Source organism: Denticeps clupeoides, chromosome 13, assembly GCF_900700375.1.
Source record: "Denticeps clupeoides chromosome 13, fDenClu1.1, whole genome shotgun sequence".
Taxonomy (NCBI): domain Eukaryota; kingdom Metazoa; phylum Chordata; class Actinopteri; order Clupeiformes; family Denticipitidae; genus Denticeps; species Denticeps clupeoides.
Window position 1 is genome coordinate 7,398,775 of NC_041719.1, and position 67,226 is coordinate 7,466,000.

General features: G+C 42.7%; 4 protein-coding genes and 1 long non-coding RNA gene across 8 annotated transcripts; 3 read left to right on the forward strand and 2 right to left on the reverse strand.

Annotated features, from left to right (window-relative positions):
• Positions 1-2,640: 2,640 nt before the first annotated feature.
• LOC114802700 (uncharacterized) lies at positions 2,641-3,343 on the reverse strand. Its single transcript, XR_003751761.1, has 3 exons — positions 3,282-3,343; positions 3,122-3,192; positions 2,641-3,017 (listed from the first exon to the last, which is right to left on the reverse strand). It is a non-coding gene; the product is annotated as an uncharacterized LOC114802700 (long non-coding RNA).
• A 719-nt stretch (positions 3,344-4,062) lies between these two features.
• On the reverse strand, positions 4,063-4,900 carry LOC114802645 (T cell receptor alpha variable 19). Of its 2 annotated transcripts, none has more exons than XM_074933663.1 (2): positions 4,798-4,900; positions 4,063-4,613 (listed from the first exon to the last, which is right to left on the reverse strand). In XM_074933663.1, exons 1-2 carry the CDS (start codon positions 4,844-4,846, stop codon positions 4,270-4,272), a joined length of 393 nt encoding a protein of 130 aa, XP_074789764.1. In that variant the 5' UTR covers positions 4,847-4,900; the 3' UTR covers positions 4,063-4,269. The 2 variants fall into 2 exon arrangements, with proteins under 2 accessions (XP_074789764.1, XP_074789765.1); XM_074933664.1 differs by having other exon boundaries at positions 4,733-4,828.
• Positions 4,901-7,160: 2,260 nt separating this feature from the next.
• Positions 7,161-10,471, forward strand: LOC114802493 (uncharacterized). Its single transcript, XM_029001449.1, has 5 exons — positions 7,161-7,712; positions 8,421-8,517; positions 9,416-9,569; positions 9,676-9,794; positions 9,935-10,471. Coding segments are annotated over exons 1-5 (696 nt in total). The 5' UTR covers positions 7,161-7,388; the 3' UTR covers positions 9,937-10,471.
• Positions 10,472-10,813: 342 nt separating this feature from the next.
• LOC114802405 (PWWP domain-containing DNA repair factor 3A-like) lies at positions 10,814-15,002 on the forward strand. Of its 3 annotated transcripts, none has more exons than XM_029001287.1 (16): positions 10,814-10,919; positions 11,004-11,070; positions 11,158-11,219; positions 11,337-11,407; positions 11,852-12,018; positions 12,312-12,345; positions 12,511-12,621; positions 12,850-12,920; positions 13,032-13,117; positions 13,247-13,325; positions 13,412-13,487; positions 13,615-13,665; positions 13,777-14,018; positions 14,175-14,384; positions 14,455-14,543; positions 14,624-15,002. In XM_029001287.1, exons 2-16 carry the CDS (start codon positions 11,017-11,019, stop codon positions 14,694-14,696), a joined length of 1,476 nt encoding a protein of 491 aa, XP_028857120.1. In that variant the 5' UTR covers positions 10,814-10,919; positions 11,004-11,016; the 3' UTR covers positions 14,697-15,002. The 3 variants fall into 3 exon arrangements, with proteins under 3 accessions (XP_028857120.1, XP_028857122.1, XP_028857121.1); XM_029001289.1 differs by having other exon boundaries at positions 13,265-13,325; XM_029001288.1 differs by having other exon boundaries at positions 12,315-12,345.
• A 149-nt stretch (positions 15,003-15,151) lies between these two features.
• wdr18 (WD repeat domain 18) lies at positions 15,152-59,087 on the forward strand. The gene is made up of 10 exons (XM_029001129.1): positions 15,152-15,378; positions 16,756-16,866; positions 18,481-18,614; positions 25,211-25,352; positions 32,992-33,135; positions 40,097-40,161; positions 40,755-40,879; positions 53,000-53,166; positions 55,646-55,714; positions 58,236-59,087. The coding sequence occupies exons 1-10, from the start codon at positions 15,169-15,171 to the stop codon at positions 58,362-58,364; spliced, it is 1,296 nt and encodes a 431-aa protein (XP_028856962.1). The 5' UTR covers positions 15,152-15,168; the 3' UTR covers positions 58,365-59,087.
• The last annotated feature ends 8,139 nt before the right edge of the window (positions 59,088-67,226 follow it).

Here is a 67,226-nt window from a genome sequence, read left to right on the forward strand (position 1 = left end):
AGCATGGCCGGTATCTGTTTGTGACATACTTCAGCGGGCTGCCTGACTGGAGGCTGACCTGCCAAGGCACTCTGTTCGGTTCACTCAGATCGAGCCGCCAGCTGGAGGGAGGGTACAGCCAGCGGAGTGTCAGGTTTTGATATTATTAAACTGCTGTGAGACTACACGTTGCTCCGTCAAATTAGACGCTACGCAATCAGTGGGACTCGATGTGAATTAACAGATCATTTATCTGTGAAAGAATGCCTGGTCACTGTGTCAAAGTAAAAAGCTGAGGTTACAAAGGACATGACACAGGCTGCGACAGAGTGCCAGAGCAAGGTTTCTATTTTTCTCACGGCCGCCCTGGACTCACCACCCTGGACTTTCCAATGCTTCAGCACTTTGCTTTTAATGAGGCCGCGAGACCGAGCAAAAATGCCAGCGCTGCCACTGACACCAGGGGAGACCTGTCCACCGTGCAGGACAGGGGGAGGCTGTGGCTGTGGGGCAGAGTCTGGTCATGACTGCAGCGGCATCACAACTCTGCCCTCAGCCAATGTAGTTGCAGCTATGAGGCCTTTGCTTCTCTAGCTGACACAGGAGCTTTAGAATAAAGGGATGGTCAGATTAGTTGCTCACAGAGAAATTGCTATTAATATTTGTCAGGCTTTGCTGCTATGATCCACTCAGATACAGAAGTTTAAGGTCGTCTGGTTTACAGCTCTTTAATTATATTTATAATTAAAGTATATATGTGTGTGTGTAAATATATATATATGGGAGTGGGAACACTTCATATTTGATCCTTTTTTGATTGTTGAACACTTGTTTAGATGGTTGTTTTGACCAATAACAATTAATAAACTACTTTAATTACAATGTGATCAGTAGTTTATTGAGAATACAAAGGTCATGTTATAATTCACACAGAACAGCAGGAACAATGATGAGCGTGGTATTTTTTTAATTGAAGAAGAAATAATCAATCAGAATTTAATCAAAAATCCCTCCATATCTTAAGAATTTTTTTGGCGGAAAATGCACTGGTTGAGTTTTTTAAGCTGTGCGGCATATATTAACTTCAGGTCCTCTCTCTGATTTCATAGACAGGTTTAACTGTTTGAAATAATGCATATGCGTTTGATCCATCCATCTAAATTTTGTTAAATGCTCATAGGTTCGCAGTGTCATAAACTGCTCTGCTCTTATCCATCAAAATGCACTGTTTTTTGTGTCATTTTCTTAATACTGTCTCATTTATTGCTTTGTACTGTGAGTAACAGGCTGTGCTGTACAGACAGCACCAAAAACAGCCACAGGCTATGGGTTTACCAAGCAAACAAATCAGCATGAAGTGCAAAATGTGCTATTTTTGTTCCCCGCAATGGGACACATGTCATGACACAAAATACAATTTGATATGCAACCAATTGCACAGAAAGCAAACAGTGGGAGCGGGACAGCAAACCACACAAGATCCCGGCTGAAATTCACGAAGAAAATGCGGCGGGCCTGGTGTGACGGTGCTGGCGTGCTGTTCTTCTCCTGCTCGCCTTAATCCGCCGGAACTGGCGAGGCTGCTTAAGCAGGCACTGCCCCTGTGACATGTTGTTTATGAGATACTCAAGGAGACACATTGTTCCAGTTTCAATCCTCCCTCCAGTCACCAGGGGTTGCCCTTTAAATGAACTCCAGAAAAAGCGCCACGGGCATGTCTCAATGCAACGAGCGCCCCTCTGTGTTCACATTTGGTAGTGCAAGTGCAAATGTCAAAGTTGTTTTTTTGGTTTCACATTCTATCAGACGCCCTTATCCAGAGCGACGTACAGTCAGTACTTACAGGGACAGTCACCCCCTGGAGACACTCAGGGTTCAGTGTCTTGCTCAGGGACACAATGGTAGTAAGTGGGATTTGAACCTGGGACTTCTGGTTCATAGACGTGTGTGTTACCCGCTACCTACTAGTTTATATTATCTTGAGAGATAATTGTCAATGACTTGTCTTTCTGATTAAAGCAAAAGTTCCCATTGAAACTTTATTTAACTGGTATCATGCCATGTTTCAGCAATATGTACATTATACAATGTTTTTTTTCCTTTTTTTGTGTGTGTAATGTTAAGGCGCTTTGGACAAGGGCATCTGACAAATTCCATAAGTGTAAATGTAATCTACATATTAAAATACTGCATAAATTATAGTTTAAACACATCAACCTAAATGTGTATCCTGCTCAACTGGGCTTAATTAAGCAACCATTTTGTAATTTGTGCCTGTTTAATTTGGAATCGGCGTTGGAGAGGTACTGACAGAGGTTCTGATTCTTATATGATGGACAGCAGCTTGGGCACCATAGTGGCCGGTAAAGGATAAAGATTCCAATGGATGTTGGGATATTTACTCACAGTCACATTTAACACATATCTTGAGCATAATCTCTCCTGGGCGTCCATTTAAAATGACAAGGCCTGTACATTAATTGAAGGATATATATTTCAATAAATAATCCTCAATATCCCGGGTATGTCACTATCTGCTTTGCGAACATATTAAAATAAATTGAGAGTACTTTGTAGATAATAAATATTATACATTTAATTGTACTGAGCACATTCATAGCCACAGAAATTCCTTAAAAATGTATGATTACTGTTGAGCTCACTGAATACTTGTCAATTTAAAGCATTGAATTGTACCAACAAAAATATCTAAATAAGGTGCTGACAGAGAGACGGCTGCATCTCTGATGTGTATGTCTGTCCATCCTGTTTCACTTTACACTTGTATGTTTCCGTGGGTCTCACAGAACCGTGCAGAAGTCCTGCTGCAGTGTATGTTCCGTCAGGGTCACGAAGAACTGACACGCTTACACGTCCCCTGGGTTCCGTGGCATCGCGGCTGTTCCGTGTGATGTCCATGTCTGCCTGGCGAGCATACAGGCCCGACACCACACACATTACGGCTGCAGAGTCTGAGGAGACACTCGGGACACCGGCAGGCAGAAGCCATGTGAATTTAGGAGTCAATGTCTTGGGCCCTTCAGCAAGAACAAGATGAAAACCCTCATTACAGAGATCAGACCTTCAAACAGCATACATTGTCTGCTAAATTTTTTACACTTCAACTGTCCCGCTCTCTTACCTTTAACAAATAGTTCAAGGGCTTTGCTGAATACAATCATGCCTTTCTTGGATTGATTTCCCTGAGCAGGTCTGTCAAAATATAGCACATGTAGTATTAACAATGCAGGTTCAGGGTGTCCAATATATACCCAAGCAGGTTCACGGTGTCCAATATGTACCCAAGCAGAAGCAGAGTGACTATCAGTCCTTCTGTCCTCCACATCCTGCAGGCGAGGCGTCGGTTGATGCTCTGAGACCAGCACAGCCTGCTGTGTGTCCACATCTCTTGGCAGCCTGGGGTGTCATGTACTGCAGCGGTGCCCCAAATCCCCACAGGAATTCTTCCACCGGTCTCCTCAAGCATGAAGGACAACGGTTGGACTGAAACCGCATGAATTTAGCTCATTTTAATTCTGTGCTTTTTATCTGATCTTCCCATGCACTGACCTGTGAATTAGTATCGAGTTAGTCCGTATTTAATTTAGCTTAAGTGAAACTAATTTAACACTTGTATACGGTGTGAGCTCACAATGTAGACTACATGTTGTGAAAATTCATCAGAGTGGAACGCAGCAGTTTTCCCAAAGCTCATGTGGCCCTTCTGCTTGGACAAAAACAAGCAGTTATGGCAGTTATTCAGTTATGGACGACGGAATAACAGGAAAAGGACGATTGTCACCACAGCCGTCCTCGGAAGTGCACTTCAGTTAGGGCTCATTGTTTTTTTGTATAAAAAAAAAGACATATAAAAGGCAGTTTTGAACTAAATATTACAATTCTACACATGCACTCATTATCGCAGCTAACAAAGCACACGATAATAATTAAGGCTAGAATGCATTCTGGCTAGAGGAAAGCATTGGTGGAAAGTTCTGAGTTTGTATGATCAGACAACATAATTAACACATTTTTTAATAAACAAATCAATGACACAAGACACAAGAAGGCACAGGTCAGGGAAGTTTATTTATGCGCATGAGGAAATCTGAAGTGCTTTACAAATATGAGCAAAAGTTGGAAAGGACAATAAATGTAAAAGTAAAAAAAGTAATTAAAAGTAAAAAAAAAATATATAAAAGATTGCTAGACAAGTATAAAACTGTAAAAAACATGTTCCCCCCATGTGATGACCATCATACAATGCATGACAGCGCAGCAACCGAGACCCTATGGTTGAAATTTCACGGACTCTTTATGATGGTCGGAGTAGCTGCAGTAGTAGGTGGCCGAGTCATTCTCCTCGGCCGTGCGGATCAGTAGCTGCGGTGGAGCCGTTGAGTCATTCTCCCGGTTAACCACTGCCTGCCATTTCCTGGCCTGGAAGCTGCCGCCATACTGTACTACAGAGGTGCTGTTCACCGGGTAACTCAGGATCATGAGCAGCTCCTTGCCTGCGTTCTGCTTGTACCAGGACACGATGCCCACTGTATGGTTCGTCTGCAGCGGGCAGTCCAGAGTCACATTTTGCCCTCTGGTCACTGTCAGGCCTGTGCTGAATTCTGTCCAAAGACCTGTAGAAAAGAAAATGAAAAGTACAGTTTTGTACAAATTTCATTCACAATCAAGCCCAGTATGACTCCAGTATTTTACAATAAAAAATACATTTTCCTATAAATATGAATATACTCACTTGATCTGACATTCATTTTTAAAAAATGAATTTCTATCTGAAAAAGGAACAGAATTCAGACTTACTGTACAGTGAAAGAAATAAGAGTAAAGTAAGTTGCTCTTTGCAATTCATGATCGTGGAGAGTTGCTTAAGTCCTTAGTTTCAGGAGCAGTGAACTCTTGAGAGTCTACATGAGTTCATCACAGCTGTTATATTTTAACAGTGTCCTCAGGGACTATAAAATAGGAAGTAAATCTAAAGTTATTGTTAGTATGTTTTTTCTCTGCTTCTGCTGCTTAGGTTGTTAAATAAATCAAATCTACAAAGATTTACCCTAATATTCTTCCTACATTGATAACCCAGCTGCAGAATCGTCAGATATTGGCTACAGCCACTAAAGCGCAAGACAATTTGCACGATTTTAAGGGATAAAATAGCGCAGTAAAGGCTCTGACCTCTGTGGTCAGAGAAATACAACGTTTCATCAGTAACCAGTCACAATCAGGGTGATGGGCAGGGCTGACCTGTAGCATAGGCAATATGGACAGATGTTATATGGTGGCCTCATAGTTACATAGGACAACTAAAACAGAGAAGCAATGGAAGTAGCACTGTCATGTGGCCCTGACAGGTACCGTCGGGATGTGTGATACCACTGATTTTCCTTTTCAATCCAATGTAAGGTTAAAAATTCCGTAAATCAAAAAAAAAAAAAAACTTTGTACGTCCCGCCCTTGCTGTGGGATTTTCCAGGTGACCCCGGGCACCAGGCAGGTACAAGGGGCTTCAGGGAAAAAAGGTTGGGAACCATTGATTTATACTACCAAATTAAGGTTACATACCTAGACAAGGATGAGTTGTTTTTCTGAGGTTCACCAGTAGTGGGAGCTCATAAACTGCTGCTCTGCCCTTCAAACCGATAAAAACCAACACAGAGCTGCGAAAGGAGCTGCCTGTCAAACACCATGCCATGGAATTCCACAAACCTGACAAAGCAGTTGAGGGTGGGATTCTGATGGTGCAACCACTGCATTTTCTCATTTTTTTAGAACAAAAGCAATAAAATTGCTGCAGGCATTATGCAGAACTATTTAATGTCTGGATATACAAACTGCATTTTTTTGTAAACTGATTTCAGTCATATACTGTTTGTTTAACTCTGCTGTGGTGGCTGCGATCAAGAAGTTGAGTTTGTTTGTGTCCTGAGGGACGGGGCTGTGCATGAAAGTGAAAGTGAAGTGATTGTCACATGTGATACACAGCAGCACAGCACATGGTGCACACAGTGAAATTTGTCCTCTGCGTGAGTGAGCAGTGGGCAGCCATGACAGGCTCCGTGGCACCTTGGCGGATCCTTGACAGAACGGGATTCGAACCGGCAACCTTCTGATTACGGGGCCGCTTCCTTAACCTCTAGGCCACCACTGCCCCAAAACAAGGTCTGTTTCTGCTCAGTATCAAACTGGGGACCTTTTGCATGTTAGGCGAACGTGATAACCACAGCACCACAGAAACTTATGTGTGTGTGCATGTGAGTGAGTTTGTGTCCCGAGGGACGGGGCTGTGCGTGTATGTGTGTGTGTGAGTTGTGTCCCGAGGGACGGGGCTGTGCGTGTGTATGTGTGTGTGTGAGTTTGTGTCCCGAGGGATGGGGGCTGTGCATGTGTGTGTGTGTGTGTGTGTGTGAGTGTGTGTCCCAAGGGACGTGGCTGTGCATGTGTGTGTGTGTGTGTGAGTTGTGTCCCGAGGGACGGGGCTGTGCATGTGTGTGTGTGTGTTTGTGTGAGTTTGTGTCCCAAGTGACGGGGCTGTGCGTGTGTATGTGTGTGTGAGTTGTGTCCCGAGGGACGGGGCTGTGCGTGTGTATGTGTGTGTGTGAGTTTGTGTCCCGAGGGACGGGGCTGTGCATGTGTGCCCGGTGTCATTTTATTTGTTCAGCAGGGTACTCGACACACAGGCCACTGTTTTTATCAGCCATCCACACCAACGTTTCACAACATCTCTCCAACCCCCCCCTTGAAAAATAGTGCGAAATGTGGCCAGGAGCGAAAAGGGTTACAAAAGTCACGGCACAAGTGAAACACAATTGGCTGGGAAAATCGACAGGAGCCCGTCAACGGAAAAAAGTGGCACTGGTCGTTTTAGGGTGTGGACCTGATGCGAAGGCCTGGCAGAGGTTCAGGAAACACTGAGCTGCTACTGCGCTCGGGCCTCTAGTGAAAGTGTTTAAAATAAGAAATAGCTGAGGAGCCAAACAAAGCCAGCAAAGTCTTCCTGCTACACAGCCACTCAAGGCCAGACCCTGAGAGTTGCTGGGACTTCTGCCAGGATGCTCCCTGGAAATGGAAACAGAAAGTCACTCCCTTTAAGGGAAAGGTCCCTTTTTTTAAGTTTCAGCTTGCTTGTTTTTTAGAGAAATTCTGGTTCGAGAGAAATGAAACCTTCTGGCATCTGCTTTCCTCTCTCATTCAGTTGTTGGGTAGTGGTGAAGTGTGAGAAAAGACGAGCAGGGCTGCTCTCCTGTCTTCATCACCGGTGGGGGGAGGGCCACACCCCTTTCCTGTTCGCACAGAGTAGAGGTTTAGGGGAAGTCCACTGCTTAACAGGATCAGTCCACAAGCTCTCACTCCGCAAAGCAGAGCAGGACGTATTTTTTTAAACCTTTTAACTCAAAATGGCCAGCTCCAAGTCATCACAGACCACCCGCAACATTATCATCGGCATCCTGGCTGTGTGGTCAATCATCTCGCTCATCATCATTGTGGTGTGGGCGACCTCGCCGGACTTGAAGGGGGCGAGCCAGTGCCGGGGCGAACTCCAGACCCTGAACCAGAAGATGGAAGACGCGAAGGTGACGTGGATGAAGGACAAAAAGGCTTTAGAGGACCTTGTGCTCAAGGGCTGGGAGAACCAGACCCTGTTGCAGAAGCAGATCGACCTGTACAAGGAGCAATTGAGGGGCATCAACACGACCCTGTCTGACTGCCAGGAGGAAAATGTGAGTGTCACCCTTGTTTCCTCGCCTGGGCTTCCCTAAAGCTCTCCTGTATTCACTAACTCGATTAAATCGGACAAATTTCCTCTCTCGCCCCTTTTCAGCTTTTAGCTGTTTTGATTTATTGCCTAGAACACACCTTAAGCGGCTGATCCATAAAACATCAAGTCAACGCGTATAGAATATTTGCGAAGGATGACAGCTGGTGAGAAGATGAGAGCCATGTGAGGACCAAGCAAAGTGTGAAACTGTCTGCTTCAAACAATCGGCGAACAATGGAGAGTTCTAATCTGTCCGAGGCAGCTATGCAAATCCACAGCCGGAGATCAGGGCAGCGCAATATTAAAAGCAGACCTTTCGCGCAGTGTGGGTGGGAGGGAGGCCAAGAAACGTTCTTCCTGGAAAAGGAGCACTGATACGGCAAACAATGCCGTCGTGCTCGAAACGAGCTGCCTGAGACCTCCCGTGCCCACCCGCTGTGGGATATGCACCCCATGCACCGACGAATATGGGTTCTCAAGAGTTGTGCTCATAACCAAATCTGGAGTGCCTGCCTCCACTCAAAGTTTCAAATATGCGATAGGAGGTACCCCTTGGCATGCTTTAGTTCATGCCACAAGTGCGCACAACTTGTCTCTGGCACACTGAGCTCGGCGTTCCTTCTGTTTTTAGAAGTTATACAGCGATAACGCGATTTTCCATCTGTTCCAGGTCGATTTGAACAGGAATATTACATCCCTGGAGAACGAGATCGAGATGCAAAAGGCCATAGAGGCTAATCTCACAGCCGAGCTTTCACTGCAGAAAGGTAGGAAAATCCAAGTCAGGGCTGGTGCTTCGTGCCATGAGAGGAGGGCTTTCTCTGCCCTGGTATTCTTAGACTCATTTTTCCTCAGTCACCATAGAAACTGTGGCCAAAAACAAATAAATATGCTGCATTTGCCAGCAGAATCACTTACGACGGGTTTACCCCAAAGACCAACAACTATGAACATGAAATAAAACAGGTAATTACAGTATGTAGTTTATGCACATTGAACTTCTGAAAATAAAGAAAAACATATTTTTTTGCTTCTATAACAGTGGTGATTAGACCATTATAAGCCATAAACCTCAAACCATGTAACTCTGGATTACTGTCCAATACATTATGGTTATGTTGTCCTTAGTCAAATTAATGATTCGTTGTTGTTGAAATTCCACACGTCAACAGCGGCTGCGATATGTTCGAGCCAATTGCGAATACTGACTGTGATGAAACGCCTTTTTCCGATGGGAGGCTTCCCGACTGAACAGTTAAAGGAAATGATTCGTTCCCGACAGCCATTTATGAAAACAGCATTGTTACACTAGAGTGAAATTACCCCTGCAGCAGAGCCATGGAAAATGTTAGCTGGGAAAATGCTTTAAATCAGTAAGGTCCTTATTTCTTAAAAGCATCCCATTATGCTAAAAACAACACTGATGTGGTCCAAAGCCTGAGTTGGGCAAGTCCCAAAATATCCCCAATAACGTCATGAAGGTTCATGGTGCAGCTCAAACTGATAAGAAACATCAGGGTTTACCTTATAAGTTCAGGGTATCGCTTTAATCATGACACACTGAGTGCAAATGTACATTTAAATTCAGAATGTGAGTATATGATAACACTGCAGTTGTGGGTTTTTGCGGGGTGTGTAACTTGCTTCCGTTCTACTGTGTTGCAGAGGAAATCGACAACCTGCAGCACAACCTGACGGTGAAAAGCCACGATCTGATTTCGTGTCAGAGCTCCCGTGCTGCCGCGGCGGCCCTTCAGACCGCGGCTGAAAGTGACACGGCTGCCTGTCAGGCAAACCAGCAGCACATACAGAAGCAGCTGTAAGCAGTGCATGGCGAAACACACAATGTTCCGCTGGCAATGCAAAGTAACACGGGGGACTTGAACTGATTGATTCTTTTCTCTCTCTCTCTCTCTCTTTTGCAGTCAACGCTGTCAGCTCAGACCACATACTTCTGAAAGCTCCAACGCAGGATCTCGTGTGCCAGCAGCAGGCGCCCTGGTCTTGTCTGTGCTCCTCTGCAAGGCCTTGGTTTTGATGTCATGTGAGTAGAGTGTCTAAGCAGTGCGGAGGCCAGTGCCATCTTCCTGATCAGTATTATGTCTGTCAGCATTGTGTTGATTATTGCGACCTTTGCAAAGGCACGAGCTGATCGCCAATCTCTCTTTTAACGGCATGTTGCAGGAACATAATGTGGAACTAGTACGGTCATTGGGTACATTCAGAAGATCAACACTGTTCTCCGGGACTTGAAGATGGCGTACTCTGGACATGGGATGGGAGGAATTTGTCGCCACGTCAGAAGCACTGCTGTAAAATTGTTTTTTGGATGATAATATTGGGAACAACAATGCCCTTGAAATGATGCAGCTTTCTCCAGTTAGCACTGTTTAGAAGACTATTTAAAGAATTCAGTTTGAAATGGAACAAATGGGTGTGGATATTTTTTCCTGTTTGCTCTTGGCTGCATGCTAAGTGGAATTTGGTAGTCTTGTCTTTGAATATATGGGTGTGTTAACCCAGATATTGAATTGGATAAAATAATACTGTGCTGGGTTAAAACAAAAAAAAAAAAACAGATGTTGGATTAATTTTACTTTTCCAGTATTTATTTTTGTGTTTGTGTGACCACTTTGCGCATTGTGACTTTGCCACCATGTCAGCGTGTCTGTAAAGCAACATTCGAAACAGAGCTTTAAATAAAAATCATTATGGAGTACATTTCACTGCGTGTGTGATGGTTGCCTGTCACTGTCCGTCTGTGTTGCCAAATATCTGCCTAAATGTGTTGAAGAGGATGAGTATTTCATGCCAAACATTAGAAATCTAGCTCGCCCCCAAATTAAACTGATCACAACAAGAGATCACAACACCATTTTCAGTTACTTGGGAGGTATGTGCATTCGAAAGATTGGTTCATAACGTCAATATTTAAGAAATTGGTAAAGTGGAAAAACGACGAGGCTCAATTGTTTAAAGTAAGCAGACATGGCAACTTAGTTGCCGTGTTCTCATTGGCCCTGCTTTTGGCGCCAGTGACGTTTAAGGACGTTTGCGCATGCGCTTTTATCTGGAACTTTGACGCCAACAGATGCATCCGTTGGTCCTTCTGACAGTTTGTAGCATGTAATACAAACACATTTTGAGAGTTAGCTGTCGACTACGCTTGGTACGTACATTATAAATTGCAACAGTTCTCCGCTGGCTCCGCTCTGCATTCTAATGCAGCGTTCTTCTCGTTTACCTGCACCAGTGAGCTCTGAATAATGGATTCGCCCTACTGTTTGGTTCAATGGCAGGGCCAATCCTGGCCAGCTGAGGTACCTGTTGAATTCCATCTCAGTGCAAAATGCACGCTGAGGGCTGCATCCAGTTCTGACGGTGCTCTTGCTTTCGTTTCATGGCAGAGAGTCAAGTCATCAAAGAAGCAGAAGCTGGTTGAGGTAGAGATTCTGGGTGAACAGACCAGGTAAACAGGACATTTTTTCCTCTTGCAGATTAGTAGGATAGAACAGCATGTGCAATTTAAACTGGTCTGGTGTGTAGAAGAAAGGGAAAAAATGCAGGTGGATTCTTCTGTTTGCAGGGTGTGGATAAAGCCTGCAGAAACATCTCCTCTAACCTGGCAGCAGATTGAAGATATTTGTGCTCAGCTGAGTGAGTGTCACTGTGGCCGCATCACTCTGTAATAGGGTTTAAGTTATTAAGATGTCCAGACCGTGTTTATTTTAAACGCGGTCCCCTCGATACGTGGATACGAGTACAAATACACACAACGAAGGCGGAGAACAGATTGGAGCACATCATGCGTCTCATTGCGCAGGCCAACTTTGATGTGGTGATAACGGCAGAATAATTAGTTTTCCTTTTAGTATTTGCATAGTTGGATCATTTGGTTGTGTGCCTATCCAGTGATAAGCAAATCATATGGATAATTCCTTATTGCCTTTTTTTTTGTCTCTCTTGATCTGTTTTGTGTGTGACACTGAGAGAGCATCTGTACCTCCTTTTCTTTTGGTCTCGGCCGGATGATCTGACATGTTTAGTGAACCACGTGGCCATGTCTAAAACGTTCTTCCAGCAACATTTTATTTGTTTTAGGTAGGAACTCAGCGGGCGAGGTGGATGCTGTACATGACCTGAAGTATCGCAAGGCGCTGCGTATAGCACTGAATCTTTTGGGTAGAGGAGATGACCGTACTCACCCCAGGCCAGGAGGTTCCAACAGCGCTGCAAGGAATAGTGAACAGCAGTCCATGTTGGACAAAGTTCAGTAAAAGATCACTACTAGGCCCAAACGATTCTCCAGGAAACTTCAAAATTGTGCTTTTCTGTTGTGCTTTTCTGTTGCATAACAATTTTAATAAAGGTTTAATGAAGTTTCTTGGTAACTGTGAACAATGGGAGAGCCGAGCAAACTTTAAAAGCATTCAGTAGTTTTGCAGCCTTTCTGTACTCCTGAACAATGCGAACATTGATGAATTATGTAAAATACTTTGGTTTGCATGCAAATGGTTTTTGATGTTCGGTTAAATGCAATTAATGTTGTTCTTCGTTTCAGCAGAATAATGTAGTGTTGGGAGCAGGCTCTGCAGGTGAGTGTTGAGGTCTGAGGGCATGTAGGACTAAATGCAGTGGAAATATCATATGACACTGTACGACTTTTAAAAACAGTATGATGTTGGATTTTTTTTTTTTCTTTAGTTTAAGTTGCAGTGAAAGAGCCCTAATCTGTATTGACATATAAACTTTTGTATCAGACCATTCCTTTAAAAAGGATCAACATGAAAACATTGCCTCTCCTGGGCCTCACCTGGTCCCAGACTTGCAGACAAAGGAGGAAGACAGCTTTGCATGTCTCATGCAGAGAAGTAAGCATCCTGTTCTGAGGTGAAGTAAATCTTTTAATGCAAACTAAAGGGCTATGCATTTCTTCTGCAAACTCTGCAAACTTCTGCTATTGGTTTCTTAGTTTATATTGATTCAGAGTTAGATCACACACACACAATTTGCCAAAATGATTACTGTAAGCAAATTATGAAATAATAATTGTTTGATGTTAAACTATGGTTCTAAGTACCAATTTTTTTTCTCCATAGAGCCATTTTCCATTAGAAAGGAAATCTGTGTGTGGTGTAAATACAGAAGCCCCATGTTCTTGCCAGCCTTTGTAAGTTTTAAGGGCAGTGGTTTGTCTTCTCGCACTTGTCCCTGTATGACCGCGGGAGCAGTACAGTGGTGGGCTGCCCTCGATGATTCTGTGTTTCCCACTTCCTTAAAGGTGAAGAGAGTGATGCATAAACAAGAGAAAGCCAATGTGGTGTTTGTTGAGGACCTCTTCTCATCCAATATTGCTTCTCTCAAAAGGTAAATGCACTCATACAATTTTTTTTAAGTGTCTGAAAATGAAAAATGCAATCAACTTTATGTAAGTATGTGTGTGGTTGAATATTTTTTTCATATTCTGAATGGTAATTGAATTATTCATGGCAACAGTTTGTCTAATTTCCCTAGTGTTAGGGTCCCATTTTCTTCCATTAAGCCTTTTGATTGTGAGGACTCGAATCAGTTGATGGTGAGTAGGTTTCCACTAGGTCCCTTTGTAATTGCTGTTTCCCAATTTGGTAACGTTTTGTAATATCTTTCTGTTCTTTTTTTTAGTGTCAAGCTAACAAAAAACAAGGTGCCAACATTGGTTGTTGCATTGAGCTTGTAAAAGACTATTCCATATGCATAGGTAGATGTTTTTATACTATAGAAGTTTTTCAGCAAGCACTACCTTGATGCATCACAGCAGTTGTATATTATGTTAATAAATAATTAAGAATAATTATATGCATGTTTCATATGAATGCATTTTGTAGGTAGTGGTTCATTCTGTGGTTCCTTTCTGGAATATTTCTCAAATGACATCAGTAAGTATTTAAATAAATAAATAAATAATTGTCTACTTCCAACAGGAAGTCTGGGTTCGCTCGCTTTATATTTGCTAAGCAGCAACTGCTTCTCTGACCCTTCTACTCCAGGTCTTCCAGTGAAGATGATGCACATGTGTGGCTCTTCACACCCGCCCTCCACCTCCGATGAGGTCACAGAGGTCATCAGCCCACAGCAGGCTTCTGAAGATACTTTTATCTTGTTGGAGGACAGTATGGATAATTTATCCAAGCATCTTCTCTCTGACCATGCTTTAGCTGCCCGTCACCATGTTAATGAGCAGCTTGTTCAATTCATTGTGCTAAAACGTGGCGCAGAAAAGCATTTACAGGTGAAGGATTGTAGTTTCACATATTCCCCAATCCAGTCTTCCCATATTCTGTGTACCTTGTGGAATTTGCCATCCCAAAGCGGGCAATGGGGTGTGGTGTCAAGGACCCACATGATAAATTTAAATTCACAGTGCAATTTTTTCCCCTCCTTTTAGGCTATTATTAGTGGCAGAAAGTCATCAAAATGGTTAAAGGCCTTTTTCAAACCAACCCACACAGTAGGAAGCACCTACTTTGATGATGAACAACAAGTGGACAGGATCTTCATGTACCTCTGGGATATTTATGCTAGGGCCACTGAAATACCTCCATGTCTCTTAGAACAGGACACAGTCCGATTTGTTCTAGACGTTTTGTTGCCAGAGGTAACTATCTGTTGATTTAAAGCTGAGAGGTATTTTTTGACCGTAGCCTTAAACCTGGTTTCATCCTCAGGCTGTCATCTATGGACTAGTAAAATTTGATGGCATGTCACGTAGAGAAGCGGAAGCTAAATATCTGCAGTTACCTGCTGTCAGTTGGAGGTAAGGTGTTACTGTAGTGTAAACTACAGTAGGGAGTGATATTTAATGCTACAGTTTGTCTTCTGTTGATTTTATTGCAGGGAAAAGAAGGAATTTGACATGATGATTGCAACGAGTTTGCAAAACACCAAAGAGAAAAATTCTTCAGATTGAGGAGTTAATATTGTGGTCTAATTGAAGACTATTTGAGTTTGTTTTTTTTTTTTTTGTCTATCTGGTGGCTTTCTAGTATTCTTACTTTTCCTGTACAAGTTCCTGTCTGATTTAAGTTATAAATGTTTTTCCCAGTTCCATGCTATAATAAAGTTGTATTATTTTATTATTGTACCTGTTATTCTTTTGGATGAATTTGCTAGGTTGGCAACTGGTTTATACCAAATGAGTATCTCATAGTAATACGAAGTTTGAACTGGAACAGAATGAACGATTTATGATCTCAATAAATAATTTTTTTTCTTTTATCAGTGTCGTGTTGTCATTATTATTAGTGAGTTTTTGACAACGAACTGCTGTATTTGTTGCAAATTGCGTTAAACGACGCGAATCTGTCAACCAGCCACGCTGTCCTGCCTTACGTTTTCTGACGTCATCGACACGCGACACACGCTCTTTGTGCAACTCCAACATGTCGGCGCCTGTGGAGGTGGTGGTGTCGGCAGATTCGGCCGGGCAGCTGTGGAACTGTGCGGTCTTCGAGCTCCATTCCGGCACGAACCTCTTGTCGTACCGTGGCGGCAACACGTCCGCGCGGTCCCTGACCCTCCTGAGCGGCGAGTACATCCTCGGCGGCCAAGTTGGCAAGAACTTCATCAACGTGTGGGAGATCCAGAGGAAGGTAACGTTACTGTGGCAACAGCGTGTTTTCCCGCTTGTACGCTCGCCCGTGGACCAGCTGGGTAGGTGCCGCCCTAGTGACCCCGCGACGACTCACTGTGAGTAGTGGGTGGAAGCGTGCTTTAAACGTGATTAAACAGGGAGCACGTACCAAATGTCACGCGTTCATAATTCCATTGCAGATTGGAGCAATAAAAAAAAGCTTCTAGTTCATATAGCCTAGCTAGTGTTTACCGGGTCTAAAGTTAAAAGTGAAGTGATTGTCACATGTGATACACAGCAGCACAGCACACAGTGCACACAGTGAAATTTGTCCTCTGCATTTAACCCATCACCCTGAGTGAGCAGTGGGCAGCCATGACCGGCGCCCAGGGAGCAGTGTGTGGGGACGGTGCTTTGCTCAGTGGCACCTTGGCGGATCGGGATTCGAACCGGCAACCTTCTGATTACGGGGCCGCTTCCTTAACCGCTAGGCCACCACTGCCTGTGTGTCATTAAGTGAAGTGATTGTTACTTTTGATACACAGCAGCATAGCACACAGTGCATACAGTGAAATTTGTCCTCTGCATTTAACCCATCATCCTGAGTGAGCAGTAGGCATCCATGACAGGCGCCCAGGGAGCTGTGTGTAGGCCACCACTGCCCACGCGGTGCTAAAAAGTTGTACACACATTCTCCTTCAATGTGTTTTCTTTACTTTCATGACCATTTACATTGGTAGATTCTCACTGAAGGAATCAAAACTATGAATGAACTCATGTGGAGTTATGTACTTAACAAAAAGTGGAGACCTGGTCTCCACAGTCACCGGACCTGAACCCAATCGAGATGGTTTGGTGTGAGCTGGACCGCAGAGTGAAGGCAAAGGTGGCCAACAAGTGCTAAACACCTCTGGGAACTCCTTCAAGACTGTTGGAAAACCATTTCAGGTGACGACCTCTTGAAGCTCATCGAGAGAATGCCAAGAGTTTGCAAAGCAGGAATCAGAGCAAAGAAACTAGATTATAAACACTAGAATGTTTTCAGTTATTTCACCTATTTTTTGTTATGTACATAATTCCACATGTGTTCATTCATAGTTTTGGTGCCTTCAGTGAGAATCTACCAATGTAAATGGTCATGAAAGTAAAGAAAATACATTGAATGAGAAGGTGTGTCCAAACCTTTGGCCTCTACTGTACCTTTTTTGTGGTATGATGGTCGGGCCAGTGCCAGACACAATAGGGGTGGTCGTAGCTTAGCGGTGCTGTCCCCCCACACTGCGGCCCACTGCTCACTAAGGGACAAGTGCAGAGGTTGCGTGCCCTGTGTGCTGTGCTGTATGTCACAATGACAAAAACTGTATTGACCTTCCACAATATAACCTGTTTCTGTCAGGACCAGCTGCAGCAGAAGATTGTGTGTCCTGGCAACGTGACCTGCCTGACCGCGTCCCCTGATGGCCTTTACTTGTTGGCGGGGATTGCCGAGGCCATACACCTGTGGGAGGTGAGGAGCAAGCTAGAATAATGATGGAATCATCATAATGTCACTTCACGTGTCACAAATACACGGGTACAGTGGATGAGTGAAATTCTTCTGTACGTAGCTTCTCACGCAATAGTACGAATTGAGATTAACAGAGCCAGTCGAATGGATCTTGCTCCTATACATGTATGATTTAGATAAAACGTGAGGTTTTGTCATGTAAAATCACAAATCACTTTCTCCTGAATTACAGTGCGTCCAGAAAATATTCACAACCCATCACTTTCCCCACATTTTGTTATGTTACAGCCTTATTCCAAAATGGATCAAATTCTACACCCCATAATGACAAAGTGAACAATTTTTACTTGGCCAGAGGTTTTTATCCAGGATGTCTCTGTAAGTTGCTGCAGTCATCTTTCCCTCTATCCTAACGTGCCCCCCAGTTCCTGCAGCTGAAAGACTGTGGCAGCATGATGCTGCCACCACCATGCTTCACTGTAGGGATGGCATTGGCCTGGTGATGAGCCGGGTCCTGGTGACGCCTGTCAGTCACACTGAAGAGTTCTGTCTCATCAGACCAAACAACTTTGTTTCTCATGTTCTGAGAGTCCTTCATGTGCCTTTTTACTAAGGAGTGGCTTCCGTCTGGCCACTCTATCATACAGGTCTGATTGGTGGATCGCTGCAGAGATGGTTGTTTTTCTAGAAGGTTTTCCTCTGTCCACAGAGGACCTCTGGAGCTCTGACAAAGTGGCTATTTGGTTCTTGGTCACCTCCCTGACTAAGGCCCTTCTCCCAATGATTGCTCAGTTTAGGAAGAATCCTGGTGGTTTTGATGGAGGCCACGGGACCTTCTAAATCAGCAGAATTTTTTCAGTTTTTCCCCAGATTTGTGCCTCGAGACAATCCTGTCCCCAAGGTCTACTTTCAACTGTGGGACCTTGCAGAGACAGGAGTGTGTCTTTCCAAATCATGTCCAATCAACTGTTTTTTTTTTCCCCCACATGTGGACTCCAACAAAGCTGCAGAAACATCTGAAGGATGATCAAGGGAAACAGGAGGCACCTGAGCTCAATTTTGAGCTTCATGGCAAAGGCTGTGAATACTGTACATTTTGCTTTCTTTTCTTTTTTTTTTCTTAGTACATTTGCCAAAACCTCACTTTTTTCAATCAATTTTGGAATAAGGCCATAGCACAACAACAATGTGGAAAAAAAAGTGGTGCACTGTGAGTACTTTTCTGGATGCACTGTATGTACACCCGGTATTATGCAAGGGTGAAATTGTACAAATTTGTTCAATTTTGTCAAAGTATTCACAGATAAAAACAGAAATGCCCCACCCCCTGGGATTTTTGAGCATTCTGTACTTTCAACATGCTGCGTACAGGTTGTTAGTGATCACTTCCTAATTAAACAATGGATGGATTGAAAACGTTCCATTAGGGGGGCACCAGGAACTCGGCCACTGGGATTGCCTGTGATTGTGTATTTCTTGGTGCTGGTAACAAGCCCGGGTAAAATGCTATTTTATTAGAAATTTTATTTTGTGAAAACTTGCAATGCTAAAAAGATTAGAGTGTGATTGCAGCATTGTTTACTTTTATGGCTGAATATCCGCTCTGTGCAACAGGTCTCGACAGGAAATTTGCTTGCCATTTTGAGCCGACATTACCAGGAGCTGACATGTATCCGTTTCACAGATGATAGCAGCCACTTTGTCTCAGGAGGAAAGGACAATCTAGTGTTCATCTGGAATCTGGCCAGGTATGATGCTCTTTTCTCAAGTTTGTAGCAGTTATGTGTTTTGTTCTTTGCACAAGCTAAATACATCTAACGTAGCTTTTTCCCTGCTTGTACTGCCTGTATATGGTGAAAATCCTGCTTGTGTTTTGTGCAGACATCTTAATATGGAATGTGCATAAGTAAGTAAAGTCAATTACGAGAGAACTGTAACTGAAGGACCCATAAATATGACTTTATGATTGTCATAAATTCAAATCTCAGAATTGTTGCTGTTACAGTTTCAAGATGAATGGACTGAATGTGAATCTATGCCAGCAGATTTGATACATCATTTAGATTTATTGTGCAGCTGTCACTGGTGATTCTCTGCGTTTATGGTGAAGGGATGTTTAGCGATCTGCCAAATCATTAAAACCACTGAGAGGTGAAGAGATGAAAATTGATTATTTTATTTTATTTGTCTGCATGTGAGGGCAAGTAGGACTATTGGATGGTAGAATGATCTGTGTGACTGACAAATGCCAAATTGGGCTGTTCGATGACTACAGATATCAGAAATAACTTTAAAAAATCCACATGCTCTAAAGGTCCCAGAAAACGGCAAAAGTTCCTAAAATGGATGTGTGACCATCAGAACTGAATGAAAATGGAAGCTTTCTGAACTCTGGATGCCCTACTGCACAACTTACAGGACTTAAAATGTCTGCTTCTTACGTCTTTGTACCTGGTTTTAAAGGTCCCCTGTTATGAAAATTTCACTTTATGAGATTATTTAACATTTATACGAGTTCTTCTAGCCTGTCTATGGTCCTGCAGTTGCTAGAAATGGTGATAAGTGTAAAGAGTACTTTGTTGTTCAGAGAATTTCTCACCCCTCCCCTAAAAACTCCACTTACTTTTGAAGATATTCAAGGCATTGCAATTGCTCAGTGATTATGAATGGCTCTGAAGAACCAGTGAGTTTATACATGTTTTTTCTGGACATTGTGGTTGGTGAATGATGTTGGATGTCATTTCCACAAATCCTCCCTCAACTTCTGTAAGACTCTCTCCTCCTCGTCCCGCATCTCTCCTCCTCATCTGGTAGCAGGGGGTGGGAGTAGCCTAGTGGGTAACACACTCGCCTATGAGCCAGAAGACCCAGGTTCAAATCCCACTTACTACCATTGTGTCCCTGAGCAAGACACTTAACCCTAAATTGCTCCAGGGGGGGGACTGTCCCCGTAACTACTGACTGTAAGTTGCTTTGGATAAGGGCGTCTGATAAATTCTGTAAATGTATCTGCATTTTGAATTTTGGAAAGAGACTTCAGATACAGTATTAGGGGACCACTAAGATGTATATAAAATCATAACAGGGGACCTTTAACGTTGTTGCAGATCAGTGTATCTTGTCTTAAGCCTTCGGTCTGTAGGTTTTACCATCTCTGGGCTGCAGAGGGCAGTGTGAGTCCTTGTCACAGACCTGGCAGGTCATCTCTGACAGTGAAGACACGACAGGAGAAATGGAAATTTACTGCTGGTGGTAAACATGCAGGATTTGTGCTATCGCAGAACCCCCAGAATCATTTCATCCCAGCTGTGGAAGAAATGGGTTATGCTTCGTGCTCTGCTGCAAACTCACAAGTCAGTTTATCTGCCAGAGCAATTTTTCTATTCATAGCCTTAATATCAAAATATTAGATGGGTGATTTTATGTATTCCTTCAATGTGTGAATGTCACTGAATTATGAGTTGTTATATTATATATGAGTAAATATAATATGATTTTGCCAGATGAGGGTTTAAACAACTTTTTTTTTTTTTTCACCTGTATGCCTAAGGGATTGTAATTTAATGATGGTGGTATATTCGGCATCGTTTAACTAGTTTATTTTCTTGTTACATGGGCACATTGTAGTCCTTACAGCTTGCTTCACTGTTATCTGAGGACACCAGTGCGTTCTGAAGTACAGTACACCACTGCACACTGGCACAGGAGTAGAAGAGTCAGTCTTATGTTGTTTGCAAACACTGAGAATGGGAATTATGGAGGCAGCTGGGGAAAAAGTGACAGGCTTTTAGATAAATCTTCGTCTTTGTCAGTGTATTATAGTGCAGAAGCTGACAAGTCTATGAACTCCAGTGCAGCGGTGAAATAAGCTATTTATTTTTTCCTCCCATGTGACTACAGTGCTTTCTTATGCTTATGCCAGTTTTATTTTAGTTGCATGCAGGCTTCACATTGCACATTTCACATTTGCACAGTTCTGCACAGTGTAATATTTAATTACCAACTCCTGACTAATGTGTTTAGGGAATATGGCAGCCACTTGCAAATTTCTTGTGAACTGGATGACTATGAAGGGTCATATTCATAACTATTTGTTAATGAGGTGTTGTCTATGGATGATCTAATGGAGGATTCTGTAACTTGGCCTAAATTCCACAGCATGGACTTGGTATGTGATGGTGGTCTTTAGAAATAGGGTGAGTAACACACTCGCCTATGAACCAGAAGAGCAAGAGAGCAAGACACTTAACCCTAAGTTGCTCCAGGGAGACTGTCCCGGTAACTACTGATTGTAAGAGCTCTGGATAAGGGCGTCTGATAAATGCTGTAAATGTAAATGAAGTGAAGTGATTGTCACATGTGATACACAGCACACAGTGAAATTTGTCCTCTGCATTTAACCCATCACCCTGAGTGAACAGTGGGGAGCCATGACAGGCGCCCGGGGAGCAGTGTGTGGGGACGGTGGCACCTCAGTGGCACCTTGGTGGATCAGGATTCGAACCGGCAACCTTCTGATTACGGGGCCGCTTCCTTAACCGCTAGGCCACCACTGCCCCAGTAAACATCAAAATCCTGGTAAACAACAGTGTCACAGGGGATAAAGCAGGGACATTACTGGAGAATTATCAGACAAGTAGGGCTGCACGATTTGGGGAAAAAGACATATTGTGATTATTGAGATCAATATTGCGATATGATAAACATACAAACTACTTATAACCTGAAATGCCCAGTGCTTTCAAAATACAATATTCTACAAAATTAAATAAATCACAAAAAACTATTTTACATTATTGTCGAACGACAAACCCTGGTAAGGCTAAACAACTGTTTTGATTATATTTGGCCATTATAAAATCCCGTATTATAGTTCTTACATTTAACCAAAACGTTGTTTGGAGGCTGACTTGAACACAGGGATGCATAGCTTTGCTAGCTTAGCTAAGGTTAAGATTTGTAAACAGAGGTGAATTTCTTTAGGAAACCTTCAAAGTTTGAGAAAAGTTAACTAAACAGCTAAGAACAGTCTAAATAGTTAATGCCTACGTTTAGCCAAAACGTTGTTTGGAGGCTGACTTGAACACAGGAATGCATAGCTTCGCTAGCCTATGCTAGCCTATTAGCCTATCTTAGCTAAGGTTAAGACTTATAAAACGGGGATTTTATAATGGCCAAATATATTAAAAACAATTGTCCAGCCTTACCTATGAAATGTAATCCCTGGTTTGGAGCGTACAGCGGTTTGTACAGCCCCAAGCAGCACAAGAGTGAGGCATTTTTATGCACTTCTCTCCATAGACATGTATATGCTTCACTCCACAGCAGAGCCTGTCGCAATATGGCGGCGACGTTGACGTACGATGCAGCGCGTCATGCGGCGTCTAACCATATGTCTCCGAATCGAAAGTCATGTCACCAAATACGTCACATCCGACTGAAGTGAGACTCGCAAACTTTGAGAGAATGAGAGAATGGATCGGATATGTTGCCGATCCAATCCATGTACTAATCATTTAAATCGCAGCTTTTTGCGTTCATGTAATCGCACAGACTGACATCGTGATTACGATTGCGATTAGATTAATCGTGCAGCACTACAGACAAGTATAATATATTTTGGCTTGCATTTGTTAAAGGTCCCCTGACATGCCTTTTTTGCTTTTATATATCGGTCTTAGCGGTCCCCTTATACTGTATCCGATGTCTGTTTCTGAAAATGCTATTGAGGAGGAGATAGGCGGGACGAGGAGGAGAGCGGCCTATAGAAGTTGAGTGGGCATTCACAGAAATTACGTGAAGAAATTGTGCTCATTTTTTACATCCAAATACCGAGCAACTGCAATGCTCTGGTCGATGGAGATAATGCTTTAGGAGAAGGGTTGGAAATTCTCTGGGCAGAAAAAGCATGAGAAACGGGAAGTAACAGTTTAGCAGAAAGGGACAAATTCCAGATCCAACTGTCTGAGCTGCCGCTGTCTGAACGGCAAAGCAGAATGGCCAAAGCACTCTTTACACCTTTTGCCATTTTTAGCCACTGCAGGACCATAGACCGGCTAGGGGAAATCATATTAATATTAAATAATCTTAAATAGGTGGAATTTTCATTGACTTCAACAAGACTACCTTGTTCTTCACTCTTCTAAATGCTAGGGAAAAAAAGTCCACTGATATTCAAAGCACACAAAAGGACTAGAATACTTGCTTGCTCATAGTTTTTTCCAATTTCTTCAATATGAATGTGCCTGCAGTCTTTAAGGAATGGTCCTTGAGCCTCAATAAATGGTCATGTGGAGATGGAAAGTACATGATCTGCCCTGGACGTGGGGGATAAATAATGCAGGATCTCTGATCCAGTGGCCTTTAGAAATAAAAACAAGATATTATCAGTCTCCGTTACCTTCTGCAACTCGGATGCTCAGTCCAATTTTTCCCTTTGAGCTTTACTCCCGGAGGAGTAGAATGAAGTAACCTGGTCTTGGCCAAACAAATCGCAAAAGAAGGCAATTAAAGCAGTCCTCATCAGATCTTTGATGCACGTGCAAAGTGGTCCATATGGAACATGGTCTAGGGCATCTTGAGTGATTGGTCCATTAGAAACACATAAAACAAGTGAGGCCTTTTACACTTCTTATTAAAAAGGCTAATTCCATGAATGGACTGTCAGGGCTTTGAGGTGATTTAAGGGTTGGTTATTGTATCCTAATGGGCTTCTGTCTGTACGTTGGTGCTCTTCAGGCGTTGGCTGTTGTATTTCAGAAAAATCATCTCTGTCACGCTCTTCATTTCGGGTGAAAGTTTCAGAAATGCAGTGGTCCTTCCCCCCTCCAGCTCACTCACTGTGACCTTCCCTGCCAAAGGGACAATGTGAAATGCAATGTAGCATGAAGAATTAAGCAGTGATGCTGTGAGGGGAATGCTAAGATGGCCGAGGCCAGCGCTTGATAATGCACCTCTCACCTGTGAAGGATGGTGGAGGTCGGTCCCAGGCACTTTCATTAAATTGACTGCACTGACCACTTCCTTTTTAATGCTAATCGGGGGGGTTTAGAGAGTCCACAGGAATTAGAGAATAGCCAAACTTATTGCCAAAGCTCTTTTGATTTTCATTGTGGTGTCTGTCTTGATATCTTGGTCCTAATGCACCCAAGTTTTATGTTTGAAGTGTGTGTTTATGTAGTAGCCAAGCAGAAATATTGCAGTGTGTGCACATTTCTGACTTTCGCGATATGCCATGCTTCTTGAAATGATAGCTCAATGTTTGACTCTAATTAACATAATCAATAATCATTCCCTCTAGCAATTTTTCTAAGTATTACGAAATGTAAGTAAAGTTGGATGATATAGTGGTTGCAACACATTTGTACTACAAACATTAAAGGCATTTATTAATTATTTACAAAAACCTAGGCTGTGTAACGACTAATCGTGGCATTCAAATTACTGCCACTGTCATTTTTGTACATCCATGTCTTATTCATTGCAGTCACCACCACTTTATGTACTTTCTGTGGTAGACGCATACGATGCAAAACGCCTACTTGTTCTGTCTGTGTCAGACAGTTGAGGCAGGTTGGCCTTGAGCTGCTGCTAGTGGTTCGTCTCGTGGTGAACTGACAGAATGGGGTGTACTGGGGTCTGTTTCTCTGCTCCGTGCATTACAAACAGCCACAGTGGAGATTTCATTAAAACAAAGACTTTTAATGTTTACCCCCATCCGGTTGATGGGCTGCATATAAACCACCATAATTACTGTCAGTTCTACCCATGGTTCCAGCCTGATCTTAAGTAATGATGGGGGTTGGAACGACTACAATAGTTTATTTATTTATTTGTGTGGTAATGTTTTTTACACCCTTTCTGCATTTTTTGCATGTATATTAATTGCAGATGTTGCTGGAATGGCAGTTTCACTGCTGAAAAGGTCAAGCAAAACTGACTGATTTTACATAATTGCAAATTGTGGCTTTAGTGGTGTAAGCTTCAAACCATTGCTGATCATGGCAGGCCCTGTCATTATGTTATAATGCATAACCTGATCACACATGCAGTAACTGTAACCACATGTGAATTTGTTGATGACTCCACGGGTGACTCATAAAATTGTCATGGGTACATTTAATATAGCAGTTCTTTCTGAATAATGGTAGTGTCTTAAAAAGTTCAACAGAGAGGAACATTTTCCTTATTAATTCCTTTCCCTTCAATAGATATGCAGCAAGAGGCTGAAAAGATGTTCGAGACAGATGTTTGGTTTCTTGATAAGCATGAAGTAGCAATAACAACCCTTGGAAGTTTGATGAGTTTGACTAATTAAAAAGTATGTGGTCGTTTTGTCTTGTAGTCTCATACAGCTGGACTCGTCTCGCTCCTCGGATCCCCGGCACATCTTATCCGGCCATACCCTCCCAATCACTGACATCCACTGCGGCTTTATGGGCGCTCAGGGTCGAGTGGCTACTGCTTCCCTGGATCATACGGTCAAGGTGAGACCACCTCTGAGACGAGCCTGGACAGACTGAAGGCTTTGCAGATTATGCTGCCTAATTCATGAGGTTTAGAGGGGGATCCCCTCCATCACTGAACATGGCTGTAAGCTTCAGTGAATACCCAGACTTCATATTGAAATTCTGGTTTATAATGGGAATATAAATATTAATCATTCTAATTATATTTAGATTGTCTTCATGGATATTATAGGTAAGAGTTTTTCTGCTCATTGAAGAAGGCATTAGCATCTTAGATGCATACAGAGAGTGTGTTGTAATTTGCTGGTAGCTTTTTTTGTTTAGGTGGCCTTTTACCAATTAATATGTTTGTCATACCATGAGGATTATTCTTTTAATAAGAGTGTGCAGGATGTGATAACAAATATTTACAAATATGCTAAGCCAAATTACGTTTAATTTTAATGAGCAATGCTTTTTTAATGACTCCTAGATATTTCCACTGGCTATTAAATTAAAAGTCACTGTGATGCATGTGGCACATTGCCTCTCCTGGTGTGAGGCTTTGGACACTAATTCTGCATTTTATCTTATGAAAAATAAGATGATCCTTTCAGTGGTTTGATGCATTTGCCATCAGATAGCTGGAGTGGATTGCTAAGAATCATTGGCTGGTATGTGCTGCTGTTTTTCATGTGGTATTTTCAGCATCTCTTTGATCCCATCGAATCTGTTTGAACAAAACCGCTCTGGTTAAATACTGGGTGGGTGTTGAAACTGAGATGGTTACCATTGATTTAAGGGATGTGTGTTCTTCCAGCTCCATGCATTGACAATTTCCCGCATGGATCTCTGCAGTGGACTGCTTTAAATTCTCTGAGAATTTCAACGCTGCCTCTGTGGCATCTGCCAATAGTCTCTGGGCTTTGTAAATACAGCATGACCACCACTTCCTCACCACTATTCAGGTGCAAAAAAATACTGATACTCAACTTAAAGGCGTCGGCAAGTTTTTCTACTCTTCTGCAGGGTTTGGGGAGCTTGCAGGCTGGGGGTTTTGAAAGTGGATACCCAAGGGCCAAGAGTTTTTACTGTGTGCTCAGCAGAACCAAACATGGGCTTCTGTTGCTATAATTGATGCATTGTTATGCTGCATCTTTCATGTAGAAAGAAAAAAAAGACCCATTTAGCTGGTTTTGTGGCACAGCACAACACGTTTCTTTTAGTAAAAGAGATGCTGTTGGTGACTCGTGACTCACAAGAGATTTCACAGTCTTTTGACTTCCAGCCTGTTGTCATTGACATTGTGCTAACAGGATTTGGGTTTAAGCAAGCAGGCTGTTAAACGGCGAAGGGCAGCGGGGCAGGACGCATTTCGCACCGATGTTTGGTTGAGCCGGAGATGTGCCACTGCCAGGCACCCCCCCACTGGCTCAATGTCACAAAGATCGCACTCTTTAGAGCGAAAATGAAAGAAAACACGTCGGTGTTGTCACCTCCCTGCTGTATATGTGATGTGTCTGTCCAGACCCCCATTACATCTGAGGGCTGTGGACCGTGGTCACGATGCCAGGGCTTTTCAAGCACTGGAGTGAGCGACGCTCTGCTTTATTTATCTCACACCCGGGCCCACTATCGATTTCTATCTCTGCGTTGCCTGGCTGCTTTTCAACATGGCTTCACAACAACAGTGAGAGAGACATTTCTGTTACTCAAAGGAATGAGTCTGGAAGCTCCTTTTGAAACGAGTTGAACCTCATCCAAAAAGTTCCTGTGCAGTATGTACCAGTATACGAGTCTGTCTGAACCTTTGCATAATTTAAATGTATGGCGCACACTGCTCAAAAGTTGGATTTCATCTTTTCTAAACCACAGACTAAGCCTGGTGCAAAATCTGAGTATTATTTTTTTTACCCTAAACGAAAGTATTTAAAAGTATTTAAAGAGTGTCACAAACTACTCAAAGTGTGTGTTCTGGGTCACACATCAATATAATTTTTACAGTGTTCCACAACACAACCTATATAGTGTAGAGTGAATACAATACTATGCAGATATGTGGCCCATAAGTAGAAGATAACAATATCAGTGTTGTAGAAGTGTACACTAAAAATGTATTCATTCAATATGTAGGATCAGAGGTAGTATGTGATGCCTAGTCCACTAGGTGGCACCAGCTCACAGTCGTGTCCTAATCACACACATTCACCCTTTTCATCATGTTGTGCACCTTTGCCTCTAGCTTTCCAATGCCATTGCAGAATAAATGACTAATCTTAGTGGTGCAGCCGACATGCACTCACCAGGAAGGGAACTTCTACCTCCTGACCTTCTCGGGAGGTGGACACTGGACATGTGGGCCAAAGGTACTGACCCCTCCACCATTCCGGCGACCTGCTACCTGGGGTTGGTGAACCAGCACATAGCGGGCTTCATTGAAGAAGAGGACTGTTATTGTTTGGATCTAAAAAGTGTTTCACCACTAGTGCCTGCATGGGCCATTCAGAGCCAAGCCCTACCTCCATGGCCACTGGAGGGGAGACAGAGGATGACACCGATGAGGAAGACAACCGGCTGCATTGGATACGAAAAGTGCTCCACCTCTGGCATCCAAAGCTAGCCACCCTTTTTCTTCAGCCCTGTTCGTGTCTTCTTTGTCATCCCACTACAGTGGCTGCCACCTGTCCCGGTGCCCCAGCGCCAGCAGTCTTGAGTGCTCACCACCATCTACCTCCAATCCCTGTGTCCTCCTTCCTTTTTCCTGGCTTCAGATGGGGCTGACTGCAGGGGGATTGCCACCAGGCAGACCTCCCAACTGGCAGCAGGGAATGAGGGCCTCAGAGTTCCTGGGGCTACCAGAGGGGGGACCCCAACAGCACCAAAGTTGTTACACAGGGGTCCTTCATTAACCCCTGCCTGCCCCGCCTCCTGAACTTTTGCCTGGCCCACGATGCCCCAGGTCCACCGGGTGGCACCAGCTCACATTGTGTCCTAATGACACACAAGTCTACCTGGTTTGTGTCACAGTGATTGGGACAAGTTAAACGTTGGTGCCTCCCCTCACCCCTGACATACATTGAGTTGTGTGCTACGTTGACTTGTGTGCATGTCTTCAGCAGTATCACTGTTCAGTGTAGATCCCGCCTGAGTTGTCTTGGCACTGTTCAGGCCCTCAAGCCATTTTGTTTAGTTTGTTATTAAAATGTGCATTACATGACAAGTACAGCAAATAAAACATATGCAGACTGTTATTAATAAATAGCAGAAGACCCTAAATGAAACATTGGTATAATTACACATAATTATACACATAATGTTTCTGTTATGTTGGAAAACTGCAGAAATTCAGGCAGTGATGTTTATGAGCAGGCACAGCTGGAAGGGGAATATTGATTTATTGCTTTGAATTCAAAAGCACATACTGTAGTAATTGAATTCCAGGAAGCCCTGCACAAACCACAAGTCTTAATAAATATAACCTTTGCTGAATGGCTGAACTGCGCAGTGGTGTAGTGGGCAAATAAAATTAATCAGATTTTTTTTTTTTTTTTTTTTAGTAAATAAGGAAAAGAACCAGCCTTAAAACACTATCGCCATGGGTTCTAGGGGAGAAGACTCAGCATTTCTTAGCTCTGCAGTATTATATTCCGAATGAGCGCCAGTGCTTAAGGGTCCTAAGGACTCATACACTACCTTGTAATTGCTATTGTGCTTATAAACCACCTCGGGGCGGGCGATTTATTTATACATTTTTTTCCTTTCCAATTTATATGAACGTGAAAGCGCTTTTTGGCCTAATCTTGGAGCGTTTCAGGAAATCCGGTGAAACTTCATGTATTCATGTCATGTGACTAAAAGCAGACTCTTTCTTTGAAGCTTTTGAGCATACCTTGTATTTATGAATTTTGTAGGAAACAAAAGGAACACACAGCTTTACATGCTTTGCCTTAGAAAAAATATAGAAATGTATAGTTTTCAGCATGCACTGGATAATATTTCATGTGTAGCCAGAGAAGCTCATAGTTTTAGTTCACATTTCACATGGCCAGATGTGTGACAGGCTAGTTGCTCCAACTCTCTCTCTTTTTCTCTTTCTGCATCCCCTGCTTTGATCTCCAAAATCAAGTCTTATCCATACGCTGGCAAGAAGAACTTCCCACCAAATCTGGTGAACGCTGATGTGTTTATTTTCCATATTCTCATCCTTCCAGCTTTTGTTCATTTCCATTTCCCAGATATGCACTGCAGATAGGGGGTTAGATCAGAATGTTTTGATTTAATTAATGCTTCTTTGAGCTGTGACCTAAATAAGCATGCTTAGTTTGTTTTTCAGCCTTTAGAGAAGACAGCTTCAACACCTGACCCCTTAAAATGTCAGCAACCATTGCACTTCATGGAAATCTCCACATTTCATGAATAGTGGCAAATAGTACGATTGTAAGATTTTTGTATGTATTTTACAAACTTGTTGGTGGCAGGTGAATCCACATGAAAGTAGGTCTGCACGATATACGAGCTGTGACGAGCTGTCGCCGCAAGGTCAGGAAAGGAGAAATCAGCTCAATCATGAGGGTTTCGGAATAACAGTTTTTATTGAACGGAAGTCAGTAGGTGGTGCCAACAGCCAATACCTACTCTTCTGTAGTAGGCATTCGATGGACACTTCACTATCCCATACGGCAGTGGGAGAGGCGGCGTCATATTCGAAACATGGCGGGAAACGGTTCTTTTCAAGTGTAAAATTAAAAAATGTAATTCAAATGTAGTACCTACTCAAGTAGTATGTGATTTCGGATGCAGCATTAATTTATGTGCCAAGCATTTGTGTGTCCAAATTTGACCAATCAGGTGGGTTCTTACTAGTGCTGCACGATTAATTTAATCGCAATCGTAATCGCGATGTCAGTCTGTGTGATTACATGAACGCAAAAAGTTGCGATTTAAATGATTAGTACATGGATTGAATCTGCAACATATCAGTCATTCTCTCAAAGTATGCGAGCTGACTGAAGTCAAACTTCAGTCGAATGTGACGTGTTCGGTCACATGACTTTCGATTCGGTTCAATGGAGACGTCAGATTCATGACTCGCATAGACATATGGGTAGACGTACGTCAATGTCGCCGCCATATTGCGATAGGTGCTGCTGTGGAGTGAAGCATATACATGTCTATGGAGAGAAGTGCATAAAAAATGCCTCACTCTTGTGCCGCTTGGGGCTGTACGCTCCAAACCAGATCCCGGGGATTACATTTCATAGGTAAGGCTAGACAATTGTTTTGAATATATTTGGCCATTCTAAAATCCCGTTTTATTAGTCTTAACTAATAGCTAGCGAAGCTATGCATTCCTGTGTTCAGGTCAGCCTCCAAACAGCGTTTTGGCTAAACGTAGGCATTAACTATTTAGACTGTTCTTAGCTGTTTAGTTAACTTTTCTCAAACTTTGAAGGTTTCCTAAAGAAATTCACCTCAGTTTACAAATCTTAACCTAAGCTAGCAAAGCTATGCATCCCTGTGTTCAAGTCAGCCTCCAAACAACGTTTTGGTTAAACATAAGAACTATAATACGGGATTTTATAATGGCCAAATATAATCAAAACAGTTGTTTAACAGTCGTTCGACAGTAATGTACAGAGTTTTTTATGATTAGAATATTCTATTTTGAAAGCACTGGGCATTTCAAGTTATTATAAGTAGTTTGTATGTTTCACTTTGAAATTAAACATTTCACTATTAGTAAATTGTATGCGACTTTTCATTGATATACAAGCAAGGGTCCTTTATCATATCGCAATCGCATATCGCAATATTGATCTCAATAATTGCAATATGTCTTTTTCCACAAAAAAGTGCAGCCCTAGTCCTTACTATCTTTCTACCTGCCTCCCAAGTAGGTGATATAATGCTATTGGCTAGACCATGCCATGTAATGTTTACATGTTAATATAAATTTTTATTTATGTGAAAGTTTACAATATGTTAGTGTTTCCACTACATGCCAATTTATTTGAGGCCTGTACACTTTGTTTAATAGTATTTTCTTATTTCATTTGTCTGTGTGTGTGTGTGTGTGTGTGTGTGTGTGTGTGTGTGTGTGTGTATATATATATATATATATAAATAAAAAAACAGGCAAGGCCAGGAATTATTTTGTATAAAAGATGCTCTTGTTTTAAGACACTCTTGATGAGTGTATGGTTACATGTAAATAAAAAGTAAAATTTGAAAGCAATTCAAATTGTGTTGGCAGGTCTATGGTAACAGCAAATCAGAATGATTTGAATGAAATCTGCTGAGGGTTTTAAGTCATTCATAATGTTTTGAAGTCTAAATATTTGCAGCTTCCTTGACAATGTTTCATTTTAGCCTGAAATTGATTTAATTAGGTCAGATGAATATATATATTGCATGTTTTTTAGAATGATCATTACATATATAAATGATTTTTTAAAATAGTTAATAATAATAATTTAAAAAGCATTTCTCTTGTGAAATTTTATATCACAAGAAATATCGTTATCACAATATTCAACAACAATATTGTATATTTTCCCAATATTGTTCAGCCCTACATGAAACTATAAAATATATCGCAGTGTAATTTCATGGACAAAGTAGCTTTAGTTAACCAAACAAGATTCATCCCTCGGGAAAAGCTATTCCTCATTAACTGCTGCAGAAACACCATGCACATAAATGTGGTGTGATGCGTGTAGCCCTGTCAGAACCAAGGCTTTGTGGTCGGCCTGTCTGCTGCTTCAGTCTGAGCTGCGGTATTGCTCTTTTTAGGTTTCCAAATACTGTGCTCCTCTGGGCATAATTATTCATTGTGTGCCGTTTCACTCCCTCGGCGGTAAAGAAGGAGCATACGTGGATCTGCGGTAATTAATGATGCTGCTGGTCAGTAGGGTAAAGAAGGTCAAGATGATGCTGCTCCCAGGAGCATCCCCAGCAACCTTCTCCATGACGTTTGATGGGCTGATTAACGGTCACTCCTCCTTGCTTCAGCTGAGCAGGGCAGGACATTGATTGTGACAGTGGAGAAGATGGCCATGACTTCTGCATTTTTAATCATTACACACATGAGGTGATGACATTAAGCTTTGAAGAAGTGTGCATTTGTAGTCAAATATTTTTGTACAGTACAGTGAACATGCTGTTATAAGCCATTTCCAAATCTCTTGACATCAGCGTTTTTGTTTTATGGTGGGCTTGTGGTGATTTAATATACATCTCTGGCTTTCCTTCAGAATCATTTTACAGTTAAGTTGGACTTGTCGCTGATGAGGCATCAATCACACCATTTTACACAGGAGGTAGATGATCTAAAAACATGGCAATGATCCTACTCTTCATGTGGATTATCTGAAAGTGGTCTTCCTCAGACCAGGTGTCTCATTTCAGTGATTCAGAGTTATATGTCCATGCTGGCAGAAGATCAGGCAGCAAAAAACCATGCCCTAATGCCTCCCACTGTCCAAATAACAGTCTGTAAGGTAGATAAAATCACTGCTCCCAGCAACCTTATTGGTCCAATAGTTTTGTCAGCAGTAGAAGCCATATGATTTTTGGCAAAAGTATTAAAAAGTTTTTTCTTTAAACTACTTAATGACTCTGAGAGTGGCAGATGAGACGAGGGCACAGATGCCAACAGATAATCTTCTCTCTCTTTCAGCTGTGGGAAATCTCTTCGGGAGAGATGCTGCTGTCAGTCGTCTTTGATGTGTGCATCATGTCCGTGACCCTCGACCCCTGCGAGTATTTCCTGTTTTGTGGAGGTGGCGATGGAACCATTTACCAAGTCTCCCTTTGCAGTACGGTAAGATTTTGTAAAATTGATTTCAGAACTGGAACCCCGGTTTACGGTAGAGGGTGGGGTGAATAAACACTCATCACTTTTTAGTTTGGCAGGACTTCGGTTCCTGGCAAAAACACTCATTCATAAGAAATGTTTACTATTAGCTCACAGCTCCATCGTGTTTCTCGGCAGTCACTCCCTAAGCGGGAAAAGTCTTTTACAGCGCACATGAGCCGAATACCTAAAACAACAAGATAAAGCATGTAATCTCTCTGTATCTGCTGGATGTCTGTGGTTATAGGGTTAGGACAGAAAGTGAGGGTTCAGAGGTCATTTGGAGGTCAAGCATGACTCTGCATTATTCCGTGCCCACACTTTACCCCTCCACACATGGGCCCTTTTCCTTCGTCAAAGAGAAATTTAAATGCCGTGTGTCTGGGATGCAGAGTGCGAATGTCAAGCACAATTCCCACAGTTAGTTTAATCTAAAGCTGTTTCTCTGAAGTCTCGATATCAGTACTTGACAGTGCTTCTGAACGCTGCTGTCGCAGCACTAGAAAGTGGGCTGAACTTGGAGCCTCATGAGTCAGGCGGAGAAAGAATTCTCTGTTTCTGCTTCGTGCGTTTGCTGCTGTGGAAGTATTGCTGTTGCTTCAAAGTGAAGTGGAATGTCACTGAGTTACAATCACATGGCCCTGGCAAAGGCTTTCAATTTTTAACAGATGTAGTCACTGGAGGTGGAGACCTTCCCTCCGACCAGGTTGGATTCTTGTAGTCTTTGTGCCTGACAAGATGAAGACAGCCTTGACTGTCTTGTTTTGTTCATTTTAACATGCGCAGGGATTTCATTTTTATAAATGTAATTATAAATGTAAATATTCAATATTATGTTGGAAAGCAAAACCATTTCCACCAAAATGAAAAAATTGTGCGTAATAATATTTTTATTTTATAGATCACTTTGTTAAAATACTTTTTAAAAATATATTGTCTTTAAGTAATTGTTCAATCAAGATATACATAGAAATCAATCTTAATAAGTCCGAGCCAAAACCCTGGCATTTTATGTGTGTGTGTATGCATGTTACTGTGTGTGTGACACGGTCTCTTCCTGACTTCTGAGATAAGACATTTTCATCATTTAAATGCCAGGTTCTTTTAAATCTTATTTCCTCCCACGGAGATGGGGACAGAAAACTGGAGGTGTTTGTCAGCGATTATGTTTAATATTTGCTTTTGCCTCATGGTGACAGGGTGGCATAATATATTCAGCTAATCTGGATGTGTTATGAGCTGCTGATGTTGACTGTAAATGGTTGATGTGCAGACTTGACCTCCCTGACCGCTGAATGTAAACATTTTTTAGCGTCTGTGAAGTCAAGTCATAAAATCTTCATCACCAACTGTTCCTTCACAGTAGACGCCACAGAGCTGTCTGCTGTCTCATCATGATCAGAAAAGGATTTCTTTTTTGTAGAGAATCTATAAATTAGGTATTTAATTTTATTTTATGCAGGTAATGCTCTAAACAGCTGTGGTAGTTTTAATGTTTTGGAGAATTAAGTAAATTTTTATATATATATTTATATATATTATGGCAAGCCAAACAGGAAATAAATAAGGGAACTGAATATATACTGAATATATGGAATGAAAGTCTGAATATATGGAATGAAACCCGAATATATGGAATGAAACCCGAATATATGGAATGAAAGTCCGAATATATGGAATGAAAGTCCGAATATATGGAATGAAAGTCCGAATATATGGAATGAAAGTCTGAATATATGGAATGAAATCTGACGTCACCAATCCGTTGGCGCCATTTAGAGAATGTTAGTTCGCTAAACAGGTGAATTGTTCCTCACCACGAGTGATTCTGCACCAAACCCAGTCGCAGCAGTTTTAAGCAGCGACGACGTAATAAACACTCTTGGTGATGCTTGCAGTAACACTGCTAATAATTCTACCAACATTCAGCATAGAGATTTATTCAATGTTTCACCGTGGAAGACCTAATGCAGCGACAGCATCCGCACTGACCGAAACAGGCGAGCTTCCCACCGCCATTCCTACCTACAACCTCCGTCTTTTAATACGGAAACGGAGGTAAGTAAACAGGGAGGAATTACAGGGCAAACTAACTTCAGCATTTTAAATACGATATACCAGCGCTGTCCAATTCAAGCGCGCTGCACACATAGAGTTTATTCTATTCTATTTTATACATTTTAAAGTTAGCAGAACCTTTGTGTCTTAAATTAAACTCGCTGAACCGCGCTGTAATTTGTATAAAACCGTCCCTGTGGCTGATTGTGCTCTATAGGGAGGTGAGTTTATGATGAACCCGGTGTAGCTGGTACAGATTTTACACGTTAAAGCGACGAGTATAAAATAGAATAAACTCTGTATGTGCAGCCTGAATCTAAACGTTGCATGGCGCGCTGGGATCGGCCAGCGCTGGTATATCGTATTTAAAATGTTGAAGTTAGTTTGCCCTGTAATTCCTCCCTGTTTACTTATCTCCGTTTCCGTATTAAAAGACGGAGGTTTATGTAGGAATGGCGGTGGGAAGCTCGCCTGATGTGGAAATATTGAAAAAATCTCTTCATCAGTAGTCCTATACTGAATGTTGGTAGAATTATTAGCGGTGTTACTGTATGACGTCAGATTTCATTCCATATATTCGGGTTTCATTCCATATATTCAAGTTTCATTCCATATATTCAGACTTCATTCCATATATTCAGTTCCCTGTCTCTCTCTCTCTCTATATATATATATATATAGAGAGAGAGAGAGAGAGAGAGAGTATTATATATATTCTCTCTACATATACCTAGAAACGCTCTCTCTAGAAGTTTCTTTATGGTATGATATTGGAATGCCCCCTGCATGAGGGAGTTTGGCTTGATGACGTGATGCTGCATTAACAGAGCAATGTAGTGGAGCACTGTGTTGAAATCTGTTTCCATACCATGCACTAACACATTACTGCTTTACCCCTTTACACATTACCCTTTATTGCTTTTATTCTTGGCTAAACACAAAGCCACAGCCAAGGAGAGTTCATTCACTTCTTTTTCTTCCTCTGTCATTCCTCTCCCCTATCTGTGAATTTGACAATGATATAACAGAATTTAGGCTTGATTTGATCAAACCACGTGTTGTGAAACAGGCAAGGGAGCTGGTTAGAAAGCATATTTAAACTTATATTAATATTTAACTTCTTATGTACAGGCTGCATTAATTACGTAGTAATGGGTGGTGGGGATCCTCTATTCAGGACGCGCTTGTTTACTTTTTCACGTTTGCCTTTCAAGACTTTTCAAAACTTGTCAAGATTTTCTTTGAACTTGTTTTCTTTGAAAACAAGTTTTCAGATCATTTTTATGATTAAAGTTAAAATTGGGACAGTGCAAGTTATTCTGGTTTTAAATGAAACAATTGAAACACAACACTTCAAATGTTTAGGTTCAATTGAAAATGCCCTTTTTTGGATGAAAAACAAGTGTGCTTTAAAGAGACACAAAATGGGTGAAAACTCCAGTCCAGACATTGCTCACGTTATAAATGATACTGGCAACTGGAAATGTCTGTTACTGATGGAACATCTGCATACATGTAGAGGGGAACTTTATCAGCAAAAATTAGTGCTGAGTATCAAAGAAATGCCCAGGTCTGTCACTTCAATAGCTCCATTCATTATATATTATGAATTATTGTAGTACAGCTGAAAACATTACTACTGATGTATATATTCTGCTATGTTTTTTATTGTACCTCATACTTACACTTTAGTACCTATACTAATTATTCAGTACTGCTCTGGCATCTTTCTTCCTTTGCACCACCTCAATTTTTCAGCCTTTTTATAGTGTCCTTGAGCTATCTGCCCCTTTGTCTACACCCCACACTGGTTTGCATTGTGTATTTGCACACATACTTCAAAACCTGTGACCTGTAAGAGTTACGTGTACAACTTTACCATTTTGTTCTTGTCCCTTATTTAGTATATTTTATTTAGTGTCATTTTAGTGTCAGTTTCATTTGAATGTTTTCAGAGCTTAAATCTGTATATTATAACAACACCTGAACACTTTTATTTTCATAAATACAGCTAAATGTGTCCTCTGTGTTTTACACATCACCTTAGTGAGCAGTGAAAAGGCACCGGGGAGCAGTGTATGGGGATGTTACTTTGCTCAGTGGCACCTTGGTGGTTCGGAATTCTAACCAACATCCTTACTGGGTCCTGGTTCTGTTTCCTTACCCACTAGGCCACCAGTGCCCCAGGTAAACACAACTAGAACCTTTGAATGGTCTCACCCGGGATTTGAACCCAGGACCTCTTGCATCCAAAGTGAGAGTCAAATCCCTAGTCCAACAAGTCCGGCAGATGCTCAGATTGAAATATGACACCGCCCTCATGCTCATTTGGCCTGCCGTTGGTCTAGTAGTCTAGTCTAATGATTTTTTTTATTCCACATCACTAGCTATTTATTACCTGGAGACTGGAGCTAATCCCTCACTGTAACACACATCTTCTCTTTTCTCAGATAGACTGTGGCTTTTTGGAGAGTGATGTCTCACGCTCTGCTTTCATTCTCCTTTCTAAGCCTGGCATTTCAACAATCTGTCTTGTTGATAGAAACATAGCCGCCATCTTTATTGTACCCAAGACAAACATTTTTGTCTTGACTTTGTATGAGTTGAAATAAGGTGAATTTTGGAGAGGTTACTGGAAGCTTTTCCATCTTTTTGCCATTGTGGTTCCACAGTGTACTTGTGTATTGTTTTTTTCCCTTTACTATTTAACAGACAGAGGCTGCATTTCTTGTTTGTAGTGCTGAATGTGCTTGCTCATGTGCTTTATGTAATGAACCTCTCTTTCTGAGTGTGTACTCGGTGTTCAGTTCTCTAAATGCCAGGTCTATGTTAAAAGGTGTGTGTGTGTGTGTGTGTCATTTGTTTGAATTGTTCTGCCGGTGATGAATGATTTTAGAAAAGTCACAATCAGATTAATAGTCATGGTGAATTGATGATGGCAGAGGCTGAAATAGGGAGAACTGGGAGAGAATTCCCCATCTGCAGGGCAGCAACATCAGCCAAACGTTCCTTTTTGAAGGTTTTTTTTTTATATTTAATCCTGCCAAGACTTTTTTTTTTTTCCCCCCTTACCCTCCCAATCCCCTATATTCTTTTTGCCTCAAAGACATCTCATTTTTAGTGAATGGCTTTGGACAGCTTTCATGTATTTAAGCAAATGATTTTCACAGTTTAAGGGGCTAATAATGTAGACTTCTTATTTATTTCTTTTGGCCATCATCTGAGGGTTAATTACTTGCCTTCAGCTTAGCTTCACACGCTCACACACACCAGGATAAATGTTCATGCGCCATTTGATGTAGTGTTCTTCCCCCACTCCTAATCATATACCAGGGTTCTCACAGTAAATGCTTGAGTCCTATATGAGTGGACGTGTATGAATATGAGATGCATACAAATGACTTCGTTCAGCTTGTCCTCCCCTCTCCTCTCGTGCATACATCCAGAGTTCCCTTGTCATGTTTAATTGAGGATCCTTTAACTGGATCCAAAAATGAAATTATGTAACAAGAGGTGTCAGCAGTAGTCCAGCTCCTCTAGTGTCTAGTTCAAGGGGAGCTTTAATTAATGGAGCTGTACCATCCCATCAAAACAGTGATGTAATTGCATTAAATTGAGAACATTATAGTTGGTGTATATCTTAATATTTTGGTTAGTACCTTTGAGATCCTGTGATGAAATGTATTTGATTTATTTATTTTAGCAGTTGCGTCATGCCATCACTGCATTTTATTAAGGTTTCAGTATCAATTGTGGATGTGCAGGGACAAATGAATAAGATTTTTTTTTTTTTTTTAAATCAATGTGCTGGCCCATTTTAACAAGTGGTGCAAGTTCAAGAATGTGTACAGTTTTTCCACTATGAACTATGGTTGCACAATCCGGCTAACTGGTGTCCCTAGCAAAGGGAATATTTCACCATTACGCTTAATTGCATGGTTTTAATTATTAGTTAGGCATTGAGTCAGGTGGTAACAGGCGAGTGAACCAGAAGACCAAAAAAAATCTCAATTCAAAAATTCAAACCTCACTTACTACCATTGTGTCATTTCGTAAGACCCTTAACACTGAGTAGCTTCAGGGGGACTGTCCCTGTAAACACTGATTGTAAGTCACTCTGGAAAAGGGCATCTGATAAATCCCACAAATGTAAATGTAATGAGTCAGCTGATATTCTATGAGTTTGGTGACTATTGAATGGTCTGTTGATGAGAAATGTCTCAATTAGGCCATGGGCAAGAAATGTATTTGTCAGGAAGAAATGGATTAAGTTGCCCGGTTTGAGATCTTATAAATAGCATTTCGTGTTTGTGATCTCAAGATTTTACAGACCAAATTTCATTCAGTGGGTGAAGGGTCTAAAATGTAAAATAGATGTTGTGGATTATGCGTATTAGTAATATTGCATTTTATCAGAATGTTATTCAAGTATCTACTAAACTTAAATGGGCCAAAATATTCCATCTACTCATTACACTTTTCCTGCCCATATAATTTTATATAAAATTAGATCAATCCATATTAATATGGTACAGATCCCTTGGTGCATGTTTGGATCAAAAATATTTGTCATCGTCTAACTCAATTGGGGATTATATATTCTGTCCTGACCTTCAGAACAGCCCTCAGTTGGCAGCCCTGCAGTAAAATCTATGGAACTTTGCCATCTGCATCATCATCATAAGGGTGTAAAGTTGTTTTATTCAATATATTGCATGGTAATTACTTCATAACTATATTGTACATCATGTAACAATAAGCTGTCATTTAATGCAATGTGTATTGTATAGTATTGTATTTTTGTGCAGAATTAATTAAAACCACAAAGCATTAAAAATCATGTCATATATGATTTCTCTTCAACCTACAGAACTTCAGCCGGGATAAGACGTTCCAGTCAGACAGTGAAGGCAATCAGATTTTCAAAGGACACAGGTCAGTCTGAAGGTCTGCTTTAGTTTGTCACATGAAGCCGCTGCTGTGCTAGACCTGCCTGGTGTTTTCTGTGAGTGTCCACGTTTGGTGTTTTCCTGTGTTCGGCGCTCACATCGGGCCCTGACCGGGAGGCTCTGGTCTCTGGTTGGTTATAAACCCCTGTGGTATCCTGTGCAGGCATTCTGATTGTACCCTCTGCATGGCAGCATTTCAGGAGGAGAATACCAGGCAGATGCCATGCAGTTCACGGCAGGCTTTGAAAGCCTGTGTGACTGACATGAGCATGAATGTTTTTGTCTGTGTCTACACAAATTCCACTCCAACAGTGCTAATTAACAGGCTGGCAAAATCATGACCTGACTAAATTGACATTTTAATGAACAAGTGGATTCCCCCACAATAACAAAAGATTAAAATATCTTTTCACTGCTCACTAATCAACTAAGCTGTTCAAAAGCAAATAAAGAATGTTGCTCAAAGGCCCTTCACAAAACAGTTCAAACCCTGCTTCATTGCTTATTGAAAGGATAATTTTGCTATGGTTCTAAAATATTTAACAGATGAGGAGAAATGTATTTGTTTTGTCTTTGCAGGAACTTTGTGACTTGCCTTTCTGTGTCTATGGATGGTACCCTGCTTCTCTCAGGTTCCCACGATGAGACGTTGCGGCTCTGGGATATTCAAAGCAAACAGAGCATCCGCACAGTCGCCCATAAAGGTGAGTTTGTGTTACATTGTTCACAAGCGTGCTGTTACATGTGTGAATGTGTCTGGGTCTCAGTGAGTTGTCTTTTCATGTATGTATTTATTAAATATCACTAATGTTGTATCTGTGGTTTTGTCTTGGTTAAATAGAAACTTCTGCCAACCATCAGCATTACCTTCAAGCAAACATTTCATCCTGTTTGATACATTGCCTACAGATAAAGGTCATATACAAGCTAAAGGAGTGTGTGTTTTTTCGTAATTTATTGATAACCTCCAATGGGTTTTAGTAATAGTTTATGAGGACAGCTTCTGTGATTAGTGAAAGTGAAGTGATTGTCACTTGTGATATACAGCAGCACAGCACACGGTGCACACAGTGAAATTTGTCCCCTGCATTTAACCCATCAACCTGAGTGAGCAGTGGGCAGCCATGACAGGCGCCCGGGGAGCAGTGTGTGTGGAAGGTGCTTTGCTCAGTGGCACCTTGGTGGATCGGGATTCGAACCGGCAACCTTCTGATTACTGGGCCGCTTCCTTAACTGCTAGGCCACCACTGCCCCAAGAAGAACTTTCGAATGGGCTTGTCCGGGATTAATTGTCTTAAGTGCAATACACAGAGTTTGCTTCTTTTTCTCTTACTTGTCTTGGGGCAGTATTTATCTGGTTTGGGGCAGTATTTATCTGTCCAAATTCTGGTTTTGCTGGTATTGTTTATTACCTTTGCTATTAAAGTCCTCAGTCATTGTATTATCCTAAATCAGCGTAATATTTGCTTGCATTTCTCTGAAAATGCATTAATAATAGGAAATAATAAGGCAAAGTCAGCTTTATTGTCAATTCTGCCACATGTACAGGACATGCAGACCCATGGTGCTTACAAGTAACATTAAATACAAACAGTAACATTAAATACAAAGGTATAAATACAATTTTAAAAACACAATATACAAATAAGGGCACATGGTGGAGAGTACAAACCATGTGAACAATGTGTAAACAATTGTAACTCACAACTTTTTGGAAGCATGCGGCTAAAAGGGTTGCAACATACATTTCTCAGCTATGTTTCAGTTCATTGCATGTTTCCAATGGGACCTGTATGTGATTTAAAGCACATTGGATGAATGAATATTTAGTATATTTTACATTATTGTTAGAGACAATATCCAGTGTCAGTGTCCATCCTTTTTACTGTGTATGGGGTGGTGTGTTTCCATACTCCCTGGAATCAGTGTAATTTATTGAGATGGTCTGGTTGACCAGAGGCATGGCCAGAAGGCTTTATATTTCTGTCACTGTAGCAGCAGGGAGGGAAGCCTGCTGAGCTCACTGTGTTCCTGAGTCGGAGTACACCACAGAGCGGGTTGTGAACTTTTTAATGGGGCTCGGCTGTTTATGCCAGAGCAGCATTCGGCTGTGGATGTGCTAATGTGATAGTAATGATCTTCCTTCTCGTATCGGAAACATCTCCCAACCTTTAGAGGAATGCAATTGCCTTGGAGACCCACTAGCGGCCCTGAAGTCTCTCCTGTCCGCACCCTACCTAATGAGGCTTCTTCTCCTACTGTCTCTTCTCTCCCATACTGATGAGAACCTTCGGGTCAAACTGGGCCAGAAAGATGAAAGATTTTATTCCTCCAAAAATAGTTTCATTCCAATAAGACTTGAACATCACCTGCCAACGCTTGCATCATGGTTTGGCTGGTGAAATCCATGAGTTGTCAGAAAACAAAAAACACAAAGGCCTAGTGTGTGTCTTTCTTCTTTTTTTTTTTTTTTCTTTTTTTTTTTTTTTATTCCACTCCCCATTCACAAGTAAGGAATTCTTGTGAGAAGAAATAAACGATCACTGAAATGCCACTGGCCAATGAGGAACCTCATGCTAATGAATCCATGACCTTCTGGTGACCTCTGCCCTTCAGATAAGGGGTCAGGGCACCGTGGCCTTAGACAAGTGAAAGTGAAGTGTGTCCTCTGCATTTAACCATCACCTTAGTGAGCAGTGGGCAGCCAGAAAGGCACCAGAGGAGCAGGTCAGGATTTGAACCGGGAACCTTTTTGATTACAAGTCCACTTTCTTACCTACTAGGCCACCACTGCCCAAACAATGCTAACATGCATTGAATTGTAGCATACGCAACTTGGTAATAACTTGGTAATGAAGATCAATGCTACATTTCCCAGCACAGTTTGGAGCCCAATTTTACCCAAACTACATTTTACTGCTAACCATGCTGACGTTCACAATTACTAGTATTGGAATTAAGATTTGAAAGTGTATTTGTCTTGTAAATTGTCTTGTAAGTTTGTCTTGTGTTTGTATGTAAGGCTGTATGGTATTGCTGGTATGTATGTTTTCCTGATTATCTTAAACCTACCAGGAAGGTGGGGAAAAGTGTTTGAAGATGAGTCAGATGAGGATGTTCTGATTTTCTGTCCTCTTCATTGTTGAGTTGAAAAATGGGATAGTAGCTTTTTGACACACTTCTACCTTCAGGGCAGGACTAAATGTCTTTGATCAGATACCGTATCTTTCAGTCTCCTAGACAATTCACTGATCAGCGGTTCACCTTCCAGGTTTTCATCTTTCCATGCACAACCTTTCATAACCTAAATCTCACACATTCACTCTGTTTAGGCAGAATGTGTGAGGTATTTAGTCCCGCCTGTCCACTTACGGTTATGTCACCCTGACTGTGGCTCCTCTCATGTTCTCTGTGATTGAAGTCGGATGATGTTGCTTCCCTTATTGTTTCCAATTAAAAGTTTAGTCTTTTTTTTTCATCCATCTTCATTATGGTTCAAACCACACAGGAAGTAAGGTGTCTGTTTTTGAGGTTATATAGGTGATAATTTTCTTTCTGTTGGGCTGTGTAGAATGTCTATAAGAATGATTTAATGTCTGCAGTTGTGAGTTTGCTGTAAAGTGGTGTCAATTTATTAAAAAAATAATCATGAGTCACAATGATAGGCTGTTATTTAAATCATATTTAACCACAAGTTTAAAATTGTACAATTTGCTTGTATTGAAAAAAACACCTTGTAAAATGTATTATTATATTTTTACTTTAACTATACCATGTTAATAGCTCAGTAAAGATGAGCATATTTTTCAATTTCCTTAAGAAGTTTTTTTTTACTGAAACTTAACTGCGGGTTTCTTACGCAAGCAAGTGGAAACCCGGTCAGACAAACACACTCTGAACCATTGGTCTTGATTCATTTTTGAGATCTTCTTGCTTTAATTAGCTGTTCAAGGCTCTGCAGTCATGACCATGAGGCCGTTCCCTGACAGGCCGGGCAATGTTGCTGGAAACCTCTCCACCCACTCAGTTGTCTGTAATATTCCCAGCCTACCACACTTATGGCTCTCAGAGCTCTAGCCGTGCCTTGCTGTTACCGCTGCTGAAGGTGCTGGTCACAAAGGTTGAGTTGTCACCGCTTCGTCTTGCGCTGCATTGCCAGATGAATATAATAGATTCGCGGCTGAAAAACAGATAGAAGCGTAGTGTACCATGCTTTAATTGCTTTATTAGGCGAGCTTCGTGATGATCGCGTCTGTCTGACAGTGCTGAATTTTTTTGTCATGTGCTGTCATGTTCATCAGTCGTTCTCATTACTGCTTGCCAGCCGATGCTGTGGCTTGTTACTCAACGAATTAATAGAAACACAGTTGCTTCATGCAGATAGGGCCATAAGTGCTTTAAGAGAAGCTAGTGGCTTGTGACCCGTTGTTTCTCTCAGACTTTTCATTAGTCATTTGCAACAGTGAGCATTTCAACGTGATGCTCCTCTTCTTTTTGGGTTTCCGTTCCACGTAGTGCAAGTGCCTCACTAATGTAAGCAGTGGCAAGATATGATGACCCCAGTGTTAATTACTTCTTCAACTTTTTGCAATTATTTGCCTAATGCTCAAGCTGGTCACCCATTCAGTCTCGGAGCTGTTCTGCTTTCAAGAGATTGGGTTCACTAAATGGAGCATCTTAAAGGCAATACTCTTATATGTCCCTTTTACTCATTCATGTCTAACGTAACATTTTAGGGCATTCTGTCTTAGTTCATTGTTTTGGCCCAATGATTAATCAAGCTTTGCGTACCGGCTTTGTGAATAGCAAGTAAGTGAAAACTTCATATATGCTGTATTCATTGCATATGAAGTGCAATTATATTTGTTAATGCACTCCAATTTCCTCATATCTTAAGTTGAGGGACCTTAAAGAGTAAGAAAAAAAAGTTGTCTTTCGGTTTATTTGCTTGACATCTCACTATGGGACATGTCCCTTGCATGGCTATTCGATACAGCCAAATTCAATCACGCCTTCAGGCTTGGCCGGATGGGGCAGCTTAATAAAGCCCCTCTGCACCCATCCGGTCCCTAAATCTCTTCACTCCTGGTATTCTTCCTTTGAGTTTTGAGCTTCAACTTAACTCTACAGAACAAGCCACCACTTGTCCACCGGGTGTTGAACCGTTCCCTTTTTCATGCTCGGATTTTTACACTTTTCTTTAATTTTCATGTTATGTCTGATCAGCCTTTTTCCTCTTCTTTGGGCCTCACTCACCAGCAATGCTTTGACGGAAGGTCAAGGACTCAGTCACACAGCTGCCCCAGCGGCTGCGGCTTCACCATCGCTGCGAGGGATACCCATCCCGTGTGCCCCACCTGTCTCGGATATGAATGTGCTAACTGCCGTCGGTGAGCGAGCACTGCCGCAGACTTTCCCCTGGACCTCGTAAAGCCAATGCTTCGGTGGCTCAACATGGCCGCCATGGCAGACCGGCATGCACTGTCAGAGGCCCAACTTTTCATGAGGCAACGCCCCCAACCAACCAAAGGTGTGACATGTGAATTTCAGGTTCAGGCCTCTAGCCCCCCTGGGTTTTCGTGAAATGTGTGGAAGCGGCGTTATCTCCACTGAGGGGCAGGGGAATGCGTGGGATGGCATACATAGATGATTGGCTGATTTGCGCCTGTTCACGACACAAACTGTTGCTCACACAGTGCTAATCACTTATGTCCCACCTTCGCAGTCTGGGATTCTAGATTAAATAATGCTAAACAGATAACTTTTCTGTGCTCAGAATGCTCAGGGTGGTCCTGGCCCTGGTTCCAGGCATTTTTGTTTGCACCTCCAGGGCAATCACATTCTGATCAGGATGGACAACACCACAACGGTGGCATATGTAAGTCGTCACGAGGGGTTTTGGTCACTCAGGCTGCACCACCTGCTTTTATTACGTCCATCCCACGTACCAGGCCTTCTGTGGTTCAGCATTCTGGGGAGTGGGGGCTCCATCCCGGGGTGGTGGTGAGGATTTGGATGATGTCTGGCAGGGCTCATGATGACAGTCATGACAGTGTGGCACGCACTGCTCTGTGTGGACTCTCTGTCACATCCGTGGCCACAGGTGCTGCTGTATGCTTTTCCTCCGGTGAGTCTGATCCTGCCCACCTTGGACAGGGTGAGGTCGGTGGGCTTCACGCTGATTCTGACAGTCACATTGGCCATGTCGCCCATGGTTTTCGGCCCTAGCGTCGCAGTGTCCTAGCGTAGCCCATAGCTGTCGCAGGCAAGGGGGCAGATTTTGCACCCTCTGCCAGAGATCTGTCCTTTGTGGTTTAATCTGACCTCAGCTGGCCTGCAACATAACGTGCACCGTCCACTAGGTCACTGTATGACCTGAAGTTGAGAGCATTTGAAAAGCAGCACGTTGGATATCAGCTTGTGTCCTATCAGTGTCCTGTTTCAGCAGGGCAAGGCTTTTTCTTCTATTAAGGTGTATTTGGCAGTGATTTCTGCCAATTTCTCCAAGGTAACTTTGCGCCCCAATCTTTCATCCTGAAGGTCTTGAATAATTTCAGCTGCTCTCCAGCCGATCCTGCAGGCTTTCTCCTCATATCGTCGGCTCAACAGGCTCTGCCCTGTACGTGCCCTGCAGGTGTACATGAACATGACCGGACCGTTTAGGAGAAGCCATCACAGGGTAAAGCTGTGTCCAAGCAGAGGTTGTCCCACTGGCTAATGCAGGCTTATGTGGGTCAGGGCTGCTACCCCCTTCCCCTGTAGATGAGTGAGACATCTCACCGGAACTCTGCGAGGAAGAGCTTTTTTCTGGAATTAGGGCCTGAATTGGCCCGGAGGGCTTTATTAAGAGGAGGCAGGACCTCCCGCGGCCCCATCCAGCCCCATAGTGAGATCTCCCTCAGAGAATCGGGGTTACAACCTTAACCTTTAGTGTTTATAATGAAGCTTAGAGGAAATGCCACATTTTAAAAAAACTTTTTATTGACCATTTTCAATAGAATATTAGTCCTTTCTGAAATGACCCTTTCAAAAACTATAATCTCTGGCAGACCTCGATGGGGTGGCCTTTGAGGTGGTCAGCACATTTTTAGTGCTTGGACTTTCTGTCGTCATTCCGTAGTCTTCTCCGGAGGGAGGAAGTGGATCTGCAGTGCGCTGGCAAGGCCCGCAGCCTTCCCCGTGTGCCAGCTGCCCAGTCTCTTGCTTTTTTGTTGCCTCCCGCTTGGGAGCCCCAGGAATTTATGGGTGTATGTTGGAGAGGGTCGTGGCCATTAGTGTAATTCCGGTGGTGAGTGCCAGCACTCACGGATCGATATCTGTAATTGAGTGGGAGATAATTAGCCAGCCCTTATTGCATCACAACAAGGAATACATACACTCTCTCTAGGTTTCCCTAAACACCAGCTCCGTTTTAAACGTCCCAACGTGTTTGTGTCACATTGATGTATTTTTGTCAGTGCAACCTTTACAGTCTTATATTCATGCTCATATCCCGCCCATGTACAGGCTTATATACCCCAGGGCTGTGCAGTTGTGTGGGTTTTTCTGTGTGTCCCTTTACATGTTTTTGATGGCTGTTTGACTTTACAGTGAATGTTGTGGTCTCCTGCTGCATGGGGGTCTGTGGAAGAGTCAGATTAAAGTCTAGTTTGCTGGTCTTGTGAGTCCACTAGCAGTGTTGTGTGCAGCATTATGACGAATGCGTCGTTGGTTTTAGATGGAGGGGTTATGCAACCAGACTGTAAATGGCCTTTTAATTAATCACATTTTCTGTTGTGTCTTCTCTCCGTGTCTGTCCATTGTACCGATCACTCCACCTGTGCCTCAGTCAGATTCATTCTCATATTGTCTCCTGTCTTGTCAGTCTCCAGGCAGTGTTTACAATTTGGACGAGCAGAATAATAATGAAACTCCACTCATATTCTTGTCCCGCGTACTCTGTCTTCTGATTCATCCCCAGATAATAAGTGCTGGTTGCTTCGTTATTACATTCTCAACAATGACCAGGGATAGAGATTATCATGTTTTTTACAGTGTGATAATAGCATGTTTTGTGTGTGTTAATCTAATTAATAAGATTATTAATGCGGTAATGTAGCGGATGATGAGATCTTGTAAATAAGAGGGCCAGAAAATTGGCAAGTGGTAAACAGGAATGTGCCTTAGTACTGGTAGCCAGTGTAATTCTGTAAGAACCAGGTTAATGTGAGCGAGGATTGTGGCAGCCAATTCTTGAATGTTTTAAATTGATCTACATTTACATTTAAGCCATTTGGCAGACGCCCTTATCCAGAGCGACTTACAACGTGCTTTCAAGTTACCATCGATGAAGAGATCAATTCTGGTTCACTAGGACCCTTAACTATGAATACAATCTTTTTATTCACTCTGTTCTAGATTCTAATGTGATCTAATAGGTTATGTGTTAGATCTTGTGCTGAACAGGTTCAATAAATGGTGATGATTGGGATGCAATTACCGATTAGCAGATATTCTGCTGTTGGAAATACCCTCCGCCCTCAATCAGACAAGCCTTTCATTGAGGGAAACCGGTCAAGGTTATCTCTTCTTCCCGATATTTACAATGATGAACTCCCACTTGCTTTTTCTAATGGTGACAGGGTTTGGTGTCACATGTGATTAGCAGAAATGTGAACAATACGGCATCAAATCGACTCAGTATTCAGAATGCAGAACCCTACTGTTAGGATTTCCTCTTAAATCCTCAGATGTAAGTGAGGGAGTGAGTTGATGCCAATAGATATGCCTCTTGCAAAGCTGTAGTTGCAGACTCATGCGCTATCATGCTGTGCAGCCCTGCCTGCACCAAGCTGCGGTCTGTAGCTTATCACATTATATTCGTCTGCACAGAAACTTTTCTGACTGATTTCTGAGTGAAGTTTTGAGCAAACCAATTAAAGGCGACAAATTAAGAGATTTATAGTGATGATACGGCCTTCTGAGAGAAGTGAATGGATTGTGTGTTACAAACTTCGGTCTCGGTTGATCTTTGTCCTGTAAATTACCAGGCACCCCTTTCCTTCCCAGCTCGGCCCACACACTTCTCAAGTCGTTCTTTAGTTAGACACCATTCTTTCCTTTTTCTGAACATCAATTATCAAAACCAACGAAGCCATGTTTACAGAACAATGACATTTAATTAAGTTATTCTGGAAAATACCACTGGCAAAACAAGTTTTATAATTGTACATTATTGTGTGGTGTTTGTGGAATTAGTCCTGGAATCACTTTTTACATGCCACATCAGTAAATAAGAATGTTAGGATGAGCTTGGAGCAGAAGGGTAAAGTGTGGGGGATGTCAACTGTAAGCCCATTTAAACAATACTGTATGTGATTATGGGCTATATAAGAAATAAATGTTGTTGGGGTTGAGTTGAGGAAACCTGAGAAGGGACTGAAGTTCTATGAGTTTTGTTATTGTGCTTTCCAGGAACTAGTGACTTCTCTCCTGGGACATTGGACACAGGTTACATGTTCATGCAGGTTGGGACTCCAACCCACCGCACTCACACATATGGCCAACACAGAGACAAGGGGTGACAGGTCCATGTGAGCCAGATGACCAAACCCAACTTCCAGCCATTGTGACATTTATCCCTCCAGGGGGACTGTCTTTGAAACTAGTGATTCTAATTCACTCTGGATAAGTGCGTCTGATAAATGCTGTAAACAGACCAATACTAACATATTGACTGTGTTTTTTTTTATTATGCTTATAAACCTATTGGAATAAGAAAATATTATACCTTAGACAAATCTCTTTCCATAATTTTTTCCATGGATTAATTCCCTCATGGCAATCCCACCTTCCCAATTACAATTATTGGAATATTGAGGGCTACATACAAGCAATCACTTTTTCATTAAAGGAATAGACGTTATTCTGATGTGAGAAGAAGAAACCGTACTTCAGTCTGCAATGACTGCTTAATCATTGTTAACTCCACAAGCACTCCAACATTGCGCTACGCTGTCTTTATTCAAGCCTGAAGTGTTCGTGATCTGCCAACACCTGACACCTGACTTGTGTGTGTGTGTGTGTGTGTGTGTGTGTCTCTCTCTCTCCGGATGTGTACATGTAAACAATATTTCCCATAGGGTTACAGAGATTTATTGTTCTCAGTATAAAAAAAATCCAAGCTGCTTCTCATCATTATTCATTCTAGCCTTGAACAAAGATTCTTTTTTGTCTAATTCTCACTTGGCTGGTTTTGCCAGAAGGTGAGTCTAATCATTCCTCATACATTATGGTTATGATCTGGTTTGGTGGGAGAAGCAGAGATGGGAGGGCGGAATAAAAAAAAAAAGGCATCTAATATGGCTGAACGATTAATCATATTATAATCAAGATTATGTTTTTCACTTCCAGCATACTTCCAAATTTGACTGCTGTAGGACCTATTTCTTGTAAGGATAACAGTGTACGTATGTTTAAGAAGCCTTTTAATGCAAGACTTTCAACCGCTGCCAGTTGCATTACTTTGGGCTGGTTTTTCCGATGTTTTATTCAGATTTCTGTTTTCAGGTTACTTATTGTAGTGCTTAGTTATTATGCTTATTAGTGAAAGTGAAGTGATTGTCTTTGTGATACACATCACAGCATACGGTGACACAATGAATTGTGTCCTCTTCTTTTAACCTTCACCCTTAGTGAGCAGTGGGCAGCCATGACAGGTGCTCGGGGAGCAGTGTGTGGGGACTGTGGCACCTCAGTGGCACCTTGGCGGCTCTGGATTCGAACCAGAAACCTTCTGCTTGTGGGAGTCTCTATACTAGCTGCCTCCATTAATTTAATCTGCAGAAAGACACACACACACACACACACACACACACACACACAGCAGGACAATAGCAATATATGTATATAGAAGAACAATAACAATATATGTATATAAATTATACTTAATATATTCATTGTTGATCATTATCCAAGTGTAAGCCATGTAACATAATTGCTGCTCAGAGGTTTGCCAAAATTATGCACACTTGGGCATTCTGGGTTGACAATCAGCTCTCCTGGGAGATTCCTCATCGTTGCTTTGCTTTGTAATTTCTGTGGTTCCTCTCATCTTCATGACCTCTTGCAATAATTTTTTTCACCCACGTAATGGGCAGAGTGCAGTAAGAGTTAATAGTTTACAGTAGGTAGTCCTCTGCGGGAGTTCTGACAGGCCTGAAGAAATCAGCAATGCAAACAAACGATGAAACTGCTTAAAGAGTATCACAAGACTCGAGGCAAACTGCAGGAGTTGTGTGTGTGTGTGTGTGTGTGTGTGTGTGTGTGTGTGTGTGTGTGTGTGTGTGTGTGTGTGTGTGTGTGTGTCTTTCTGCAGATTAAATTAATGGAGGCAGCTAGTATAGAGACTCCCACAAGCAGATCTCCACATTTGACTTCTGCATATGTTCCGTCCGGCTGTTTGTGCCGGAACACTTGACTGGTTACCACTAGTTACTGTCTAATTAGACCACTTGGGCACTCGTGCTTTCAGATTTCACACACGTTCAAGACATTGTTTGTGTTTTTAGCGTTGCCAGACACTGCTTTTTGATAATTAGCTTGGTAGCACTGGGTGCAAATTTTCTATGTTCCTCACTTGTTTCCCCCTCCCTGCCTTAAACGCTGTGGTTTCCTGCAGTCGCTGCTTCATTTGAGCCAGATTCCATTCCCAAAATGTCAGAGATGGGACCACCATGTTAACCTGAAAATGAAATGTAGACTCCGAGTGTGCCAGCCTGTGCCTTGGTGACACATCTGCATCCATGAATAATATGTCAGCATGAATTATTAGTTATTATTGTCTTCTCATCCACATACATATTTGAATTGTTTAGAACGTAATAGTTTTAAACACTTCGCTATAAAATGTAAATCACACACTTTACTCCACTGCAGTGTCAGTGTGCTGGTCCAGTATGAAGTGTGATTTATATTTCTCGTGGTCCTCAGAAGACAGGTGCTTGATAGAATTTTGATGCTTATCGCTTAATCTCTCGTGAACCTCCAGCCACAACTCTCCGCTCAGAGGGCAGCCACCACGGCGTAGCGTTAATGGACAGAGAAAACCAAACCAAAATCACGGTACCCAAACGGGACAGATGGGCAGTTCCGATGATTTGATGCTCGCGTGTGGGATTCTGACAGTAACGTCACGCTCAAGCTCAGGAGTTGAAGCGCCTACAAGCTTTGAAGCGCATTTCAGCCATAAAAACGTCAAGGACCACACATGCCCCTCCACTATCGATTCCACTTTTATCAGCCAGAGCTCTTAAACATACTGTTAATTAGCACAAGTTTAATCTGCCTGTCCTGGCTTAACCTCTTAACGGCCAGCCAAAATTTACACACGCGCTGCTCTCTGAGACACATTTTTGGATGTGGAAGGTATCAGTAGTAGAGTTTTTTTTTTTTTTTTCTTCTCCCCCTCTGGTGAAACCCTTTGATGCCACCACCAAGCTGAAAAGGTACACCGCACCAATGCTTGGCTGTTCTTTCAGTTTCCGCACTCAGGGAGTTTCTTGCCAGGGTAGCACTTCCGTTTCAATGCAGCAGCACTCTCACGGTGTTTTAATGGAAAGGAAGAGAGACGCTCCCTGAGTCATCACCTGCAGCGGTGGCGCGTCGCCGTCAAAAGCCTCTCCTTTCTCCCTCAACGCAGCTTCCGCTGTGGACCGGCGTCGTCACACCGCCGAAAATGATGAAGTGCATAAATAAAGCGGCACACCACTTAGATAATTGCTGGGTTTGAGGAGGCTGCTGATCATATTAATGCGAAATCGTTCCCCCCTCTCTCTCTCTTTCAGGTCCAGTCACTAATGCATTCATCATCCCAGCTCCCGCCAACATGTTTCTGCCAGACAGTCGGCCATCCATCCCCCTGCCGCGCTTTAGCCGCCACCTCAACCCTTCAGAACAGGGAGAGTCCAGCAGCTTGGGAGGAGTCTGTCTGCGCATGGGACCCAACGCACAGGTGCCTGAACGTTGTCTGTGTGTGTCTGTGTGTGCAAGAGATTCAGGTGGTCAGATGATCAACTATTGTAGCACTGAAGTAAATATTACCATATTTCTCCAAAATACTTTATGGCATCATTGCTTTCTTACACATTAGTAATTTGATTCAAAATTGTAAACCTCTGTATAAAAGATCTCTTTTCTGTATTGTGAATTGTGAATTTTTTTTTTTTTTGACTGATTTGTAGGTCGTTTTTGAATACTGTGAGATGTTGGATTTCTGATTTTCAGTCACACTGCACCATAATCTGGTATTCATTACACATATGTGTCTATTACCAATATTTACCCCTGCTAATATGCAATAATAATTATGTACACAACCTCTGTTTGATGTATTTCTGTAGTCTATATATTTGTCACATTTTGTTTATATAATTCTTGCTACAATCAAACTCAAAAGCTGTGACTTGTGATGAATAAGGTTACAAATGACATTATGAAGAATAATAATCTATTAATTCTATATATATATATATTATGAAGGATAATAATCTATTAATTTATTCACAATATGCACTACACCTTGAAATTGAATTAGATTAATTTGTATAAACAGAAAAATGTATGGCTCATTTATTTATCTTTCCGAGGTCAATTATACTGACTCCATACTAATGAATTAAGGGACCAGGGGTAAAGCAGCTAATTGTACTTTTGTTCAGAATCTGTATATTACTTGACTCCGTGATGTTTGGATGTTTTGGTGTTTTCGGCGACGCACGTGATGAGCAGGAGCGTTTGTGGTCCCACCTTTAGCCCCCCTGCTGTCAGTGCGAATGGAGCGGCAGCGCTGGGTCTTAAATTACCTGCCAGCGGCTCACGGTTTCCACCCAGTGCTGACACTCTCTCTCTTTCCCTCTCCCTCTTTTTGCCACCCTTCCCTCGATGGCTCTCCCACCGCGCTCGCTTATTTATTTAGAAAGCTATTCTTTGAGCCGTCAGGAGTAAGCAGTCACACTCCTAAATGAGCTTTCCTCCCCACTTTTGGGACAGAGGGGGAGAAGGTAAACAAATTATGTTAAAATGACACAAATGAGGAAATGGATGGTGATGTGGGAAGGAAAACGTTCCTGCGCTCAAATTTGCACATATTTCATGATAAAGCAGCGTGCAGAGCCTGCGAGTTTTTTTTTCTTTTTTTTTTTCTTCTTCTTCTTCTCAGAGTCTCTTGTACTCAAAGAACCTGAGCAGCACAAATGTCGGGCTGGCGCAGGCCGCGCCCTTACGTGACCCGGCCGGACTCCAATCTGGCACGGCGGGGGTGAGCAGTATTATCAGGGTGAGGGGTGGCCTGACCGATTCACCCGCCTATCTGTGTTCCCGGCTAATTGAGCCCAGGCCTTAGAGACTGGGCTGCAGAGAGATTGCCGGAGCGGGTGTACGAAGCAGCCTGCTTTTTTTTTTTGGTTCAATAAGTGAAGTGATTGTCACATGTGATACACAGCAGCACAGCACACAGTGCACACAGTGAAATTTGTCCTCTGCATTTAACCCATCGCCCCGAGTGAGCAAGTGGGCAGCCATGACAGGTGCCCGGGGAGCTTTGCTCAGTGGCACCTCAGTGGCACCTTGGCGGATCGGGATTCGAACCGGTAACCTTCTTATTATGGGGCTGCTTCCTTAACCGCTAGGCCACCACTGCTCAGTGTGGTTTAATTTACATATTACCTCATGATGGAAACGATAATGGATGTGGGGTTGTCTTTGTGTCCTTTTGTGAATGGGTAGACGTGAAAGAAAACCATTTCCCGTAATTATTACTTGCCTGTCTGTGTGTGTGTGTGTGTGTGTGTGTGTGTAAATGTTCACAACAACTGCTGGTTGTTATATTTAGGGATTGTCCCATTGGAAATCAGTCAAGGTGTCACCCGCTGGGGTGACTAAAGGCATCTGTGTCTGGTGCAGCTCATGGTGCCACAGCTCTTCCCGATCCTCCAGCCTTAACTGGGCATCACCGCCTCGTCATTCCAGCAGGCCGGCAGGACACCCACACGATCAGAGCCGTAAACTTCCCCTGGCGATGGGCAACACCGGCTCTAAATCATGAGGGGACGAGATTGCGGGGCTCTTTATTGGCGACGGCTGTTAAAGCGACGACCTTGTTGTTATTATCATTGTCAGCTTTTATTGTCATTGTCAGCTTTTATTACCAGCGTCAGCGTTTTTCTCCCCCTCTAATTCACATCTTCGTTATGCACTTATTGCCAATCAGCAGCCAAAAACCATAGCCCCGCCCAGTCAGTTACACGTCTCTGTTGCATCAGCGGGGCCCAAGGCATGATTGCATCCAAAAAAAATGCATTTCACGCCAGGCCCACGCAAGCTCAAAACGGGTATTACTCAATGAATTCAGTGATGAATTTCAATTGGAATGTTGATTATATTTTCTTTTTTTTTGTTCTCTCTTCCTCTCTGTATCTCTGCATATCCTCCAGGCCCCAGAGGAGACGTATCTGGAGAAGGCTGACAAGTTCTATTCCCTCATGTGTGCAGTTACCGACAAGGTGAGTGGGAGGCTTAGGAGAGTTTCCAGAGGGCCCTCAGCAGAACTGTGAAAAGAGGAAGGGGGGAATAAACAAATACATCCAATAAAAGACATCTCTTGGAGGTGATGGAGTGAAATGTGCTTTTAAAGGTTGGCTTTGTAGGTCAACGTTCAGCCCCGTTGGCCATAGGCAAAACAAATCTCATTTCACTTCCAATCAAATGCTGCCTGTCTTCCTTTCATCTGTTGCTTTTTTCCCCATTCATCCCCTTCTAAAGGGCTGTTTAGTGGAACAGGCTGTGAGGTCTTTGGTGGTTTCCACATTCCACACTACTTTTACCAGAGCATCACAAATTGTCACCTGCCATGGCTGGAAAAAACACATTTCTAATATTATTTTCAGCCCCTTTTTTGTATGATTCAGAATTAAATAAACTTCAGTTCTCTTCCAGTTCGTTTTCACGTTTTGGCCACCACCCAGTGAAATTTGCTCCTCACTTACCTAAAGCTGAGATTTACTTTTGCTTACTTCCTGTTGCTGTCAATCCCATAATCCCTATCATGGGTTTGTAGCCAAGTTCCTTTTTTAAACAAAGTGGATTTCCTTGCTCAGTCATTTCAGTTCCATGGGAATACACAGTTAAAACGCTGCCTGTTAAATGTGTGGTGTTTTAAATTCCCCCTATAATGGCACTTATATTCAGATTCCATTTGTACTGGAATCTAAAGGGTTAAACGAGAGAAGCCCCTTCGTGTCCTGGTCAGGGTTGCTGCCTCTGCAGATGTTGGTAATTGGTGATTCTGCTTAAAAGGGGAAGCGGGAAATAAATAAATAAAGAAACCAAGTCTAATTTGGTAAGACTGCGTAATCGACCAATCAAATCAAATCAGGGCGCAGGGTGTCATTGCTCATGATTAAAAGGTTTCGAGGAGCAGGGGTATTTTCATTCATTCTGCTGCATTCTGCTGAATTGCACACAACTTGTGAGATGTGATTGTTTTTTTGGTTGTTGTTGATTTTGCATTTTGCTTGAGAAATGAAGGCCGTTGGCTGATTTCATTGGTAAGACTCGGGATGCCGTCTCTGAGTGGTGTTGTTAGTACTTGAGAAGAACATGAATGTGACATCATGTTTCATTTTGGTTTTCCTAAATCCCGCCCCTGCTCAAACTGGGTATTTACCTTTCTTAATTAACGCGGTAGTTTCACTTAAGTTCCCGAAAAACGAACCCAAATACCTGAAGGGAAAATAAATCTTGAGGACAAAGCAGGAAAGGCCTGAGATACACCAGGAAACAAACCAACAAAAAAAAAAGAAGCAGGAGTTATTTTTGCCCCGGCTCTTGTCTAATAATGCCTTATCTCCGAAGCCTGATGTTTTTATTAGAAGTGCAGCCAAGCCTCTCATATCCACTGATAGGAAATCCGTCTTGAGAGTATCCCTAAATCAGAAGTGAGCAGATAGATGTCCCAGATGAAGTGCCTCTCTCTCGCCTGGCGCCTGGCAGGGGACTGTTATTTAACCGTGGCAGATCTACGTCTACTTAGGTGTATTGAAGACAGGGGGTGAAAGTGTAGACTCCACAGTTTCCATCACTTACAATACAGTAAGTGGCACCATTGTCCTGGTTGCTGAGCATAATTTGTGGCGACGTAAAGGCAGAGCGTAGCCTCATGTTCCTCCGCTGGGAACATCTGCAATTAGATGGGGGTGTTTTGGTAGCTGCGTGATTGGCAAGGTCACGTCACGTGAAAGGAGATTTGTCATGGAGGGTGACCGGGTCACTGAGAGGCACTTCATCCTTCCACCGTTATGAAGTCACCGATGACGCCCGAGTCAGTCTGGAAAAATTAAGCAATTAATTAACCATATATGAAAAAAAGGGCCGCTTGGGCGTCAGACCCAAAGAGCTCTGCGAGGTTTATTTGCAATAAGTGAGTAAATAAATAAATGAAGGGAGGTTTAATGCTGGGGGAATGTGCACCGCTGTCATCCTCCCTCTGCCTGCGCTGCGGAATTCTCCACAATGCGAACGTCAATATTTGCCAGCGAAGATTAGGGATTACTTAAAAGGGGATTTGATGACCTCACCAAGCGAGTGAGTCCCAGTGAGGGCTGGGCGCTCTGCTGTGAGTTCCCACGTTGCCATGGGTAACAAGTTCCCCCCCCCTCGCCTGCATCAAGTGAAACCCGGATCGCTTTGGTGGGGGTCTAAAATTCATTTTCACTCCATTGCATGAGCTCTCTTCTGAAATTCGAGAAGAAATTATGATTTGCAAATGAAGTGGACACCGGATTTTCAGTTCATACGTACGACCCCATTCACTTTCCTTCTATTATATTATTCATGGTAATTTACAACAGATGTTGCTGGTTAGCACAGCGATTCAACTTCTACTATCGTGAGTGTTGGTCACCACCCAAAATGATCATCTGGCTTGAGATCTGAAAGTCACTTCAGATGGAGGAGTAGATTTCCAGCATGAAGTGTTCACAATAAAGACTGCAACGTTGTCTCTCTTACACTTTTCTCTTCCAGAGTGTGTTCGGAGATGGGGAGAATACCAAAGTCCGAGTGTCTGAGCTGGAGGAGGAGGTGAAGACCCTGAAGAAGATCAACAAGGATCTATACGATTTCTCCACCCAGCTACTGACCAAACCGAGCTAAAAGCTGCTTGGATGACATTCAAAACAACAGAGACTTTCGACATTTTTCTTCATTGCTACGATACGGTTACGATGCAGTTGTCCTGCAATTGATCTAATCTGTTTATTTTCTTTGAATGGAAATATGTTCTAACAATACAATGTCTTTTATTAAAATGTTCTCATCTTGATACATGTCAAGATGAAAAGATTGTGGAGGAAAAAACAAACTGTGGCTTACTGATGTGTGTGTTCTCAACATGAAGGGAAATGTATAAAAATGTATTTTTATCACCCCTCCTCCATTTTTCCTCCAGATTTTTTTCACTCTGTACTGTGAAGAAAAATGAAAACAAAAATTCTATTATGACATATTCAAATTTTGTTCTGGGTGGTAAAAACTTATTTTTGACCTTGCTTTTCTGTCACAATTAAATATTTGTAAGTGATTCGGTGCACCCAACGAAATGTGTCCTCTGCTTTTAACCATCACCCTTGGTGCGCAGTGGGAAGCCATGAAAGGCGCCCGGGGAGCAGTGTGCCGGGACAGTACTTTACTCAGTGTCACCTTGGTGGTTCGGGAATCGAACTTTCCGGTTGTCACCACTGTCACAATGTATTTCCAACACACTCAACCAGATGAGCTCATTTAAGAAGCTACATATTTACATGAAGTTCCTTTTTGCCTTTTGAAACGGTCTAATTTTGCAATAATTACTGTTAAAAAAAAATTAACAGTACATTTCATTGCTACCCTGGGCAGTATTTTCAAAGTGCAGCACCAATCATGGGGCTTGTTCTCTAGTTAAAGGATTTAAAATAACTATTAAACTTTTTATTGAATTATTTATCTATCCTAAAAAAGCTAAACTAACTTCCTTTTTTTGTTGGTGTGTAATTATTTCTGTCACCCAAACCATGATCTTTAATTCTTTTTTTATTAACATTATTTAAACATGCCCACATCAATATGTTGAATGTGCAAACATCATTTAAAAATAGTATTTCTTGTTCAGTCTAGTTTTATTTCTTTAAATCGGCGAACAAGCCCCACGCTCAGTGTGTAGTATCGCACTTAGTGCCAGTGCCAAACTCCCGTCCACCCTCCTTTTCACTGGGTCAAGGGGTATCAGACTTAATGATGTCTGTGAAAGTGAACCTATGATATACTTTGCTCTACAGACAGCAGCACCCACGCCTGCAGCACTTCTCTGCGCCGCGGTGTGTGTGGCAGTGACCGAAATCCCCTTATTTAATGAGGGAATGTACATCTGGGGGTTGTGAGGGGAGGCAGCGCTGGCCCATGTGTGTGGGGCTTTTATTATTTTTTTAATAAATGGTGATCTGTGTATGTCCTTCCTTGAACGTAGAGCCGCGAATCCAGCTCCACTCGACATATGTACTTTTTACAGAGATGAACACGCATGCACGCGCTTCCCCGTTTACGCTCCAAATGGGTCAGTTCCAGGGGTTTGATCTGATGCTGCAGAGATGACACTGTTGAAGCAGAGGACAAATTGGCAAGTAAAAACAAAAAAAAGCTTGTGTTTCAGTTTGCTTTTGCATACAATAACTAAAACCAGCAGTAAGAAACAGACTTTGATTGTCCTTATTCTGTCAAGCCGTGAGCGTCGTCATGCTACTGTAGCGCTCGCTCTGAAACGCAGCGGTGGAAGTTACTGCAGGCTTTGGTGCAGGAGAACTCTGCGTTCCCTCAGTGTCATTAACATGGATGTGAGCAACAACAGCGAGAAAGAACAGTTGCGGGAATGGAAAATTGGCAGCAGGAAAACCTCCCCCTCTCCCCCCCCAACTCGGCTGCTCCTTTCAGATGGAGTCGTGACCTTCAGAGCAGCGAGGAGACTCTTTCTACCCCTCCGTCCCATCCCCGTCTCCGCGTGGAGAAGGAGCTCAGGGGGGGTCGTTTTGTGGCACTCATTAGATTTGTACAGTCTCTCTCCGTTGGCTGGCTCGCTGTGACCTTTATCAGCCATCAGTGAGCCTGTTACCTGGGGTGTGGACTTCTTGAGTCTAGGAGCTCTGCAGGAAGAGAACGGGCCGGTATTAAAAATCTCAGCCAGCGCTGGATAGCGTGATTATGGTGTGACCCGCCAGCTGCGTTCTCCACACCAAACGAGAATTCTCTTGAAATGAAACCCAGCTCGGCCCCTCAAAGCAACCGAAGGGGAAGTCGTTCCTGCTTCAGCCGTTCCTTTCCGGCGGGCCAGTTCTAAAAGTTGTTGTTTAGACACTCGAGGGATCTGCTGGATGTTGTAAATCACTCATAAGCTACTTATTTAGTATTATCTGCTTGGCCTCTGGGTGACTCGATTTGCTAGATGTGCCGCTTTGTCCCTGACCGCAGTGTGTCACAGCGGAGTCGGAAGTAAATCTGTTCGGGTGACAGGCGCACATCACATGCGGGGAGGAAATATATCTTGAATAACGCCGGCTCGCCAATACTCCTGTGTAGTGACTAGTTTTTGCACATATATTTTATATAGCATCTTAGGATCTTCCAGACATCCCAGTTTTGCTGCTTTGGACACCAGAGATGTACACAAAGCACTTAATGCATTGCAGCAGCTGATTTTTTTTTTTTAGGTCTGCTGGTCATAAAAATTCTTCTTCAGTTCTGGTTTTACTACAGTTGAGGAGTCAAGATGAATAAAAATAAGCGAAAATGGCTTCCTCTTTAATGAGTATTAAGCAGATCTGATGGTCAGGAGCATGAAAAAAAAAAAAAACTGCCAACAAAACACGAAGCGGAGACGTTTCGCAGGTTTTATTACATGTTCATGAAAAATAAAGTGCCAGCTCAGACCAGGTCAGGGGCTTCTCGGTGGTGACCCCTCTCTGCCGGCTGACATGTTGGACGCGAGAACAAGCAGCTGTCAAAGCTGTGGGACGTCTCCCGAGATCGGAGAGAAGAAACAAAAAAAGAATAATAACGTCGTCACATCCAATGATGTAACCTCATGGACCAGCAGAAGGGGGTGCACGGTGACAGTGGAGAGCGCTGGACAAAGATTCGGAAAGACACTGAATGTGAACTTTTGGCACCTTCAAGACGTCGCTGCCGAAGCCAGACTCGTAACAACAAAATGCCACCGCAGGGCTTCTAATGCCAACACCATGGTTGTCCTATGTGTGACACAGTGTCACAGGTTCGTTGCGTCACGTTTAATCAACGGAATAAAGTTTTGCACTATGAGCAAGGTAACCGGCCTAATTTAATGGGATTTTATGGGATTGACTTTTACAGCTTCCCTGAAGATTTTAATAGGTGCGAGGATTCCTGCTGCAGGGACCTTTTGAGTTCCTGATATTATCGACACTATCTGTGTCCTCGGTAGACATTTTGTGTCAGGTAAGTCAGAAAGTAATATGACAGTGACATATACGACTGACTCTATAGTTTGACGTGGGCGTGATTTGATCTTGAGACCGATACTGGTGCTAATGATTTTGAATCTTACTGAATCTTGGATGAAAGCTAACAAGATGACACCCGTTTATTAGATAGTCGTACTGTGAATTGAGTTAAAAGTGCATTTTCTGAAGATCTCTTGTTGATCACAGCTGCTAATTCTTACTTTTAAAGAAATAACATTTAGGCTAATTGATTATTGGCTGGACACTATCTATAGTTCCTCCAACTCCTTGCTGGAGTTAAATGCCATGAGCACTTCCTCTACATTGATTTTTTTCTTTCTACATTGTCTGGAGTCTTCATCTATGGTACCCTATTTTCTGTCGCTCTCTAACAAAGCGATGGAAAATGAGGTTTTTTTTTAAGATTGCCTCGATATTGACCTTGTTCTCTGGACTGGATCTTGGGGCCGCGTGCCTGGTAATAAGCGTTTCATTACTGGCCTAACACGGGTCTGTCATGCTTGCCTAAACCCTTTCAGTGCTTTTGTCTGGTCAGTGGAAACTAATGGAGGAATGATTTCAGAATTGATCCGTTCGCCTCGTGAGAAAACAGTAGAGTTAATGCCAATGTATAATCTGGGCCGATCGATGGCTTCCCTGGGTCCTGGAAATTCTTTATGCTGTTACAGTTGCATCAACATCTCCATTGTTTTGAATGCTGGTGATGCAATGTAGAATTTGTACCTGGATTAGGGAAACGCTTTTTATTGGATGACAGGTGAGCTTGGCGATGTCCTCCGCATTGCCGCTGCCTCAAGTAATTTCCTGCGATTTCACAAACTGCCGTCGGTGACACAACAAAATGTGTCCTCTACTTTTAACCCATCACCCTTGGTGAGCAGTGGGCAGCCATGACAGGCGTCCGGGGAGCAGTGTGTGGGGATGGTGCTTTACTGAGATACACCTCAGTGGCACCTTGGCGAATCAGGATTAGAACCGGCAACCTTCTGATTACGGGGCCGCTTCCTTAACAGCTAGGCCACCTGGCTGCCAAGCTTTTGATGATGTGTTGCCACTTGAGAGCTGGCTGGAATGTCTCACCCTGTTTGGTTGACCAAGCTCCTACTTGGCTAAAATATACAGATAGAATAAAAATATACAAATCATGCAAGAGAACCCTCCCTTATCTTTAAACTTGTTTTAATCCTCAGACGTGGTCCAAATTAGGTGGTGACAGGATGTAATACCTCTCATTTGCTTCTATTTGTAGGATAGATGAAAAGATGAATATGAAAGTGATCTTTTTTGTCACTTTGATACACAGCCTAGCACATGGTGCCCACAACGCAATATGTCTTCTGAATTTAACCTATCACCCTTGGTGAACAGTGGGCAGCCATGAAAGGCGCACAGGGAGCAGTGTGTGGGGACGGTGACTTGCTCAGTGGCACCTCGGTGGCACCATGGTGCTTCAGGATATGAACTGGCAACCTTTCCCCACCACTGGGGAAATTAACAAAAACAATAGAAATCAAAAATGTTTCTGGGATATTATGTTTTGAATCTCACAATTCCATCTGCCCAATCCCTACTTCAAGTAAAGCATTTAAATGCAGATTCAGCAGGGATGGAACTTTGTTTTTTTTTTTATTTACGTAGATGTCCATGGACGTGTCCTTTTTTTTTCAGCAGACGTCTTATTCTGCCTTTTGTGCATCTGGAATGCTTCCTTCCTTAATTGAAGTATTGGGAGGAAGCCAGTTATTTATGGAATATCCAGTATGTAGAATGTAGCTTTTGAGTCTTGGCCATGCACTGGGCCAATTAGTGGATGAATGGTGAATTTAAGGTGAACGAGGAGCTGATCCACTTCACTGCAAATCCACATCCGCACATCGTAGCCTCAGGGTCCGTTGACAGGTTCACAGCCACTGAACACCGAACACGTTCTGGAGAAGGGTGAAGAGTGCACTGCATTCTTAAAAGCAAAAGAGAAGACAACTGATGTAATTGACAAACCTATAGGTGTCAACATCGAAATGCCCGTGTGATGCAGAGCTGTGAAAAATACCCACCTGAAGTCTCAGAAGTCAGTCTTGAGGTCCAGACATGGAAAAAATGTTGCTCCTTGTGTTTTCAGAAGGCAACTTGTGGGTAACTTATTCTGGATTTTTTTTTCATGGCTTAAAAAATAAAGATTTTGATCTCTAAACACAGGGGAGCATTTGGGAGGAAACTGGCGACCCAAAACTTTAGTAAAGGTTGTTAGAGAATCTTTCTCAAGGTAAGTTCACAGGTTTCCTCACGCCCATTCATCTCCTCTAACGTGTAGCTTATGCTCTCTAGAACACACCAGATAGTTTTGCACACAGCAGAGCTGATATATAAAGAGATGGGGGTTGGTGCCAAATATTCATGTGTACCCCATAGAAAGTGTCTTGACTTTTCTGAGATGCAGTCCATGTTTTCTTTTATTAAAAGGTATGATAAACCTTGAAAAAAAAGTGCTCTGTCTTAAGCGCCACTTATTGTGCAGTTCATTCATGTGAACTGTAAGTGTTATTGACGCAGTGAGATATTGATACGAGCTTGTCTCTGCTTTGGAGTCTGGATTTGTGGATTCCCTCAGATGAGTGTGTGTTGATCCTCATCCTCAATAAAGAATGACTATGCTTTTAGATGTCTCTCTTTTGTTCTCTCTCATTCCCTCCACTGTGCTCATCAGCCGTCTTCCTGTAGCACGTTCGGTGAAGAAACATGGCAAATGCAGCACCCGAGCATGTTAACCATCGCTGCGGTAATGAGTGTGGAGTTCTCCCTGTGTCGGACACGGAAGCCGAGAGCATAATGGCCCAGCTTCCACACGATGGAATATTCATGGCCTGCTCTGCCAGCCTCCGAGCCGCTTAAATACCTCGGGTGATCCGATCGTCGCTCGGGCGCTCGCTTGTGAATGCGCGCTGCTCGACAGATGCACAGAATTGCAAAAGAAACTTTCGGAGATGAAAGCGGGCGGGGGGGGGCGAGCGGTGTCTCACTATGCAACGTGGCAGGTTTCAGCAAATGGAAATGGAGTCGTCAAACTAACACACAGATATTGATGCATCGGGCAGAATTAAAAACCTCAGCCAACACCCGTGATCTTGTTTCCGCCTGGCATCCTAAAGGTCCCCTTCCTTTCGGGAGTATCGAATTCTGTGGCATTAAAAGGGACTTTGAGCATGTAAGGTTACGTGACAAGCGTGTGACGGCTCAGGCCTCAGTTCCATTTGCCACATGCGCGCACGCCGGCGAGGACGCGGGCGGAATCCTAAGCCACCTCAGTGACATTTAAAAACAGAACATGGCGCCTGACGAAATTGTTTTGTCCTATGAACCCGCAACTCTGAAAAAATGTGATCCAATTTAGGCCCGGGTTCTTGGGCTGAGGCGCGCCGGGGTTGATGTCGGGCTCCTAACGCGGATTAGCTGCAAGGCTGGGATATCAAAACCCGGGGCTTAACCGCAAAGCGCCCAGGACGAATTCCAATTAAAGAAAAATTATCATTTGCACAGGCATCATCCGAAGGCAGCCGCCTGCGCCGCTGCTGCCGAACAAGTGTCACGTCGACAATTACACGCCAAGGTAATGAGAGGCACAGGTACGGTGTTATCTGGTCAAGGGCACAGAAACATTAAAGGACAAGAGCGGTGATGCCGGAGAGATGAGCTCGTCCGTTTAATTGCTGTTTGGCTGTTTTAACTCACAAACAAGCCACGGGCATCCCTCCAGTGGAATTAATTTACTCTGACCTGGAAAACCGGGATTTGTATAATAAGCTGCCATGGCGTTACTGGTGTACTTGTACAGCCGATGTGAAACAAGAATGCTGATGCAGTCATGACACTACAGTTTAAAGTGAGGAATGGTAGTTCAGGAATGTCCACGTCATTTATTCGTTAGGTTTATTTGTTTATTCAGGGCAGGAGGTGCTGACACATGACTGTGATGAGCGGGACAATCCTCTTCTTGGTATGAAGTTCCAACATTTCTACAATGTAGTAGACCTCCACTACTTTGGTTTTCCTTTGATGCGGATGAGCATGGGCCGTCAGCGGGGGGTAAAATTCTGCACCCTTTTGGGTGGATGCTGGTAGATCCGTAAGAAGGGCATCGCAGTGGTAGAGTCGAGGAGCTGGGTGGTATCCTCACATTATCCCACAATGCAGCCCAATCAAGAGACTGCTGGAGAACAGTAGATGTTCATCAGACATGACGCTAAACTCTAAGCACATGGTGACACAACGAAATGTAACCCATCACCGTTGGTGAGCAGTGAGCACTGAGGTCCTGTCATGGGCAGCCATGACAGGACCTCAGTGGCACATTGGCGGATCGGGATTCGAACCGGCAACCTTCTGATTAACCGCTAGGCCACCACTGCCCCTCTAGGCACGTGTGTTACGACATGGTGAGAAATTGTCTGTATCGACCTCCGAGGCGCCGTGAGATTAAAGCTTGGAGCAAATCAGAGACGGCTTTCTCTTTAATCAGTACCGTCCTCTGTAGTTTGCACAGAAGAGCCATCACAGACAGAAGTGACAGGGCTCGCTCTAATGGTTCTGAGCGTTTGTCTCCAGCTCCAGCATCACTAAGTGGCCGCTGTGGTAAAACAGTGTATTATGCATTCCGCTGTGGTAGCAGTAGCCTAATGGCAGTATGTTTGTGCAAAGTCACATTTGGAGAGGCGATCAAGGTTTGCAAGCAACTACTGAGACCTTCTGGAATTCTGATAATTGACTGACTGATGCCTAGCAGGGCCACACTGTGGCACCAGGTTAGCAACATGGCCTCCAGGGTTGTGAACTTGAAACCCATGAGTGCGGAGTTTTCCACCGGGTTCTCCAGGTTCCTGGCGCCATCCGAAGGCATGAAAACTAGGTGGACCGGCAACTCCGAACTGTCCGTGTGAATGCATGGTGCGTGTCTGGATGGTATCGGCTCCGGCACCCGTGATCCTGGGCAGCATTAAGCAGTTGTGGAAAGTGAGTGAGAGGGAAAAGTGACAGGCGTTTTCAACGGGGCATTTTCTGAGCACATGTACCCAGAAGAAGCAAGACCTTCTACTTGCCAGTTGACAAGATCAATGAAAGCTTTTCTATCAGATGTGTCAATTGTGGTGTAATTGAAATAAAAAAAGGCTCAGTTTGGGTGTTTCCATTATCCTAAGGTTTGCTATGTTCTCACAGGATGACACCATTAGTGTAAATTCCCCTTTACATCTGTATGTATATTAGGGGTGCACTCATCATGACAATTTTCACACTTCAGCACCTTTTTAATTTCCGCATAGAGCGATACGTGCCGTTTTTCATGTTGTTAGCATGTTCTTCTCAACATCGGGGCGTGGCCGACCGTGCAGGATGTACAGAGCGCAAATTGGAACTTCTCTCTCGTTCCAAATACCACCAAAATGCACCAAAGTCTTGGTGCATTTAAAAAAATAGCTCCCCAGCTCAGTGTTACCCA

Excerpts from the sequence above, each read along its gene's own strand:
- LOC114802645 (XM_074933663.1), bottom strand. The coding sequence starts at position 4,846 with ATGAATTGCAAAGAGCAACTTACTTTACTCTTATTTCTTTCACTGTAC. Across the intron at positions 4,614-4,797 it reads CTTATTTCTTTCACTGTACA|GTCTTTGGACAGAATTCAGC; the intron begins GTAAGTCTGAAT and ends TCTTTTCTACAG.
- LOC114802493 (XM_029001449.1), top strand. The coding sequence starts at position 7,389 with ATGGCCAGCTCCAAGTCATCACAGACCACCCGCAACATTATCATCGGC. Across the intron at positions 8,518-9,415 it reads CGAGCTTTCACTGCAGAAAG|AGGAAATCGACAACCTGCAG; the intron begins GTAGGAAAATCC and ends ACTGTGTTGCAG. Across the intron at positions 9,570-9,675 it reads CAGCACATACAGAAGCAGCT|TCAACGCTGTCAGCTCAGAC; the intron begins GTAAGCAGTGCA and ends TCTCTTTTGCAG.
- LOC114802405 (XM_029001287.1), top strand. The coding sequence starts at position 11,017 with ATGGATTCGCCCTACTGTTTGGTTCAATGGCAGGGCCAATCCTGGCCA. Across the intron at positions 11,071-11,157 it reads GCCAATCCTGGCCAGCTGAG|AGAGTCAAGTCATCAAAGAA; the intron begins GTACCTGTTGAA and ends GTTTCATGGCAG. Across the intron at positions 13,488-13,614 it reads AGACTATTCCATATGCATAG|GTAGTGGTTCATTCTGTGGT; the intron begins GTAGATGTTTTT and ends TGCATTTTGTAG.
- wdr18 (XM_029001129.1), top strand. The coding sequence starts at position 15,169 with ATGTCGGCGCCTGTGGAGGTGGTGGTGTCGGCAGATTCGGCCGGGCAG. Across the intron at positions 33,136-40,096 it reads AAGTCTCCCTTTGCAGTACG|AACTTCAGCCGGGATAAGAC; the intron begins GTAAGATTTTGT and ends TTCAACCTACAG. Across the intron at positions 40,880-52,999 it reads CCGCACAGTCGCCCATAAAG|GTCCAGTCACTAATGCATTC; the intron begins GTGAGTTTGTGT and ends TCTCTCTTTCAG.